The sequence below is a fragment of the Vicia villosa genome, linkage group LG6 (genome assembly GCF_029867415.1).
Source record: "Vicia villosa cultivar HV-30 ecotype Madison, WI linkage group LG6, Vvil1.0, whole genome shotgun sequence".
Lineage (NCBI taxonomy): Eukaryota > Viridiplantae > Streptophyta > Magnoliopsida > Fabales > Fabaceae > Vicia > Vicia villosa.
In genome coordinates this window covers 133,043,815-133,113,782 of record NC_081185.1, presented here as the reverse complement: position 1 = coordinate 133,113,782, position 69,968 = coordinate 133,043,815, and the positions used below count along the sequence as shown (strand labels likewise).

At 35.2% G+C, this 69,968-nt stretch overlaps 4 protein-coding genes and 1 pseudogene across 4 annotated transcripts; 1 reads left to right on the top strand and 4 right to left on the bottom strand.

Moving 5' to 3' along the window:
- The first annotated feature begins 5,900 nt into the window (after positions 1-5,900).
- LOC131610065 (histone H4) lies at positions 5,901-6,486 on the top strand. Its single transcript, XM_058881933.1, has one exon. It carries the CDS (start codon positions 5,969-5,971, stop codon positions 6,278-6,280), a length of 312 nt encoding a protein of 103 aa, XP_058737916.1. The 5' UTR covers positions 5,901-5,968; the 3' UTR covers positions 6,281-6,486.
- Positions 6,487-14,794: 8,308 nt separating this feature from the next.
- Positions 14,795-15,366, bottom strand: LOC131610059 (histone H4). The gene has a single exon (XM_058881928.1). It carries the CDS (start codon positions 15,321-15,323, stop codon positions 15,012-15,014), a length of 312 nt encoding a protein of 103 aa, XP_058737911.1. The 5' UTR covers positions 15,324-15,366; the 3' UTR covers positions 14,795-15,011.
- A 2,576-nt stretch (positions 15,367-17,942) lies between these two features.
- On the bottom strand, positions 17,943-22,625 carry LOC131614717 (protein MAIN-LIKE 1-like). Its single transcript, XM_058886275.1, has 3 exons — positions 22,253-22,625; positions 21,633-22,163; positions 17,943-17,972 (listed from the first exon to the last, which is right to left on the bottom strand). The coding sequence occupies exons 2-3, from the start codon at positions 22,143-22,145 to the stop codon at positions 17,943-17,945; spliced, it is 543 nt and encodes a 180-aa protein (XP_058742258.1). The 5' UTR covers positions 22,146-22,163; positions 22,253-22,625.
- Positions 22,626-33,851: 11,226 nt separating this feature from the next.
- On the bottom strand, positions 33,852-43,089 carry LOC131614716 (uncharacterized; annotated as a pseudogene).
- Positions 43,090-52,292: 9,203 nt separating this feature from the next.
- On the bottom strand, positions 52,293-55,913 carry LOC131614715 (uncharacterized; the record flags this gene model as incomplete). The annotated part of the gene is made up of 3 exons (XM_058886274.1): positions 55,638-55,913; positions 52,691-53,075; positions 52,293-52,528 (listed from the first exon to the last, which is right to left on the bottom strand). Coding segments are annotated over exons 1-3 (897 nt in total), but the record flags the coding sequence as incomplete, so codon positions are not given.
- Between the last annotated feature and the right edge of the window lie 14,055 nt (positions 55,914-69,968).

Genomic DNA, 69,968 nt, shown 5'->3' with positions numbered 1-69,968 from the left:
TTCTTTCAGTTTGGTCTTTTCTCATCAGAGTAAGGAGATTAGAGCTTCAGCTCTTGAATTTAATTCCTTCTTATAAGACCATCTTCTTTTCTTCTTCAATCAGATATGGAGCATCAACTCTCATGGTGATTGCTTCTCATGCGTAGATCTTCATCTTCTTCTTGACTACTGATCATGAAGCTTATTACAGCTGATGACACATTTAATGATTATAAGCAAACATGAAACACTTCTCGAGCAACGACTTAGTGTATTCAGTTTCTCAAGTAATTCAATGTGAGCAATGTATTAATTGATCAAGTATTAGTGAACTTTTGATAACTCCAGTGGAGAATATTGCTTAACAACATAGATTTCTTTTTCACTCTCTTATGATTTCTTCACATTGGCTTATAGTTAGTGTGTGACAACACTAAGGATTAATTCATCACATACTGAGTATGTGTTGCCTCTTCTGATGCATGATTTCATATGTCTTCTTTTGTGTTTTCATGCTCAACTTCTCTCTACAGATTTTCTCATAAGATTTCTCTTTTTCTACACTTTGTAGTTGCACTATGGATAAATTGATTTTTCACTTTGAGTAAGATGGATGGATTCCATATACCGTGGTCACTCCATACACATCAAGTTTGAAGATTGGTTCTATTTATAGCTTGATGAGTGGTTACCGTTGGAATCTAGCCGTTGCAATCTGGGTTGAGTATGGATTTTAATGCTTCGTATTGATTGGCTGCATGTGTTCATGGCATAACCTTATCCTGATGTCAGTTGGCGTGCTATTCTGGTTTTTCTTTCTTCATTGTTTTGCATGTAGCTTGCTTCTTCTTTCAACCTTAGGGGTTGTTCCTTTTAAATGTTGTAACCGTTTCGCACGTGATGATGTTTCTAACGGCTCTCCCTTAGATTCTAAGCTCTTTATATTTTACTTAATTTGTATGCTGAGCTGTAGATTCTTCATTGGCTTGTATATGACTTCAACTGATGTTTGTGTTTTGAATGTCGATGCCTTGTGTCTTCAGAACTTCTTGCTTAAGAACTTCTGATCTTTCTTCTTGCATGATCTTCTGATGTTGCGTGCTCTTTCTAAATAACCTTGTTTTCCATCTCGCTTGTTTGCTTCTTGATCTACTGTCTTAGCCAGTTGACGTGTTCTAGATCAGAACATCTGATGACTGATGTCTCGACTTTAGTTAATCTTCGGAATGTTTGGTTCTTCTTTCATATCTGATTCAGTTTCTGTGATTCTGATGCAACCTGTATAAGCATAATTTCTGCACACTAAATGAAACCATTAGTAATAAAATTGTTACTCACAAAATATATGCTTGTTATCATCAAAACTAGATTCTGAACATAGATTCTCAATCTTGTTCTAACAATCTCCCCCTTTTTGATGATGACAAAATCCATGTATTTTGATGGAACAATTTTATGAGAGGATAATAATTAAGCAAGTAAACTTCATCTCATTTTAAATGTTCAATCAAGCAAGCAACTTTAATATTCATCAAAATGTACTATTCTTTCTCCCCCTTTTTGTCATAATTGGGCCTAAAAATGCCAAAAGCCCAAAGATTATATAACCCAAAACTATGCAAGTAATATTTTTGGAGGGAAATGAAATATGAATGGAGAGTGTGGGTCTTCATGGGGAAGTTAGAATGAAGTACGTGGATTCTCAGTGGGTCGAAAACTACCATGGGGTAGTTATCTTTTTTTATTATAAATAAGGAACTTTATACATAGTTTTAGGGGTTCAAACTTACAAACACTCGTATGCTAAACACTCAGAGTATCTAAGCGAACAAGCGAAATGAGTCACGCAAGGGCTATGTACGTTTGAATCACCTACTTTCTTGTAAATTTTAATGTTATGTCATTTACATCAAAACTTTGTTGTTTTCTTTATACGTTTATTGTTTAATTCTATTTAGTCATTTACAAAAACACCATCTTCGATGTTGAGAGCGTTTGACACTGTGTCGAACACCTCATTTTCAGAACAATTGTACTAAAAAACTCTTACAAAACTCTTTGAATCAAAAGCGTTGTTTTGAGATTCTCTAGTCGATCTTGCAAGTAACCTTTAAAAAGAGACAAATGTTGTTTACCAATTTCCAAGGTAAACAATAACATGTTTCGTTCCAAGTCTTCTTCATTCCTAATGGAGGTAAACCACAAACTCGCTTTGGCTAAAGGACCACCCTACTCCATCCGTTAAAATATAGACAATTAATTGGCCACCTCATTTATCTAATAATCACAAAGCCAAAATTAACATACTTTATCTGTGTGTTGGGCTAGTTCATGCAAACACCTCTTTAAGATTATTGGACGCAACCATGAGAGTCTTACGAAACCTTAAATCCTCCTCGGGTCAAGGCATTGTTTTACCTAAAAACAATAATCCACAATTTGTTGACTTTTGTGATTCGGATTGGGCATCATGTCCCATAAAACGAAAATCTACATCGAGTTATTTGATGAAACTTGGAAACACTCCAATTTCATGGAAAACAAATAAACAAGTTACCATCTCCTACTTTTATAGTGAAGCTGAATATAGAGCAATGGCACATACCACAAGTGAAATTATTTGGCTATGCAACCTACTAAATACTCTTCAAGTTCCATGCACACGTCCTACACCTTTATAATGCAATAATCAAGCATCCATTCGTTTAGCCGCCAACCCTGTTTTCCACAAAAGAACTAAACACATTGAAGTGGAATGTCATTTCATAAGAGATCATATTCAATCAGGCGTCATCACTACAACTCATGTTTCAAAACATCAGCAACATACAAACATCTCCATCAAATCTTTAGGAGCTAAGACATCCCATGAATTCTTGTCCAAGTGGGGAGTTCATAACCCTCACTCTCCAACTTGAGGAGGAGTATTAGATATAGGGTTTAGCATAAAAACTTTTATAGGTTGCTATCTCTCTTTCATTTTTAGCTTTACTGTTAGTTAATTTATTGCTACTTCCTAGGCCCACAATAGCACATATAAACAACTAATTGTAACCTTTTGTTTCATGAAAATATAGATGAATAAATTCATATAGTTAACTTTCAATACCTTTTTATTTTGTGTTTTATTTCTGATTTTGTTTTTTTTTTACCTTTTGGATGCTGCGATGATTCTAATAGAGATAGACTCAAACCAAAAGGAGATGGCGAGATCTTCTCTTTAGTGATTATACTTATGGTTATATGTTTCATTCTTCTTTTAAAAGAACCAATAGAAGTATGACCTAGGATAATATTTCACTGAGATCATTTTGGACAACACCTTAGGAATCATAGGCGGTTTTAACGTCCGGCCACCCTGGCAACTGTCCAGGCTCTGGATAAAAAAAGAGCCCAGTTATTTTTTAGATTCTGAAGTAAAAAAGGGACAAATTGTAGGAAAAAAAGACAAATTATAGGTTAAAAAAGGACATCTGGAACAAGAAAACAAGGGGGGAGAACGAAGAAAACACATATAACACCGTCGGGACTTTGAAACACGACTGTACCCACGCCACCGAGAATTGCTCTGCAACAACACCACAGGCACGCCGTCGAAACACCTGTCTTCCTATCACAACTCTTCTCCATCATCAGTGAGTGAGGCTCACTCTCCCTATCTTTTTCAGCTTTTTACATTTAGTTTTACTCTATTTGACCGAGAAATTGTGCCTACCATTTTTGTTCAACTTTTTTTCCCTCTAAAATCTATGAAATTTGAGCCACGAAGCTGTGAAATTTGGTTAGAGTGGTATGCACCCAAAGTGTTTGATCAATTGATTGTCTATATATGTGTTTATGCATGTTTAAGGATAGGAAAAAAATTTTAAAAGGTTTATCATTACCTGTTAGCTAGTAGTGTTGCTGAACCGCAGTCGCTCTATTTGTTATTAGGAGAAACAAATGAGTTAGTTAAATTTGAAGTTATTTTTTTGACATTTTTGGTGCCAATATGCTTTATGTTTGTTATCATTCTCCTGTTATGTTAATTCTTTTTCACACATCTTTATAAAATTTTGAAATATATAATACTATCTACATTAGGAAAATAGATGAGTCACACATTATATTTATGAGATAAAACATTATATTTGGTAGTGGTTTATATTTCGATATAGTTAAAATCAAGTGATTCTACAACACTGCATATGCGATTTTGGTCTTGTGATTGTTGGTTATTAATGGTTATATTAGTTTTTACATGTAATAAGTAATGTAAAATAAAACAGAGAGTTATTTATTTGTTGGACTATGCAAAAGATGTTTTTATTATTACAATAGTTTTTACAAGAGGTTATACTCTACATAAACTATGTAATTGTTAATTGAATATTAACTTAAGATCATTTAATTTCAGAGATGAAGAGATTTTTGGTTGATAGAACAAGTATTGAGAATGTGAATGTTGTGCAATTGAAAACCGAATTAAAACCACCGCCTAAAGTGGTTAATGAATTTAACCCAAATGAAATTGTGCATGATCCAGGTCTTAGAAAACAAATTAATGAGTATGCTCCGCAGCTCCGGTAAGGTTATGTTTCATTTCTTTTATTTTAAACTATACTTTTTTTTGACAAAATAACGAGTCTTGTTTATTTTAATAAATCACTATTTATATATTATATAAAATGTAAATTTGTGGTTTTTAAATTATTGCTCAATATTTTTAATTTTTCTGAATCGGTCACTTTTAAAAATCACATAGGTTTCTTATGTATTAGGAAAGTCGTCATATTCCTATGAAGTGTTATAACTAAAACACGTTTTGAGACTTTTAGCAATACATGGTTCTTATCTTTTTGCAATTAAGTTCTAATTGTTTAGTTTGAGGTTGAGTTTATCAACAATTTAAGGGTTAAATATAAAAACCCTGTAATGTTAGCAAATTTTGTTTTTAGTTCCTGGTAAAGTTTTTTTTCAATCCCCCCTTGTAATTTCCAGATTCCTTCAAATACCTCTCTGACTGCCACATTGCAGCAAAGATTCTCTCTTGCTGCCTACGTGGCAGTCCACATGGATTTTTTAAAATTATTTTATAAATCCACATGGAATAATTTTTTTTATAATTTTTTTTAAAGAAAATTAATCTCTTTTAATAATTTTGTTATTGCTTTTATTATGAGGGGTAAATAAAAATTCACTAATATTACAGGGGGTGTTCATAATAAAAGCAGTAATAAAATTTTAAAAAAAATAAAAGTTAAAAAAATATATATTTTCTAATAAAAAATATATTATTTTCTAATAAAAATATGACAAATATATATTTTTTTCTTACATATATAATTTTCTTTTATTTTCATTCATTAACTAATATTAAAATATATTTGTTATATTTTAATTGACAAATAGCATAAACCATGCTTAAAGAATTATAAGTAAATTTTCTCCTTGAAAATATATATAAATAAAAGAAAAAATCATACTTTTAAATATAATGTCAAAGATAATGTAAAAAGTAATATTAATTAGAAACTATGATTGAGAATTGAAAATGATTATTGTAAAGATAATTTCATTTAAAGTAGAGAAAATTATTTTAAATATTTTTATTCTAAACACTTTGAATTCAGTATGTTGGTATTTGAATAATTCTATGAATTTATTCCAGGTGTATCATATTATCACGCATCCTTTTAAGTTTTAAGTCATATCGCATATATGTTTTTAGACACTGCCACGTCATCGATCCGCAAGAAAGGGGCTATTCGAGCATTATAACATCAAAGAAGGGATACCGTCCATCACCTTACATCAACGGTAGCACACAAATCAAACGAGACGACGCGGATCGCCATCGTCATCCATCGATTAAATTATAATCAATGGCTGAAAGTGTTCTTTCTACTCGCAGTCTTCATATATAAACACGACCCCCAAAATTCATATCATCCATTCTCAATTCAATCTTCTTATTCAAATCTTTAGAGTTGATAATCTTAAGAGAAAAATGTCAGGTCGCGGAAAAGGAGGAAAGGGTTTGGGTAAAGGAGGAGCAAAGAGGCATAGAAAGGTGCTTCGTGATAACATCCAGGGTATTACGAAGCCTGCAATTCGTCGTTTGGCTAGAAGAGGTGGTGTGAAGAGAATCAGTGGTCTCATCTATGAAGAAACCCGTGGTGTTCTCAAGATCTTCCTTGAGAACGTTATTCGTGATGCTGTTACCTACACTGAGCATGCTAGAAGGAAAACCGTCACCGCCATGGATGTGGTTTATGCTTTGAAGAGGCAGGGAAGGACTCTTTACGGTTTCGGAGGTTGATTCTAGTTTTCGGTCTAGGGTTTCGTATGCACTAGCTGCGTTTAGATGTAAATGTTGGGTTTATTTCAAAGAATTATGCAGTTGTTTTCTTGTTTCGGTTCATTTAGTTTAGTTATTCTTGATCTGTTTGAACTGATCTGTTAGTATTAGTTGTGATTCTTGTATTTGGAGTTTTATCTTAATGAAGAATACTCTCATTTCTTCAATTGCATTTTTATTCCCAGATTGTTTTTATTTTCTTTTAATTATAAAATTTCTAATCAAAGATTCTGAAAACATTCTTATGACTGTCGATAAAGATGTGGTTGTACTTAACATGACCTTCTAAACAACTCAAGATCTCATTTTTCGATCTTCTACCGAGGAGCATGTCAGCCATTTGAACACAATACTCATCTTTTGGTGCTGCTCGCAACTTACCACTTTTATTCTCGATGGTTGGCACAATGTTTTCCAACTATTCGACGTACCCGAATGATCTCATGAACTTTACCTTGAGCAGCCATTTGGTTTCATCTTTTATGTCTTATGAATACTTCTAGAGCTTGGATTGCTTAACAGGTTTGAAATACTTGAAATGGAATTTCAAAGAATTCCGGTGTTTTACTAAGTTAACTTCTAGAGCTTGGCTTGATTTGACAGGATTGAAATAGTAATTCAAAGAAATCTCGTGCTTGATTTACCTTCGTCTCAGACAACAGACGTCATCATAGTCTAAGGAATATCAAACTTTGTATTGTTTTACTAATTCAATCAACTTTTTTTTTTGAACTTCATTGACATAACAATTAACTTTTAAATTTGGGCCTATTGTATTTTGGAGTTCCTAATTTGATTCCTTTAATTGGGTCCTCGCTCTCTAGTTATTTTCTTCTTTTGGCATTTTTTCAAATCTCAATCTCAATGGATGGTTCTTTATGATGTAGTTTGCAATCATATCATCAACTAGTAAGGTGCATGGGTAAATTTATTAAAATGCATCTATAAATAATGTAATGATATGGTACATACTTTTACTAGATGCACATAAAAATATGAAATAAATAATTTAATTATGAAATGAGCAATAACTAAATAAACTCTATTATATTAAAATAATTTGGACATTAATCGGAAGATGTTTGCTGCCTTACGAGGCGAATATAAATGTTGGACTTTCATCGGAAGATACTTTTTTGCTACGAGGGGAATACAAATGATAAACTTCCACCGAAAGTTACTTGCTATCCTATAAGATGAATACGAATAATGGACTTCCACCGGAAGATCCTTGTTGTCCTACGAGGCTAATACAAGTGATGGACTTCCACTAGAATATACTTGTCACCCTACAAGGCTAATAAAAATGTCAAACCTTCACTGAAGGATTTTTGTCGCCCTACGCGGCGAATACATCATTAAACCATCGTAGAAGAATCATTGACGTCTTAATAAGCTACTTATTCAACGCTAAAGACTATGAACAACATGAATGATATGAAGAAGCAAACTTTCCTTAAGCAGTACTTGAAAGAATTGCGCCTAAAGGGGATCCATCAAACAGACTCGCCCAAGGGACGCGACTGAAGTCTAACACAAAAAAATTAACTTAAACTTCTTGTTTGAGGGCTTGATAGAAGTCTCGTCATAGAGGTCCACCTCCCCTGAGGAACTTACAACCTCATCACCTAGACTAAATACATTATCTCGCATGAGGGACTAGTAGTCCCGTCAAACAAGTTCATATAAACACCTCGCTTGAAGGACTCAAAGTTTCCTCGAGTAGGATCTAGCCTAAAAGTATCACCCGAAGGATGTGATTGGTGTTTGACATGAGAGACTTAACCTAAATCCTTTTTTGAAGGTCTGAAAGATATCCTGTCCGAGTGGTCCAACACCTCGCTTGAGAGACTCGAAGTCTCATCAGCCAGACTAAACATTTTATCTTACATGATGGACTGAGAGTCCCATCAAACAGACTCATATAAACACCTTGCCTGATGGACTTAAAGTTTCTTCGAGTGGGATCCAGTCTAAAAGTCTCAGACAAAGAATGTGACTCATGTTTGGCTTAAGAGACATAACTTAAAATCTTGTCTGAGGGTCTGATAGATGTTCCACCCGAGTGACCCAACGCCTCTCCTGAGAGACTTGAGGTCTCATCAACTAGACTAAACATATAATGTCACCAGAGGGACTGAGAGTCCCATCAAACATGCTCATCTAAACACCTTTCTTGAGGGACTTAAAGTTTCTTCGAGTGGGATCAAGCCTAAAAGTCTCGCCCTAAGACGCGACTAAAGTGTGGCCTAAGATACTTAACTTAAAGTCTTGTTTGAGGGTCAGATAGAAGTCTCACCCGAGTAACCCAACGCCTCTCACGAGACTTGAAGTCTCATCAGCCAGGCAAAACATATAATCTCTCCTAATGGACTGGGAGTCCCATAAAAAAGGCTCATATAAACACCTCTCCTAATGGACTCAAAGTTTCCTCAGGGAGATTCAGCCTAAAAGTCTTGCCTCAAGTACATGACTAAGGTTTGGCTTAAGAGACTTAACTAAAATTCTTGTTTGAGGGACTGAAGGAAGACCCGCCCGATGACCCAACGCCTCGCCTGAGATACTTGAAGCCTCATTAGCCAGGCTAAGTATATAATCTCAGTTAAGGGATTGAGAGTCCTATTGAACATGCTCATCTAAACGTCTTACTTGAGATACTTCAAGTCTCAACAATCAGGATCAATAAATAATCTCGCATGAGGGACTTATAGTCTCACCATACATATAATCTAATCTAAGGGACTGGGAGGATTAATAAATAATCTCGCATGAGGGACTTATAGATTCATTAGACATGATCAATATATAATATCTCATGGAGGACCTAGAATCCCATCAAACAGGCTCGCCTAAATGCCTCGCAAAGTCTCCTCAAACTTGACCCAACTCAAAGTCTCGCATGAGAAAAGCAACATAAAGTCTCGCTTGAGAGATGCAACCGAAAGTTTCACTTAAGAGACTCAACATAAAGTCTCTCCTAAAAGAACCAACTTAAAGTCTCACTTTAAAGACTCAACTAAAAGTTTTGTTTGAAAGACTCAGCTTAAAAGAGTCGGAGGGATTCGATACAAAGTCTCTCCCAACAATAAAGCATATTTGGTCTAGATTAAATCACTTCGCCCTTTTCAAGCCCTCGTGCTTGAGGGATTGTATACTTATATTATCTTATTAGGTCCCTATGAGTGGGCTGTCAAATGGAGAAACTACTTTCCCTATAATCAAAGGAGACCAAGTCCTCAAATGACCATATTTCTTGGTCACAAAGCTAAGGTAAACCATTATTTGAATCTATAGCCTAAGCCCAATAGGTCTCTACAAATATCTCATTCTTAGAATGAAGAAGGACATATCATAACTTACACACTCATACATAAGCATTACGCTGAAATACAGAGCATCTCACCTCACATGAGCAGATTCTCTAAAGCCATCACAAAACCATCAAACTAGGCTACCCACCGCTGTGGGGAAACCCTAACTACCAATTTTTGTTATACACCTACTTAGGTCTCTAAGTACCCCGGCCTTTGCAGGGGTAACACGCACAACTGTATTTTTTCACACACACACACACACACACACACACACACACACACACACACACACACACACACACACACACACACACACACACACACACACACACACACACACACACACACACACACACACACACACACACACACACACACACACACACACACACACACACACACACACACACACACACACACACACACACACACACACACACACACACACACACACACACACACACACACACACACACACACACACACACACACACACACACACACACACACACACACACACACACACACACACACACACACACACACACACACACACACACACACACACACACACACACACACACACACACACACACACACACACACACACACACACACACACACACACACACACACACACACACACACACACACACACACACACACACACACACACACACACACACACACACACACACACACACACACACACACACACACACACACACACACACACACACACACACACACACACACACACACACACACACACACACACATATATATATCTGTGTGTGTGTGTGTATTTTTCTCATGCCTTTCTCCTTATATTAGAGCTCTGACCCGCCTTACACAAAAGCCTATCTGAGACAATTTAATGTGATTTCACTCAATTGGTATGACCTCTTGGTGGTGATTAGAATCAAGCATGATTGTCTATGTTCTTAATCATGATATCCATCATCAATAATAAATACATTCTCAATCAAATATTTACATGCACTAGACTTGGACTGACATAACCAATCTCGACCATTAGTTATTTCATCTAAACCTCATTCTTCTAGATATATTGTTAAATTGGGAGAGCTTCATTGGGTTCAGATTGACTTTGGCTCATTCCAAAGCTCGTCCAAAAAGACTGTACATGTAAGTAGCCCCTCAAGCATGAGTCGTGTAAAGACAAAGTTAGAACATAATAGAATTAGATCATAGAAACTAGCGCACATTGGTTGTATGAATAACAACATAGAAAATGCCAAAAAAACTAAAAGCCCTACCAAATTATACATTCTCCAACTAATTACATCACAACCATAACTCTAAAAACAATAAAATGCAAATAAAAAATATACACTGCTTGACTTACAATCGCTTCAACCTTCCAAACCAAGGATTATACATGGGAAACAAATATTGAATTTAGTGGGGCAGAAAACGACGCAACTTCGAAAATATACTAATAAAGCAGTTGAGTGTTGAAAACATGAAATGATATATTATAGGTTTTTTCTTTACCCACCTCTTTATGGGGTCACCCCCAACGAAAACCCCATTTTACTCCTGTTTCAGAAATGCATTTCCGAAAAAAAAAATTTCTAAATTTTTAAAGACTTCAGAAGTGCATTTCCGAAAAAATCCCAAAAATTGGGATTTTGATTAATTCGGAGATGCATCTCCGAAAAAACAAAAAAAAAATATAAAAATCTCAAAAATTAATTTTAGGATATTAATTAATTTATATATCATAAATTTGATATAATTTATGAGTAATGAATAATAATTATATATTTTAATATAATTTATGAGTTATGAATAATAATTATTATATATTTCTATTCGGATTCATATTTTAAAATTTAAAATAATTTTAATTAAAATAATTAACATAATTTCACTTACAAAATGAGTTATAATTTTTTATTTATATATTTATATATTTATAATAATTATTATATATTTACAAAAAAAATTAAAAAAATGAGTGTTTTAATTTATATATTTATATAATAATTATAATAATTATTATATATTTATAAAAATTATTATATATTTATATATTTATATAATAATTATTATATATTAATTATAAATATATTTATATATTTATATAATAATTATAAAAATTAAAAAATGAGTGTTTTAATTTATAATAATTATTATATATTTATATATTATATATTTATATATTTCACTTACAAAATTAATAATTATTATTATATATTTATATATTTCTATTCTGATTCATAATTAAAAATGAATTGTAATTTTTTATTTAGTTTAAAAAAATTAAAAAAAGATTTTGTCTTAATTTTATTTAATGAATAAATTTTATATTTAATTCTATATAATTCAAAATTTACTTATGAAATTAAAATGTTTTTGATTTACATAAGTTAATAAAATAATTTTTAACTTTAAAATTGTTTAGAAAATTTTGAATTCTATTAATAGTATTGATTCACCTTGATTTTAATTTTTTAATAATTATTGAATTCTTTCGGAAGTGTATATCCTAAACATTCCAAGACCAATTTGGTCTTGGAATATTTCGGATATGCATCTCCGAAGACACTCCTCTCCCAAAAAGAGGTGTTCTCGGAAATGCATCTCCAAAAATACCTTTTTCTCCTGTTTTCGGAAGTGTATTTCCGAAATAAGACAAATTTTTTAAAAAAAGCGTTTCGAAAATGGATTTCCGAAGTAAGAGTATTTTGGTCTTCCATCAGAGGTGACCAAGAAAATAGAGAGATGGGTAAAGAAATTTCCTATATTATAACCTATTGGGGCACCTCGGTAAAAGAAATTCTACAACAAAGCAGCTCCAGCACTAACACTTATACCACAACTAAAACCTCCACATGAAAATGAGTGTGAAATATTGACCACAACGGCGCATACTCACCCTAGACACCACAAAGCTACCTACAAGCAACAACTCAGGCACATAATATATGTCAATAAAAGTCAAAACTGAATCGATTGGAAATGCTACCATCGACACCTCTTGATCAAGTGATTGGGATGCCTAAGCATACCTTAGAGTTCATATACCACATAGCTATGTCGTTTGATATTGATTTTGACTTTATTCGAAACAACTTTCCAATCGATAATTTTACCTCAACTATTGAGTCTTGTCATTTTGAAAGATCTTATTGTTTTTATATTTCTAAATACTCCAAACACAAGTTGCCCCAATAACAACTAACTTGCATTGTTTTATCCTTGACAACCAATTTCATTTGTCAAACCTTACCAGTAGTTCATATTGAAAGATTATATTTTATAAATTAACAACACCATTTTTTTTATTAAAGAAGATAACATCTTGCATTTCATGAAAAATACTTGTGCTTTTATACAAGTCACTTTCTATTTTATATTCTATGCACTTATTAAACTAATATGTACTAAATCACTTTGCAGTTGAACTATATTTCATTATACAGTATGTTATAAAATATATTTTAAAAACTCAATCAGTACCAAAAATAGACGAGATAGGTTTAAAATCTGCTTTAGGGTCTTTCATGTCCATCTTACCAAAAAAACAAATTATCAATGGGATGGCTTAAGTATTGCATAATGATTTCTATATATTTTTGTCTGTATGTTGTCAATAGCATTTAAGTTTTTCCACGTTAATATAAAATCAAGACAATCTCAAACACCAAAAACTCAATTGCAACTTTAACACAGTCTTCTTCGTTATAATTAATTTTGGACAGGTTCATTTATTAAGTTTTATTTTTTTAATAATTTGGTCTTCTAATTTTTTTTTTGTTGAATTAAAATTTGATTTTATATATTTTAAATGTTACTTAATATATTTAGGATGCTAATATATTTATTTTGTTGCAACTTTATATATTTTATATTATATATTTTAGATGATTAATTTAATCAAAAATTAAAAAAATGGTAACTCTGCACACATTTGTTTACTTAAAAAATTAAATTATTAAAAAAAAGTAAGAGACTAGTGTATTACAATAAAATAACTTAAAAAAGCCGTGATATAATTATACCTTAATTTTGCAAAGGAAAAAAAAAGTTCAATTAGAACAGTAAGCTTCATAGTACTTTGGCTCTGGTTCTGTTTGGTAAGACATGTTTTCGAACTTATAGCTTATGTCTTATGTCTTATAAGCTCATTTGATAATTTAGACCTGTTTGATAACGGTCTTTTCATCACGAACTTATAGCTTATTTTACTAACTTATAGCTTATTTTCCAGACGCTATTTCAAATAGCGTTTTAGCTTATGTCTTATAGCTTATTATAATTTTTCCTTTTTTATTCTTATTATTTTAATTAAAATCCATTTTTAACCCTTATAATTTATTTTAATTTAAAATAAAATAATTATATATTAAATATCTTTAATGTCATTTTACATTTAGAAGTTAATTGAACCGCTAATTTTATCAAACACTTAAATGAGTTTATAAGCTATCAATCTTAACCATCCGCTATAAGCTATAAGTCATCAGCCATCAATCATAAGCTATAAGCTATAAACTAGCTTATCAATCAACTACTTTTTTTACCAAACAATTTTTTCCCTTGTCAGTTCATTTTTGGAATTTTTTTTATCAACAATCAAATTTTGAAATTAAAATCAAGTTTAAAAAAAGTTTACTTAAATAACCAAATTTCATGATTGAGATGTAACCTCAGCGCGATGACGATGGCAAGCCTTCGATTTATCATTTCTTTAATGCATATCAACCCTTCGATTTGGAACCGCACTAAAAACTGAAGAGAGGCCATAGGAGAGGATCCATTTTGAAAAGAAACAGAGAGATAAAGCTAAAGAAAAAAAGGAGAGAAGATACTCTTCATTTTCTCTCTTTATTTTTTTCTCTCTATTGGAGAGATACGTAGTCTTTAAAAAAATAAATGTATCTAGTAATGTCACATCAATCAAAAGGGTCATGGACTAAAAACCCAAAGATGTACGGAGCCCAGAAGATATTACCATTTTAATTTTCACATAACACAGCAAATTACCTATACCAACACAATTTAGACCTTACAACTAATATCTAATGTGAATGAAAGAATACAATAATTATTCACAATTTCCTAGTGAGTGAGAGATAAGAGACATAATTAGTTGAGATGAAGAACAAATGATTTAGGGGAGAAACACACGTTGAACATCATAAAGAGTTTCATCATTCATAATTAAAAACTCTTACAAATCAACATAGCAGAAACATAGAACAAGTTGTTCCAGTTCAATTGAAACAGATCTACAACTAATCTAATCAAATAAACTAAAACAGAACAGCTGAAATGCATCGAAATTAACCAACATTTACAACCAAAACAAGCTAGGGCTATCTTAAACCCTAATTTGAGAACAAGAATCAACCACCGAAACCGTAAAGAGTCCTTCCTTGCCTCTTCAAAGCATAAACGACATCCATAGCAGTGACAGTTTTCCTTCTAGCATGCTCAGTGTATGTCACAGCATCACGAATAACATTCTCGAGAAAGATCTTGAGAACACCACGGGTTTCTTCATAGATGAGACCACTGATTCTCTTCACACCACCTCTTCTAGCCAAACGACGAATTGCAGGCTTCGTAATACCCTGGATGTTGTCACGAAGCACCTTTCTATGCCTCTTTGCTCCTCCCTTTCCCAAACCCTTTCCTCCCTTGCCGCGACCTGACATTTTTCTCTTAAAATTATCAACTATAAAGATTTGAATTAGAAGATTAAATTGTGAATGATTGAAAAAGATTACTCAGGTTGTGTTTATATATGAAGACTGCAAGTGGGAAGAGTACTTTGAGCCGTCGATTATAATCAATCAATGGATGAGAATGGCGATCCGCGTCGTCCCATTTGGTTTGTCCATGACCGTTGATGTTATACGATGGACAGTATCCCTTCCTTCTTTGATGTTGTTATGCTCGAATAGCACTTTTCTTCCGGATCGATGACGTGGCAGTGGATACAAAATATAATTTTATTGTAAGGAACGGGGCGTGAGTGATAATAGGATTTGGATTCAATTTCGGTTAGCTTTTAATTTTAGAGTTTTATAAATGAAATACTAAGTTCAAATACATATTTATAAAATTTATACGTGCTTACAAAGAAGTTAGTCCATATATATTTTTAGAGAAAATAATGTAACATTTAAATTCAATTTTAGTTTAAAAAACTAAAATTTCAAAAAATTAGTGCATATTTGATTATATTTGGGTAGCATCAAAATTAATAGAAATGTATAATTGATATTTGATAGGGAGTTTCAACGGTGAAGTCACATAATTGATTTTTTTAATAAAGTCATTTTAATTGGACAATAAAATATAATCTTATGTCACATTAGCAATAAAGTGCGGGAAATTTATAGTGAGTCTTTTTTTATATGAAATTTTTAGTTATTACATATCAATCATTCATTACCTCTAATAATTTACAAATCAAAAATAACTTTTATTTGAATTTAATGGTTTTCATTTGACAAACACATCCACCTGATCTTCAAACTCCTTCTTCCTTCTCCCAACTACAGAGGTCAAAATTGCAATTGAAAATACTAAATCTCACCCACCTGTTCTTTGAACTCTTTATTCTTCTTATTCCTTCTCCCAATTTAAAAGGTTAGAATTGCACTATAAAATCACGAGACCCATATGCCACTTAAAATCTCAACTATAATCAACAATGGGTACAAACAAGGTTCTCTGTAACACTAGTTAGAGGTATACATCAACATCATCAAGATTTGCAATTAATCTTGGAATACAACAAGAATCAAGAGAGACAAAACAACTAAAAAACACCAAGAAATTCTTACCTTAAAGATGACCACTATTCAAAATGTGCTCTTATAAGTCATGAACGTTGTGTTAAATTTTCAAGACGATCCGACCGTTGAATTTTGCGCTAGCTTCAATTTTTTGATATTGATTTGTGTAGAATTGGGGTTGTGGGATTTCATTTTTCTCTCTAACTTTTCTTGTTGTTTCTCTAACAGAATTAATGAATGACATGATTCTCTTTGTTGGATAACAACAAAAGCTTACACGCACATGAATCACTAACCCACATTAATTTGAGCTTCTCCAAATAGGAGGGAAAGCCCAACATGTTTGTCATATAAGGGAATTTATTTATGTACTCATTTACATTTTAACAGACTCTCGGTGAAACCCCCAAAATACCCATATATTTTATATATGCATATTCGAAGACTCCTTTTTAAAATAAAGGTGATTTCGGACATGCATCTCCCAAGTATTTTGGAGTTTTCACAAAAACGCAAACAACCACCACCACTACTCGCATTCTCTTCAAAACACAAAATTTCTTCTACAAACTCATTGATATCAAGTTCCTATCAAGACATTCATACTCCACAACTTTCATTAAAGGCTCAAGGCTCCATTCAAGTGTTACTCAAAGCTTCAAAAAATTGTAAGTTTCCAAAAAATTTCACTCCAGCTTCGAAATGTTATTAGGGCTGTTAGAAATTAGGATAATGGTGTAGGTTGAAGTTATTGATGCTCAATGATAGTGTTTGTATGATAAAAAATGGATTTTGTATGAGTTAGGGCAAAAAATAGAAACTGTCAAAATGGTTGTTTGCATGTAATTTCGGAAGTGCATATCCGAAAAACACCTCTGACCAGTTACGAATATGCACTTCCGAAATTGGCTCTTAACTATTTTTTTTAGTTTTCACTTTATGTGTTCACTTTATCCATGTTTGTATACTTTTCCTAAAACTCTGGGCTATGATAATTGGTCTTCTTATGACTTGATTCTTAATCTCACCATACTTGATTGATTAAATGTTTGATTCATATACTTGACTTGATTCATAATTTCAGGAAAATGACTAAGAACCAGGTATCGATCAATCGACTTAGATATGGGAGGTACACACAGACAGCCTCAGCTCGGTGCGGGAGAGCCGCGCAGCAAGGAGTGACTCGGGACGGGGACGAGTCCGAGTCCCAGTCTAGATGGATGAGGCGCCTGCAGGATCCTCATCTGCATCAAGGAGTTGATTGTCTCGAGTGTTTTCCTCTCGTGAGGTTAGTTTGAAGGAGGAGAACATACACGAGGAGGAGGAGGTACCTGAGGTTCACCCCGAGCATGACGATTATAGTCAGGATGATGCTCAAGACGCACATGATGGTGGCTACCCGGGTGGGCCTTCAGACACGTCCGTCTTGATATACTAGCATGACCATGCCGCTCGACATATTTGGGACTGTGAGGTTGTTTTTTATTGCACTTTCTAATTTGCCCAAGCTTCGTAATTTTTTTGAAGTCAAGCTTCGTAATTTTTCTGGCTCCTCCACTGTATAAAAATATTTAAATCATTAAATAAACCAATAGAAATTCAATTAAATAATTTAATTGAATTCGAGGTGTTATATAAAAAATCTCAATTTCAAGGTTCTAAACTTATTGAGGTAGTCATTAATATTTTCTGCCACCTTTCGTCTTACACTAGCCAATTCTTTGAGACTAATCTTTTATTGTCCCGTGTAAAACTATTCGTGAAACACTTTCTCCAATTAATTCCAATTAAAGATTAGATTTGGAGGTAGCGTGGTAAACCACGTGAAGGCATTTTTCATTAACGAGTTAAAAAAATATTTTATTTTCTAATTCTCGTTGCGTAAGCATGTTGACCATATCATGGTTACTCTTGTTCATTTATTGTCTCATGGCTTGGACAAAGTTATTGACTAGAGGCGACGTAACTGAAGGGAAATATCCTACACCTCCAGGCGATTGTCTTGCTCAACCAAAGTTGCCCAAAAGTAGACTCGGTGGCCTAATTTGAATTGAAGAACGTAGACATAACTATCACATTTTTTAGTATATTGATGCACTAGGGTGTACGCCTTCCATCATAACAGTTGGCATGCCATAAGGCTGCTCTCTCTGTGGCAATGTGAAACTTAGATAAAAAGGATTTTGGTCTCCTACGTTTCGTGGCGATACCTCCGCCACATTTGACGATATAATTAATCATATTAGTCAAATAACCCACATTGAGTTATAACCCTATAGAGTTATAATCGCTTCAAACTTCCCTACGAACTTCCGAGGAAAACTGTCCACCGCACTGTCGACGTTGCTTGCAAAGGTCTTTTTAACTTGTAAAAATACTAAGTCTTAAACTTTTGTGGCTCAGTCGATTGATATGTTGGTTGCACAGAGGGTCTCGTCGACTGCCCTTTTCAAGATTATGGACATGTTTCTAGATGATCATAATCTCGTGGATCTGTTATGTTCTCCTTCATCGATACCTTGATTGACGTAGAAAAGGATCATGTCGACTACCCTTCTCAAAATTCAGGACAAATTTTCCATATGATCTTGATCTTTTGGATTTGTTCTTGAGATTTATCTAAATCATATTCTCTTTTCATCGACACCATGATAGATTCTCCGTCGACGCTTTATTATCAAAATATTTTTTTAAACATTTCATTAATAACAACACTTCATTAGTGTCTTCTAATGAACAAATGTCTTTTCATTTTGACATTCTTTGTTAACAGTCTCCCAGCTAAAAATCCAAGTGTAATAAATTATTATTTTCATTGTACTTTTATCCAATACATGTTATTTTCAACTCTACCTCGGTAGGGGTGGAAATAGGCTAGGCTAGGCTAGGCTTTATAAGGCCTGAGCCTGGCCTATGATAAACCTGAAAGGCCTGAGCCTGGCCTGTGGCCTGCCTTGAAAGCCTATTTAAAAGCCTATTTTTCATTATGATTTTCAATTAATCCATATTATTTAAAAAATCTTATAAGCCGTCCTATATATGCATATATAGGCTGGTGTATTTAGCCTTTGTTCTAATATATATGCATATATAGGCTTGCCTATTTAGCCTTTTTTTCTAATATACATGTAAATATAAGCCGATTTATTTAACTTATTTTTAATATACATAAAAATATAGGCCGGCCTATAAGGCTTCATAGGCTTTTTTAATAGCCTAAGCCTGGCCTATTTTACTAAATAGGCTTTTAAAAAAGCCTAAGCTAGGCCTTTTTGTTAAATAAGTCTGACCTGGCCTGACCTTATATAGGCTAGGCCATATGCCCCTATAGGCCGGCCTGACCTATTCCCACTCCTATACCTCGGTCGAAATAGGAACATAATTGTTTCATTTTTAATAAATTTGAAAATAAGAATAATTTATTGGGTTAAAACTTAAGTGATGATCCAATATTGATATTTTAAAAATTTGAGAAAATTTATTATGCCAATATAAAAAGATTGACTCAAACAACAGATTACTTAAAAAAAAAAACTAAAACTAGTCTAATGATGATCCAAATTCCAAACTACTAATTGAATTCCAAACATATGAACAATTTAAATTGATTAACTTTCAACTCATCAAGTTTAATTCAATTTTCATAAATATAAGTATAACTAGGTGTGACGAATTCAATGGCCCACTCATAAGCGATCAACATAAAACAAACCAAAGAGGATGACATGGATCGCTATCATCATCCATTGATTAAATTATGAAAATTTCTTTACCCACCTCCCTATGGGGGGTCACCTCCAGCGAAATTCCCAAACTACCCCTGCTTCGGAAATGAACTTCCGAAGCGCTTTTTTTTAAAAAAAATTTCCTTGATTCGGAAGTTCATCTCCGAAAACACCTCATGGGGGGTGCGTTCGGAGATGAACATCCGAAAACACCTCATGGGGGGTGAATTCGGAAGTTCATTTCCGAATTATGCAGAAACTGTGTTTTTTTTTATGTTTTTTCTTAAACGCAACCGCATTTTAATTAAACGTTACCGGCAAATAAAATAAACAATAGATAGACTGAAAACACTAATATGATAAATAAACAAAAAAAATACTAATCCGATGAAAATAATATATACAAACCGAAACAAATAAAAATAGTGTGCTAAAGATACAATCCGAAAACAAAAAATAAATAAACCCGACCACTACTGGGTGTGCCTAACCCTCTCACCCTGGGCCCTCCTCTGCCGCCTGTATGTCGCCGCACGGTCCGCATCAAGGACGATCATCTCCATCACCGCGACTGCCTCTGGACCGCCCCGCTCCACGATACCTCGATCCAACGCGTCCCGCCCAATCATCGATATCCGCTGACAGATCGGCATGAGATCAATGGCGTGATCATCCTCGGCCTGCTGGTTCTCCAGGATCTCCTCGTGTGCTGGCCTAGGAGCGCCGGGAACGTCGGGTCTCAAGAGAGGATGGGACACCCGGTAGAACCATGTGACGTATCCCTCCACACTGTGCCAGTCCTGGGTGACCCGCATGCGACGGTACTCCAGCGGTACCACATGATCCTCCCAATGCTCCCATATGGCAGTGAGCTGCACTCTGGTCACTGTGTCAGGAGCAGCCTCGAAGGGTGACCTGGGTATGATCTGCACGAATCCGAACTGACGCATGCACCGCTCCGGGAGATACCGAACCATGATGCCGGTCCTGCATGCCAACCAGCCTGAATATAGAGCAACCCCGTCGAAGGGGACAATCTGAGCGTAGTCGGCGAACGGCCTCCAGGTGACGTCGTCGTGCATCGTGCGGTCCAGGTACAGGCGGTATGGTCCCACCGCATCGTTCCCCCTCTGGAGAACGTATCTGGCGGCCCTGGACATGGGGTCCACATACTCAGGATCGATGTGGAAGCCGTGGATGCGGGAGAAGTAGGAGATGATCCAGCTCTGAAACATAAATACGATAATGTATTAAAATTAAATACGAAACATAAATAAATAAATAAATAAATACGAGAATGTGTTAAAATCAAACGTACCGTAAGCAGAGTGCAGGATCCGACCAGCTGCCTCGTCCGCCAGTTGGAGGCCTCATTCAGCTTCTGGTAGAGATATGCCAGAGTAGCTGCCCCCCAGTTCCACTGGTGAACGGTATCCATGTCCATGAAATAGCGGAGGTAGGTCACGTCGACGTACCTGGCGCTCTTGTCCACAAAGCATGCAGCGCCTACCACATGCATGTACCAGCACCGGAGAGCGCAGCCGCGGTGATACTGTGTGAATAGCTCGTCACCCGCCTCCTCGGCCTCGGCCGCCGCGTCCAGGTGGAACTCAAAATAGATCTTCAGTGTAGTGAACCGGACATGAGGCCCACAAGTCGTGGCGCACTCAAAGTGAGCAACCTCCTCCTCCATGCCCAGATATAGCGTCATCCACTCAATGGCCTCCACCCTCTGGATCTTGGAGTGGGTCAACAGCGGCCCCCTAATAGGCAGGTGGAGAAGACACTGGACGTCATGCAAGGTGATCGTCATCTCCCCAACCGGCAGGTGGAAAGATGACGTCTCCTTGTGCCAGCGCTCCACAAATGCCCCCTGCATGCCGGTGCTGATGGTGGTGTACCCCGTCATGCAGAGCCCGCTGAGCCCTGAACCTCGCACATGGTCGTTAAACCACTCAGCTGCTGGTTTAAACAGACCGAAAATCTTCCTGGAGTGGTTCACCATTTTCAATGGCTCTCTCTCCTGTTACAAAAAAAAAACAAATAAGCGAAAAATAAACGGTAAAATTATAAAAAATGGTGACAAATAAACGGCTAAGTTAAAAAAAATACCTCTCCCTCCCAGATCCGCCGAGCGACGTGATCCTGGTAGTGAATCAGCAGGGAAGTGTCAAAAGGCCCTCCCGGATAGCTATCCACCTCCTGCTCCTCCTGCTCCTCCTCCTCCCCGACTGGAGGGTCAACATCCGGTATGACCTCCTCCTCCTCCTCCTCATCATCATCCTCCTCCTCTCGCTGGCGGGAAGAAGATACCTGAGCCAGCCTACTCCTATAGCCTGAAGGAGATGAACTCTCCACCAAGTCCTGCTGAACGCGCACACGGCGTCCCCGGCCCCGCCCGCCTGTCGACGCCAGCTGCGCCGCCGCCCGCTCGCGTCTAGCCGACGCAGTCTGGGACTCCCTCCCCTGTCTGATGCGTGCTGGCTGGTTCCTTGTCATGTTCCTGTAAACAATCGAAATCGAAATCGATTAATATGCGAGACAAATGAAAAAAAAAATTGCACTTCTGATACAGTTCGGAAGTTCATTTCCGAAACTGGGATGGAGGTGTTTTCGGAAATGAACTTCCGAAACACCCCTGCGCAGAGCTTTTCTGCAACCTTCAATGGCAGACCCCAAAATCAAAATTCAAACCTATGTATACACATTCTAAACATCCTAAATATCAGTATAAACCTAACCTAATACATTTTTTGCTATTTCTAAACACCCTAAAATACATTATAATCTTAGATCTTAAAATCAAAATGCTTACCTATTGAATAGATTGGAGGACTTTAGAATGTAATAGAGCAAGTAGATGGAGCCTTTGAGGTAGCTTGGAACTGGTTTGCACAAAAATCTCTTTGGGGTTGAGTTTGAAGAAGATTAGGGTAAATGATTTGGGGGAGGGGGCTGTTTTGCTTAATCTGCAAAACGCGCAGTATTTCGGAAATGAACTTCCGAAATGCTGTTTTCGAAAGTGCATTTCTGAAATAAGTCAAATTTTTTTTTTAAAAAAAGACGCTTTCGGAAATGCATCTCCGAAAACACCTTTTTCTTGCATTTCGGAAGTTCATTTCCGAAGTCAGGGGTATTCTGGGTTTTTCACCAGAGGTGAGCTAGAAGGTTGGGAGATTGGCAAAGAAATTTTCTAAATTATAATCGACGGCTATAACTCCTCTTACCACTCCCATTCGTCTTCAGATTTTCATATATAAACTCGATCCGACTATTCATTCCTTTACAATTCAATCTTCTTATCCATGATGAATATTCACCTGTGTAGTTGTTCTCTCCCAAATGTTGATGCGCCTCTAACGATCCAATACACATCCTTGAAAAGTTATTTTTACTGAAGATATGATTGGTTTTAATTTTGGAAATGGGTATAAACAAACGTGTACCAAATTAAAAATCATATGTAGTAAACAATTAATTTTAAATTGAATTTGACAGGTTTGTATTTTTGAAAGTAGAATTGGTTTTACTTTTAAAGTTGAATAAAATCAAACATGTGCATTTAAACTTAAGCAATTCTCTTTTAATAGTAAGTTTTTTTCTCAAAGTGAATAAATGTGACATCAAGTCTCACATAAAAAAACAACTTACAAAAGGTGAATTCTTATTTACCCAACTCAGCAAGTTGGGTAAGGTTACCTTTAGTGTAAAATATCTTGAAAACAATAAACAAATATACTATTTAGTAAATAATTAAACATGTAAATGTTAAATGGTATTATGTGATTGGCTGAAGGTACACTACTCATCTTTTTGTGATGGGTAAAGAAGTTGTCCTCCTTACAAAATACATATGATTAGGCAATACTAATGCTTAATTGGCTCGTGCGATTTAAACACAACTTGCAATGCTTTAATAACTTTTTATTTAGGCTTTGAGATTAGATTGTTCAACATTGAAAGATACACCGTAGTTTATGGTTCATCACAAATTGATATTTTTCCCGTCAATAGTTCATTAATGATCCGGACAAGCCTTAGGTCCCAAAGATGGAGAGACTTAATTACAAGAAGGCCTAATTCAAATGTATAAATACTGGGAGAATTTATCTTGCCACCCCTCAATTTATACATGCCACATTCCATTTTATATTATTCCTAAAATGTTTCTGATATTATTTACTCAGAATTTTTATCTTTTTTGAAAAAGCAATTACTATTGTCAAAATCATCAAAAAAAATAATTACCGCAGAGTAAATTTCCAATACCTCTTTTTGACAGATACCGGAAATTCTTTGTTTTTTATAAAGTTTCGGTATCCATCTATCGGAAATTTAAAAATTAAGACCCAGTATTACTGGAAATTTTAAATTTTTAGTAATTTTATGAATTGAAGTCACATCGAAAATTTGAAATATCCGATAATTTTTCATATACCGGATATTTCAAATTTCCGGTATTAATTTTAACTGCTGCTACATATCGAAAATTTGAAATATCCGGTACCAGAAATTTTAAATTTTCGGTATGTAGCATCAGACACGGTAAATTGGTAAATCCAACAAAATTTCTAGTATTTATATGAAATTTTCAGTACGGTACCGAAAATTTCAAAAATCTAATATTTTACAAGGATAATTTGATAAAAACGCCCTACTTGAGGTGACATGTATAAAATGGAGGGTGGCAAGATAAATTCTCAAACACCGGATCAATGAAAGTCAAGTGGACCTGCAGTGAAAAACCCATCACCCGATCATTGTCCTTGGCTCACGGGTGGTTTTAAGGCATGGCTAGGTTGGGCACATGCCCAGTCTCTGGTCCAATTTTTTTTTGAGTCTGAGGTAAAAAAAGGCAAAAAATAGAAAGGGGAAGAACGAATTTAGAACCCGAATCCGCGACTACGTCGAGAATTGTTGACTTGTAAACAATCTGCGCGCGAGCAGTTTCCTTGCCGTACGTCTCTTGGCCGTCACGACGTCACCGTGTTGGCTTTCTCTGCTACACCATCGTCGGATTTATCGAATCCACCGTTGATAGTACTATGTCACCTTTTTCAACGATCTATTTCTTTGATGTTTTGGAGTTTTGCTTTATTTCTTCTGTGAAATTTGTCTATTTTTTAATGAATTGCATGTAGTAGTAGAAAATATGTCCAAATCGTGCAATAATTGGTTGTCTTGACGACTTGACATGAGGATTAGATTTGGAATGTATTCAGATTTTAGAAGATAAACTTCAAAGAATCTTGAGTAGTGCCAAAAAGACCAATAATTATTCTGTTGTTCCTTGTTGGATTGTACTAATAAATTTGTGACAAGTTTTTTGTTATAGAAGAAGTATGTTATTTATGGTCAAAATAGGTGAATACAATACTAGTACATTATACATGGAAGTGTAAATCCACATGAATGTATTCATACACAGTTATTGATTGATTTTCCTAGGTAGTGATCATTAAATTGCTAGGTAATGTCAAAGGATTGAAAAGCCTATATGTGACTTTTTTGTCTTAAGGTTTCTTATACTTGATTTTCACATGTCAACAAAATCAAGTGGAAAAATATAGAGTAAATCTTCTTGAAACAATTTTCTTTGACATTTGAAATCTTTTAATTTTAAATTTATTTTTTCCTTAGTGATGCAGGATAGATTAAGACTTTGGATATTGTTGAGTGCAAGTGTGAGTGGTTAAAGTCCCACATTACCTATGAATGGGTGAAATGTTGGATTTATAAGAGAGAAGATCCATTCATCTAACACCTTAAGGTTTTGAATTGAGATATGGTGTCTCACTCCCTTGTGGTCCTGGAGCATTAATTTCATCGGTGCTCCCGACTTTCCTGGACTCCCCAATAAATATATTCATTTTAAACTAAGACTTCCTGAATGTATTTGTTCATTCAAAATTAATACTTTTGAATGTATTTTGCTTCATTTTAGACTATGTTAAATGAGTATTAATTCAAGATCATTTAATTTCAGAGAAGAAGAGATTTTTGGTTGATAGAGCAAGTATTGAGAATGTGAATGTTGTGCAACCAGAAGCTGAATTAGAACCGCCGCCTAATGTGGTTAATGAGTTTAACCCAAATGAAATTGTGCGTGATCGAGATCGTAGGAAATAAATTAACGAGTATGCTTCGGATATTCAAGACCAAGTGACGAGGGCATTGTCGCTACCCCGCGAAAAATGGAATCAGAGTCGCCACTAATATATTCATCCCATCGCGGGAAAGGAATATCAGGAAACCTAACTCAGAACAAGAACAGGGTCTTTCGACCAGAGAATAGGGCACGGGAGTCGGTTACGCAAGGGGAAGGTGTTAGCACCCCTCACGCCCATCGTACTCGATGGTATCCACCTATGTTTGTTTCTATCTAAAGGGTGTCTAATGTCTAAACCTAAATGCGAATGAATGCAAAAGAAATACGGGGAAAAGAAGGAATTATTTACAAGTGTGTTCGCTTAGGCCCCGCGACCCAATGCCTACGTATCCTTTTCAGGAATCAGAACGACCGTAGTTCGGCTCCATAGTTTCCATTTGTTTTGTGTTTTTTAGTTGAACAGCGGTTAAGGTCACAATCCACGATGCTCGACCTTTGGAGACTTATACGCCTAGTTTTGGAAAGGACTTAACTTGTTCTTAAGCGCCTAACAAGGCAAAAGAATGAACTTGGGTTTGTGTTTTTTATGTAACTACATGATGAACAAAACCCAATACAAGGTTTCGCACCACTTCGTCACTTTGTTTTAATTCGAGCCTTTATTAAGTGTTTTTGAATGTTTTTGGTTGGGTATTTTTTAAGGGGATTTACTTTGCGATTAGAATCACATAAAATGCATAATGATCGAGAAGCAGATTAGGGAATGAATCCCACTCACTTCTATCCCATTATATAATGTTCAAGAAACAGATTAGGGAATGAATCCCACTCATTTCTATCCCATTAGTTAATGTTTGAGAAACAGATTAGGGAATGAATCCCACTCATTTCTCTCCCATTAAGTAGTGACCGAGAAACAGATTAGGGAATGAATCCCACTCATTTCTCTCCCACTAAGTGATTGAGAAACAGATTAGGGAATGAATCCCACTCATTTCTCTATCACTTTCTTAATGTGATTCGTATCTTTATTTATTAGTGTTTTAAAGTTGAAAAGAAAAAGAGAATGAAAAAGGGAACTAACCTATTCTCTAATCTAAGTTATTCTAATCTAAGTCTAATGGCCCTAAGGTCAAGGATAACTATCCTAACCTATCTCAATTCCTTTTAACAAAGAAGGAAGAGTCTAAGGGAACATGGCAAAAGAATGGAGTTACAACTCCAACAAGATGAGAAGAGAGCCCTAGGGCAGTAGCAAATCAAGGAAATAAATGTCCTAAATCAAACACAAAAGCCATATGGCGCTACACGAAAATATTCACAAAGAGTTACCAAAGTATCGCATAAATCGTCACTTAACCATTAGCGAACAAACATCCATTAATCAAAACAAAAAGCAAATGAAACCATGAACAAAGCTTAAAGTCAGTAGCAATTAGTTCATTTATAGGTCCAAGACCTTATACCAATCTATGTTAGTCAATTAACTTGAAACAAACAAAGTTCTAACAAAACTATACAAAACTAGGTCAAAACTAGTTAGTAGAATTGAAATTAGGAGTGAAGTTAGAAAGATGTAATCAAATGATGGAAGTCAGTAGCTAATGACCTCTAATAGGTGTCTAAACAATCATGGAATCATGTCACGAAGTTTCATACAAAATTATAGGTCATTCGGACAAGTTATGATGCAATCGTTAACCAAAGGTGAGTTATCTACAAGTAAAAAAGAAAAATCAAGTAAAATAAGAAAACATGACTTGAAAAATTCAACTCCAGGTCTTAGGACCTCTAAACATCCCTACTTATATGTACAAAAAGAAACTAAGTCAATTGCATAAATGCAAAGCAAATTATAGGTCAAATTCACATGGTTATCCGTTTAGGAACGCACACAAATCGGGTATAGAAAATCTAATGAAAACATAACCAAAACATAGAATTAAACTTTTATTTTTTTCACACAATATGGTATATGAGCCTACTGATATCACACAAAAAATGGCAATCAAATTCTACTCCTAAGGTATTAAACAAAAATTAATTTGCAAAACCGATCAAACTTAAAAACACAATGAACATGTTGAAAGAAAGGATTTATTAAAAATAGGAAAACAATTTCTAAAAATCTAGAAAAAATACTACAATTATTTACACATGTGATTCTATCTAAAACATATTTTTATTTATTTTTTATTTGAAGGAAAACTGGTTTACGAATTAAAAGTTATGAAGAAAATCAATATGGCAAATAAAAGAAATTTGAACAGGCAGGGGTGTAAAAGCGAAATCTGGCATGAGTTAATCCCTTTATAATTAGCGCTTGGGCCTATTACAGGGGTGTGCAGAAAGCAACGGCGCCAAGGCCCTAGTCACGTGGCCCATCCTTTATACACTATTTTCATTCTAATACTAATGCAGCACTACTCACATAGCCTATAGTTTTTTTATTTACATGCAGCAACGTGAGTTAATGTAGGTACACTATGTCAATTGGTCAAGTTAGTTTTAAGTGAGATGAGGACAAAATAACACCAGGGCCAATCACGGTTCACCACGTCATGCACCAATGATTTACAACAAGACAAAAATGAAATGAAATGGGAACTCAAGCCAATAAGAGATCGCCACGTAATAAACCAAAAAGAAACCATGCAAGGGCCTCGCCGGAGCTGGAGATGCTCCGGTCATCTTCTTCAGCTTAGCGCCGCCGCCGGAGCTATGGAAGATTTGCCCAGAAATCACGAAAGCACACACCTTTCCCCTCGAAATTTCGCGTAGATCATGAATCTCGCATCTGTTTTCTTTGATTCTCCTTCTAATGCACGATCCGAATCACATTTCTAAAACCCTAACATTCAAGACTCTCCCTAAATCACACAAAACGAGTACCAAAGCAATCCTCGCGACGCAAGGCATTCAAATACGTGATCCATACATTCATATGAGAGCTATACCACGCAAACCGAATTCATGTTCAAAATAAATCCATACACGATATGCAACACCTTCAATGCAAACATGGTGGTCTAAATCCTAACCCAATCCCTGATGACGGGTTCCAGGCCTATATGCTTCTAAATGCAAAGGAATAGAGCTTACTTGTTGCGAATCTTGATCAAGATTTGAAGAAGAATTCCACAGCTGTGTTCCAATCCTTGCTTCTTGAGAATGATGATGGCTTGCAGTGAAGAATGAATGCACACTTGAGAAGTGAACTTAATACTTGCAGATTGAACGATGAGGATACTTGCTTCTCTTGAAAGTGATGACCACAAAATGATTATGGAGGTGATTGATGAAGATGATGGTGATGCTTTGAAGCTTGTATCAGGTTTCAATTGAAGCCATAATGGTGATTGAAAGATGATGAAGATGATGATTGTGTGAGGATGAGGATGAAGGTTGATGAGTTTGTTACAAGATTGTAACAAACTTTGTAGAGAGAGAAAGAAGAGTGATGAGAGAAAAATGGGAGCTTGGAGAGAGTGAAGAGAGAAATCGAAGTGAGAAGAAAAAAATCTGAAAATCTGAAGGGGTCTTCACTTGGTGAGGGGTTTGGAATTATATAGTGAGAGTGTGGGTGTATGGTGAGTTGCAAGTAGTGGATCTTTTTTCAACAACTTAATGTGCAAGTTGTTCCTTTTGTAGTAAACTTTCTTTTTTCTTTTCATGTATGCAGTGCTGTTTGGCTATTAATGGAATATGCAGCAGCTGAGGGTGAATAAGAACAATGCAGCAAAAATAACATAAGCAGTGATTCTTGCCTCCCGCGTGACCATGCTGCGAGAAATTCAAGCAGATGCCTTGTTACGAAAACCGACTCTCATGAGGTCACCTTCATACACATGTAACTTATTCCCTCTATCACCATTTGACTCAATCTCGGAAACATTGCGAAGAGGGAATGCAAGAGAAGAATATTGATGTTGAAAATGCTTTGAGACAATGATCATATCATCATGCTAATCACTCTTGAAGTTATGACATCAAACTGGTAGCAAGTCCGGATGGTTGCCGTATTCACAATTTCGACTCAGCGACTTCGAATCCCCATAACTCTTGAACCGAGCCTCATTTGGAAATAATTTCTTCTGCAAACTTACAGGTCGTAATACAATGAACACTTTTGTAGTTGACCTTGATCCGAAATAAAGCTTGTAACCGTATCGAAAATGAGATTAAAGACGATCGTTTGGCCACGCCATGAATGCTCTTCAAAATCTTATATGCCTGACAATCATTTCTCAACGGATCAGTTTCTTTCCATGCGTATATCTGTCCATTCATGGAGAATTGGCTCACGATTCTTTCTACAACATTGTTTATTGTCATGGGGAGGACAATCTTGATGTTGAAGAGTTCTCGAAACATAGCTTGCATCCATGTGAAACCTTGCCTCAAAGTTACATGCTCACACTCAATTGTTATTATGCATAGTTTCTCTAACTACTTAAGACTTGACAACCTCGAATCATGAACTTCAGGACTTCGTAACTTCCGATCTGAGCCTCGAATGAAGAAACTTCTGACTGAAGAGTTTCAACTTGCAATGATATGAACATTTTTGTATTTGATCTTGTTTCAAAATGATGCTTGTAGCTATGTGAAAAATAGACCTAAAGTCAGCTGTTTAGCCATTCTCAAACTCTTTCAAATTTCTTAAAGTATTAGAACCTTCCCTTTTTGGCAATTTCCAAATTTAACTAATTTCCAAAAATGGCAATTTTAGTTAAAACTTGATTTTCAAAATTTTCGTGATTCTCTTTTACCAATTTTCAACCAACCTTCAATAGTTGACAGTTGACCTTGACTTCGACCAAAAGGTCAATTGTCCTGATTTTTTCGATTCCAGATGAACTTTCCTGATTAATCCGCTTCCGATCTAATTCTCAATTAGTCTTCAACTCAATGAGAATCAAATGAATACTCCCTCAATGCACCCATGATTTCATACTCAAAAATAATCTTCTGATTAAATTTTGACCAAAAAGTCAACAGGGTTGACTTTGGTCAAAACCTCAATTTGAAAACCCTGATGAACCTGAAATTTGTCTTTTAACCAGAGCTTTTACTCGGAGAAAATAAAACCCTGATTTTAGGAGTATGCCAATGGAGATGATCCTCTTCAATAAGGCCTCAGATCTGATTCTTCTTAACCAAGAATTTCCCCAACCTCGGCCTCTTTTTGTCAATTTTCTTGGGCAGTAACGGTGATATGAATGAATGTATGAATGACCTATATGAGGTATGTACATGAATGTAATATGAAAGCCAATTGGGTATAAATAAAATGGGCAAATTTTGGGGTGCAACAGCTGCCCCTATTCAATCTTCTTGGACCCGAATGTACGAACGATACAGGTTCTGGACATTTGAGGTGTAAGTGGATTGAATACCCAAAAGTACCAAAAATTTGCACTTTGGAGTAACAACTCTGAGGTGAATTTGTAATTTTGATTTTGAAAGAGGATATCAGTTACCACTGATTTCAACCAAGGGATACTATTAAAAGCTTGATATACACAAGAAAAGCCAGTCAGCTACTGGACCTTTGCCGATAACAACCGGGCTTTGAAAGAAAGGACTAATAACACTCAGATCTGACCAAAGGATGCCTGTAACAACAGGACTTTCAGGGACAGACTAGTAACAACTAGGACTGACCAAAGGATGCCTATAACAATAGGACTTTCACTGGTAACAACCAGACCTTGAGGGAGAGGACCAACAACGATCAGACCTAACCAAAGGATGCCTGTAACAACAGGACTTTGCTGGTAACAACCAGACTTTGAAGGATGCCTGTAACCACAGGACTTTAAGGAAAAGGCTAGTAACCACTAGACTCAACCAAAGGGTGCCTATAACCATAGGACTTTTACTGGTAACAACCAGATTTTGACAGATGCCTGTAACAACAGGACTTCAAGGAAAGGGCTAGTAACCACTAGACTCAACCAAAGGGTGCCTATAACCATAGGACTTTTACTGGTAACAACCAGATTTTGAAAGATGCCTGTAACAACAGGACTTTAAAGGAAAGGGCTAGTAACCACTAGACTCAACCAAAGGGTGCCTATAACCATAGGACTTTTACTGGTAACAACCAGATTTTGAAAGATGCCTGTAACAACAGGACTTTAAAGGAGATGCCAATAATTATTGGACTTGACTGAATCCCACAGGCCAAAAGGCGGGGTGTAACTCTTCAAGAGTAGCGATCGTTCGAATTGCCACACACAAAGCGTGGGTTATCCAAACGATTGCGCTCTGCAAACGGGAAATAACCAAAGAAGGTAATGATCTTGACAAAGAAAGACTTTGTATCCAGTCCGCACTGGAGGGAGAAAGAAAGATTTCTTTTGGGGATATGTTACTTTGTGCCTTGGAATCACATACGAACTTGGCCTATGCATTGATGCATGTTTGAATTTTTCCGTGGCGTAATGCTCCATATTCATGGAAATGCTACGCGTTTTTGTAGATGCAATGTGAATGCAATGATTACTATATGTAGAGATAATGGATGAACAATCGGAGAGGGCTTTCCGTTCTAAGCACTCTGTGGGGACTTCTTCTTGGTGCCCTGACCTTGCGAGGCCACACCAGATGGTTTCTCGACCGACTTCCAATATGTAACTTCTGCAGGAGGGAAACTTGCACCATGAGACTTGTGAGGAAGGAGGCACGATGGCACCTTTGAACGGCAACACCGTCATCTCGTTTTGAAGCTTGAAGATTGCACCTCCCCTTTTGAACTTCCACATCTTTGTCGAAGAATAAGGGAGTCTAATCAACACTGCGGAGCTTTTCGAGCCCTGGATGAGAGCTCTCCAGAGAAATAAACTCTGGTATTTGAAGGAAAGGAGACCTTTGGGTTCCTGAAGCATAGGTACTGGCATCTGACTGTGCTGAATGATCGGAGATTCCTGCAAAACAAAACAAGCAAATATGCCCCAGGTATGATGGTTCTACCTCGTCCACCATCCCGAGTACTCAAAATCTTTAAGCAATTCTATTTGTTTTAGTTCATGTTCTTTTTGTAGGACTTCGATGTTAGAAATGCAATGCTTACCAAAATAATTGGACGCTTTTGTAAACAAAACAGTAAAAATAAAACGATGTAGGAATTTTTGAGTGAAATATCTTTTTTATTAATGAAAAGAAATGCCTAACATAGGCGAGTACACCAGGAAGCGGCCCCTTAAGGAGGTGGCCACCAAAAAGGAAAACAAATAGAATTTACAAACATGGCAACGTAAGAAAAGATTCCATTGGGTTCCAATCTTGCTATGCCTTGCAGATCTTTGATATTCCTTCTGCTTTGCTTTCCGAAATGGATGAATGGATTGATCCTTCGCCCTTGTGAGCCCTCCATTTATGGTGACTAACTATGCTCGAGGATCTAATGCACGACGCAGTCATTCGCTTTTTGTCCCTCTTTTGCCTGGACCGCCCTTTCGGGTTTTCAATCCACCAGGACCCCCTTTTTGCCTAAGTCGCCCTTTCGGGTTTTCAACTTAGCGGGTATACTTTATTTCTTTTTCATTCTTTTTCCTGATCTTTTCCTTTTCTTTTATTTTTATTTTTTGATCAGGTTTATGCGAAGTATTTTTTAACTGCGTCGGCATTCACGGGAAGTGGGAAGTCTTCGCCATCCATAGTTGAGAGGATCATGGCGCCACCTGAGAAGACTTTCTTTACGACATAAGGCCCTTCGTAATTCGGAGTCCACTTTCCCCTAGGATCGTTGTGAATGGGCAGGATCTTCTTGAGCACAAGGTCACCAACCTGAAAGTGTCGAGGTCGAATCTTCTTGTCGAAGGCTCTCTTCATCTTCTTTTGATAGGCTTGCCCGTGGCATATGGCCGCTAGTCTCTTTTCATCAATAAGGTTCAGTTGATCAAATCTGGTCTGGACCCAATCAGCTTCACTGAGCTTCACATCTGTTAATACCCTTAATGAAGGAATCTCAACCTCAACCGGAAGAATCGCTTCCATGCCATATACCAACGAGAAAGGAGTTGCCCCTGTGGAAGTGCGCACCGAGGTACGATAACCATGTAAAGCAAAGGGCAACATCTCATGCCAATCCTTATAAGTGACCACCATCTTTTGCACAATCTTCTTGATGTTCTTATTGGCCGCTTCAACTGCGCCATTCATCTTTGGCCTGTACGGGGAGGAGTTATGATGCGTGATCTTGAAGTCCTCGCATAGTCCCTTCATCATCTTATTATTGAGGTTGGATCCATTATCAGTGATAATTCTCTCAGGAACCCCATAACGACAAATTATATGGTGCTTGATGAAGCGAGTCACTACTTGCTTGGAGACATTTGCATAAGACGCAGCTTCAACCCACTTGGTGAAGTAGTCAATAGCAACGAGGATGAAACGATGTCCATTAGAGGCGGTGGGCTTAATTTCCCCAATCATATCGATGCCCCACATAGCAAATGGCCAAGGAGATGTCAACACATTCAGAGGAACCGGAGGTACATGAACCCTATCTGCATACACTTGACATTTGTAACATACCACCACATGGTTGAAACAATCATGTTCCAAGGTCGACCAATAATAACCTGCTCTTAATATTTTTCTAGCCATGGTGTGCCCACTTGCATGTGTACCAAAGGATCCTTCGTGTACCTCTTGCATGATCTTTGCTGCTTCGTGTCTATCCACGCATCTGAGCAACACAGAATCAAAGTTCCTTTTGTACAACACACCTCCAGCAATGAAGAACTTGGCAGATAGTCTCTTCAGAGTTTTCCTATCTGTGAGGGAAGCACCCTCAGGATACTCTTGGGTTTCCAGAAATTTCTTAATGTCATAAAACCATGGTTTCTCATCAGGCACATTATCAATGACGCCACAGAATGCAGGTTCATCCAACCTTTTGATCACAATTGACGGCGCTTCATTGTCCCATTTGACTTTGAACATGGATGCTAAAGTGGCCAAAGCATCAGCCAAGTGATTTTCCTCTCGAGGGATGTGATCGAAGGTGATCTCATCAAAGTATTGAGCCAATTTCACCACATGTTCTCTATAGGGAATCAAGTTGGGGTGGCGTGTTTCCCAATCTCCGTTGATCTGACTAATCACCAAAGCAGAATCTCCATAAACTGCGAGATTTTTAATCCTCAAATCAATGGCCGCCTCAATACCATATATGCAAGCCTCGTATTCAGCCACATTATTAGTACAATCAAAACAAATCCTGGCCGTAAATGGAATATGAAAACCTGTTGGAGAAGTAAGCACAGCCCCTATACCATTACCCAATGCATTAGAGGCACCATCGAACACGAGCGTCCATCGCGCCCCTGGTTCAGGTCCTTCCTCTTGATCTTGACTTTTGGAAGTTTCTGCCACGCACATTATATCTTCATCAGGAAACTCAAAGTACATAGACTGGTAATCGTCCACAGGTTGATGTGCAAGATAATCAGCAATCACACTACTTTTAATGGCCTTCTGAGTAGTGTATTGGATGTCATATTCTGTCAAGATCATTTGCCAACGGGCAATCCTCCCTGTCAATGCCGGTTTCTCAAATATATATTTGATTGGGTCCATCTTTGAAATCAATAAAGTAGTGTGGGTCAACATATACTGTCTCAGTCGGCGAGCAGCCCATGCCAAAGCACAGCAAGTTTTCTCGAGTAGTGAGTATCTTGATTCACAATCGGTAAACTTTTTGCTAAGGTAATAAATTGCGTGCTCTTTTCGACCGGACTCGTCATGCTGACCCAGCACACACCCCATTGAATTCTCGAGGACTGTCAGGTACATAATCAAAGGCCTACCTTCCACTGGAGGCATGAGGATTGGAGGCTCTTGCAAATACTCTTTAACCTTATCAAACGCCTTCTGACAATTGTCATCCCACTTTATTGCCTGATTCTTTCTCAATAGCTTGAAGATAGGTTCACACGTGGCGGTAAGGTGTGAGATGAACCTTGCAATATAATTTAACCTTCCCAAGAATCCACGAACCTGTTTCTCAGTTCTCGGCTCAGGCATCTCTTGTATAGCTTTCACCTTGGCGGGATCGACCTCGATACCCTTTTCACTTACGATGAAACCAAGCAACTTTCCTGATCTTACTCCGAAGGTGCATTTATTGGGATTCAACCTTAACCTGAACTTTCTTAACCTTTCAAACAATTTCTTCAGATGAACCAGGTGCTCTTCTTCAGTATGGGACTTTGCAATCATGTCGTCCACATAGACCTCAATTTCTTTATGAATCATGTCGTGAAACAAAGTCACCATGGCTCTTTGATAGGTTGCCCCAGCATTCTTTAATCCAAACGGCATGACCTTGTAACAAAAGGTGCCCCAAGGCGTAATGAATGTTGTCTTTTCCATGTCCTCGGGCGCCATCTTTATTTGGTTGTAACCAGAAAAACCGTCCATGAAGGAGAAAACTGAGAACTGAGCAGTATTATCTACCAATACATCAATGTGAGGAAGCGGGAAATCATCCTTCGGGCTCGCCCTATTCAGATCTCGATAGTCGACACACATTCGTACCTTCCCATCTTTTTTAGGTACAGGTACAATGTTGGCGACCCATGGTGGATAAACTGTTACAGCAAGAAAACCTGCATCAAACTGCTTCTGAACCTCTTCTTGGATTTTCTTGGACATATCAGGACGTGTTCTCCTGAGTTTCTGTTTGACGGGCGGAGAATTTTCTTTAAGGGGTAGCCTGTGCACAACAATATCAGTATCTAATCCAGGCATATCCTCGTAAGACCATGCGAAGATATCAGAATACTCCTTCAACATTCCAATCAACTTTTCTTTCACACCCTCATTCAGAGAAGCCCCTATTTTAACCTCCCTTCTCATCTCTTCGGTGCCAAGATTCACCGTCTCAATAGGCTCTTGATGTGGCTCGATCACTTTCTCTTCTTGTTTCAACAATCTGGCCAACTCATCAGGCAATTCACAATCTTCTTCATCCCCTTCTTCAGCGGTGTAGATAGGATTGTCAAAGTCATAACGAGGCATAGCAAGATCGTTACCAACAGAATCTGGAGGAGAAGTTGATCTGCATGAATTATGATTTATGCTTTATTTTAGAGTAGAGGGAAGATGATGAATAAGAAACGTTGCCATTTTTATTATTTTTTTATTGATTATAAATGTAAAAGTAAAACAATGAAAGACAGGGAACAAAATATTTGAATGCAAAAACGTCCTTTTATTAATGATTTTAACATTGAAAAACAACAAATGAGGCCCTACATGTGTTCACTGTGTCTTGGGCAGAACACAGGAATTATTGCATGATAAACAAAAACAAACAGTATTACTTTTGATCAAGAGCAATTGAGATGATGTCTTCAGATGACCAGTTGAGAAGCTTCTGTCCCGGGACACACGGCTTGATCCATTCTTCAATGTCATAATCACTATCCATATCATCATCAGCAGCGCAAACATGATCCTTGACGATGCCAGCACTAGAGAACTTGATCGGAACGAAGGTTCCGGGCTTCTTGGAGGCCTCATTAGATGAACTCTGACCCAACTGATATCCAATCCCACCCTTATCCTGCTTGATTGGTAGATCCAAGACTCGGCCCCATCCTTCAGGATGACCAGATTCAACCACAGCTTTAGCTTCCTTTAGTGAAGACATGGGGGCCCCTAACTTCTTCTTTTCAACATAAGGGATCTTGATAGTCTGGACAGCCTCAAACGCTTGACAAGGTGTTTCGTGGACCTCTCCTTCCACATCAATATACCTGAAAGACGCAAGATGGCTTACCACGTGTTCTTCTTCCCCACATATTGTGACTATCTTTCCTTGGGTCGCGAATTTGAGTTTCTGATGCAAAGTGGAAGTCACGGCCCCAGCAGCATGGATCCATGGACGTCCCAGGAGACAACTGTAAGACGGGTGGATATCCATCACAAAGAAGGTAATAGTGAAAAGCTGAGGGCCTATCATTATTGGCAAGTCAACCTCCCCAAATACTGATCTTTTTGACCCATCAAAGGCTCGCACTGTCAATTCACTCGGCCTTATCTCGACACCAGAGTAATCCAGCCTCATCAAAGACGACTTCGGTAATACATTCAGAGAAGATCCATTATCCACGAGAACACGAGATAACATAGTCCCTTTACATTCCACTGATATATGCAAAGCTCTATTATGGTTTCTACCTTCGGAGGGCAAGTCTGCATCAGTGAATCCCAATCCATTACCAGCATTGATGTTTGACACCACCCCTTCAAGTTGATTCACTGAGATCTCTGGAGGGACGAAAGCAGTACTTAAAAGTCTCAACAAAGCGTTTCGATGTGTCTCCGAACACAAGAGCAACTGCAAGATCGAAATCTTTGATTGAGTTTGACTCAATTGGTCAACCACTTTATACTCACTTTTCTTGATGATCTTTAGGAACTCTTCCATCTCTTTGGCCACAGTATCTTCAGAGTTAGAGCTTTGCCCCGGATCTACCGTATCTTCTACCACTCTTTTCCCTTTTGCTTGAGCTAGAGCTTCTGCATTGTCATCGCGAGTATTCTGGGGAGGATTGAAAATACGACCACTTCTCGTCATTCTTCCAATGCCGACAACATTATCAACATCTTCTTTCTCAACCGGTGCTTTAATCTCATACTTGGCCCCTTGGTAGAAAACTTCTCCGCCATAATTCCATGGGATTGCTTTCTCACTAGTATATGGGATGGGACCAGGCAACGTGATGACCAAAGGCGGCGCTCTGGCAGGAATCGGGATCTTAGTAGGAGTATACGGGATGGATAGCACATTGATTTCATTCTTGACTGAGTTTGGATGTCGCACATGCTCAAACTGTAGATACCCACTATCTATCAACTGTTGAATCCCATCTTTCACCTTGTCACAAACTGAGGAGGTGACCATGCAATCAGTACAGAATTCTCCACAACCAGCGTATAGTCTCATCCTCAATAATTCCTTTTTCAATAATGGCAACAACGATCCCAATTCGATAACATCCTTGACCAAGTAAGTGTATTCAACAATATCGATGGCATTTGCGGCATGAGTTCCATGGGAAGGCATAGGATTTTGTACAACGTTAGGTCCTTGAGTAGGGGTGAACTCAATAGCTTTTGAATCGAGCAGATCCTGTACTTTATGCATGAATCCTATGCAATGTTCAATATCATGCCCAGCAGCCCCAGAATGAAACTCACAGTGGGCATTAGCATCATAGTTAGGAGGAAGCTTAGCAGGTGGAGGGCCCATGGTACGAAGTTGCACCAAGTCCCCATGTAAGAGATGAGCGAGTAATTGTGCATATGTCATAGGTATGGGATCAAAAACTCTTGGTGGCCTCGACTTTTGCTGATACTGACGTGGGGGATGCCTCTGCTATTGTTGTGGTTGTTGTTGAAGAGGAGTACTCGGTATAGTAACAGCGGCTACCTGTGGATAAACATGGCCTTTACCTTTGCCATAGTAAGCAGCACTTGTTTCACCTTCTCTCTTCTTAGCAAAGCCGTTATATGGTTTCTTCCCTCCTGCCCCAGAAGAGGAACTAGCAGCACTCGGATTCTGTATTCTACCAGCCTTAATCCCACTTTCAATTCGCTCACCAATCATAACCAACTCGGCAAAACTTGAGGATGCAGAGCAGGCGGAGTAGTATTGGCCCTCCAGAGTGTTGGTGAACAAATCCATCATTTCTCTTTCCAACATAGGTGGCTGGACTCTAGCTGCCAACTCGCGCCACTTCTGTGCATATTCTTTGAAGGACTCATTAGCTTTCTGGGATAGATTCTGTAACTGAGTGCGATTTGGTGCCATGTCAACATTATACTGATACTGCTTTATGAAAGCATCAACTAGGTCCCTCCAACTTCGGATATTAGCTCTCTCCAATCTCATATACCATTCCAAGGATGCCCCAGTTAGGCTATCTTGGAAGAAATGCATCAACAGCCCCTCATCTTCAGAATAGACATGCATCTTGCGGTAGTAAGCTCGAACATGGGTCTTAGGACAAGTATTCCCCTTGTATTTCTCAAAATCTGGCACTTTGAATTTTGGCGGCACACGGACACCAGGAACCAAACCCAAGTCATTAATGTCCATACCGAGTCCTTAGCCTTCCATGGCCCTCATCCTTTCCTCCAGTCCTCTGAACAACCTTCCAGCATCATGTGGAAATCCCAACTCACTTTCAGGAAATAGATCCTCATGTCGATCTTCTTCCAACACGGGGATGGCAGCAGCTCTTCTGATTTGTTGTGTGGCTTGTCCTTCAGGAATGGGCTGGGGAGGCCCATAAGGATTACCTTGATTAGCAGCAGGAGGAATTACACCAGGTCCTCCGATCACAGATTCACCATTGACACGAATATCAGCAGGGTTTCTTTGTGGAGGGTCCGCAACAACCTGAGCAACTGTGTCCATCCTGATTCTGAGTTCTTCTTGGCGATCAGCCATGTTTTGCATGACTTCCATGAACTGAGCCATTTGAGCAGTAACCTGAGTTCTCATCTGAATAAGATCGTCCCTTAACTGATCCATTTGCAGTGAGTGATTAGCCCTTGTGTAGTAGCGATGTGTAGGCGGAGGTGCAATTGCTGAAAGAGAAAACCTGATCAGTCAGATAAGAACACCATCTGATGTACCTGTTTGTGCATGATGTGCATGAGGTGCATGTGTGCATATGATGTGAGGTGCCATTTTCAGAGTATCCAAAATATTTAATATTAATCAAGAATGTTTAACAATGTGACAAAAGGTAAGCATCAAGAGGAAACAAAAAGACTCAAATTTCATTAATAATCTCTTTTTGAATTTGGGCATACCCATACATTGACAAGATAGTTCAAACAACAGAAAAGATAAAGGACCCCATCCAACAAGCCTGGTGGTGGTCGCGAAATACAAGCTCAAACACTAATCCATCTGGGTGTAAAACAAAGGTCCTCCTTGTTTAAAGTGCTCGTCGCTCCACTTCTTAGTTTCATCAAACATCTTCTTAGTCACTTCTCGGTCTCTTCCTTTGACAAAACTTTGAATCACCACATCTTTGCGAAACAACTGCCCATCTAACATATCACAGTGGGCCACCAAGCTCTCACATCCTTTGCAATCAGGGAGGGTATTCTTTTCAGATGTACTTTCCATTTCTGCTATCTGGTTTCTGAGCTTTGCATTCTCTTCTGTTAGTCGAGCGGAACGGAGATGACTACCTTTGAGTTGTGTCTCCACGGCTAACCTTTGAGTAATTTCCTCTTCAAGCTTCTTCTTGATTGCTACCCTCTGAGTGGTTTCCTCTTCAAGCTTCTTTTTCAAACCCTTTACCTCGGCCCTAGCCTCTTTCTCTACTCTGAGCTTGTGAGCCCTTAAATCTTCTCTGTACTCTTGCTTGAGCTTTTCTTCTGCTTTCTTTACCGCTTCTTCTATAACCCTTTGATGGTCCTCAATACGAACAGTGGTAGCTCTTTCACCCTTTTCAGTTCTAGCCCTTTTTTGAACTCTGGAAGATCCTCCTTTCAGTATTTTAACCTCATGTGCTAATTCAGCCCTTTTCTGATCCACCAAGAAGTACTTTATTTTAGCGTCTTCCCCTTTTTCTCGCAACCTGATATTCTCCACATGTACTTGGTTGTACTCCTCAGCTGGTACAGTGGCAGTTAAAATCTCAGGTGGTTGTTCATATAGAGGGCTAACCTTCGGGAAAGGCAGCAGGCGCTCCTTAACTCTTTCTTCAACCCATTCAGTATAAGCTTTCTTAGCAATGGCATTCTTTCCCCCCAAAGTAGTTCGGTCTTCTGTATGAATTTTGTTCCACGCACTCCTTACTTTCTCCAAACCTTCTGGATCGGTTCCTTTTTCAAAACAAACGGACTCAAATATTTCTTTATCCAAAGGCTTGTCCTTTAGTACAAAACCCAACTGGCGCAGTGCTAGCTTCGGATTATAGTTGATAACTCCTTTTGTCCCTATGAGAGGAACATTGCCAAAACTCCCACATCTGGTTATAACTTGCTCGATGTCCGTTCGGAGGTGGTACCAAACAATATCATTTGCAGTAAGTCCCATAATCCTTTGGGGCCACTTTTGTGAATCTCTTGTAGTGACAAATGCTCCGCTTTTAGGCAAATGTGAAGAAAACCATTCGTACAGTATTGGCAAACAACCCCCAACTGATCCCTTTTTTCCATACCTAGAATGGATGGCATAATAAGTGTCGGCCAACAGAGTGGGTACAGGATTTTGATCCATGAAGAGACAAATGGCAGTGAGATCAACAAAATTTGGAATATTCGGGAACATCACTAATCCATAGATCATGACGGCCAGGAGAGCATTGAATTCTTTCCACTTTTCCTTATCAGCAAGGGTTTCAGCTTCCCTCATCAGAAATTTCACATAGAATCCATGGGTCCCACCATTAGGCTTCCAGTTATCCTTAACGTCCTTCATGCTCAAATAAAGAGCACCAGCAATGCGATCCATTTTGGGCTTCTCGGGTGCACACACGAAAGGAACCTTATGTCGAACTTTGATTTGAAGAATGTGTGCATACTCTTCGAGGGTAGGGGCTAGTTGGTAATCTTGAAAGGTAAAGCAGCGCAGCTCAGAATCATAAAACTGAAGAAGAGTGTAGAGACCCCACTCATCAATACGAGTAGTTAACATAAGCAGAATGTGGCCATAAGTCTTTCTGAATTCATCCAAATTTTGCCCAGTAACTCGGGTGCTCAATCGAACCAAAGGTGTTATATCCTCACGGTAGAAACTGCAAGAGAAGGTATGCTTCGTAGTCTTTTTGTTGACGGTCACACTGTTAGCCATTCTTGATGAGAAGTGTTGACTTTGGATACCTGAAAAATGGCATGCATATGAATGTTAATCTCTTTTCTCTTTTTTCCTTTTTTTCTTCTTTTTTTTCTTTTTTCTCTTCTTCTTTTTTTTTTTTTTTTGAAATTAAACATGCTATGATGATTATGATGCAATGAAAGCTCCTCCCCACATAGGAGAAGTGTATGTTTCTTCTGAACAGGATTGGATGTTGCAGGACCAAAAATCCGGCATAGATACCACAAACCCATAAGAACCATAATCACCAACAGAACAGAACAGTCACCAACGGTACCTGTCATGAATATCCCACCCCACTCACAGGTGAATCTAGGTCAAGGTAGGTCAAAAGGTCTCCAGCGTTAGCAACTCTCCTGAAACACCATCATTGTTGCAAATACATGCCAACAACGGTATCCCATTCGAGTCTCAGCTGGTCGTGGGTCTCATGATCGCAATCAACAGAACCTGACATTCTGTTGGCGTCATGACTATCCACTCTATCCTAGGTATCCTATGTGTTAACTCTGGCCTGGGTATTGGGCCTTTTACCTCATAGAACAACCCACCCAACCTGCAAAACAGAACAGAAGACCCCAAGGAACACAGAATATAATCCATATGCATGATATGCAAACAGAAATAAACATGATATGCAGGCAGAAAAGTAAACATGTAAACATATATACAAGGTATGGACATAAAAACAAATAAACACCCAGTAAATAAACAAACAAACGCAGGCTAGGATCGACTCACTAAGGATGGACCAGCAACAGGTCTATCAACATCCCCAGCAGAGTCGCCAGCTGTCGCTACCGCGAAAAATGGAATCAGAGTCGCCACTAATATATTCATCCCATCGCGGGAAAGGAATATCAGGAAACCTAACTCAGAACAAGAACAGGGTCTTTCGACCAGAGAATAGGGCACGGGAGTCGGTTACGCAAGGGGAAGGTGTTAGCACCCCTCACGCCCATCGTACTCGATGGTATCCACCTATGTTTGTTTCTATCTAAAGGGTGTCTAATGTCTAAACCTAAATGCGAATGAATGCAAAAGAAATACGGGGAAAAGAAGGAATTATTTACAAGTGTGTTCGCTTAGGCCCCGCGACCCAATGCCTACGTATCCTTTTCAGGAATCAGAACGACCGTAGTTCGGCTCCATAGTTTCCATTTGTTTTGTGTTTTTTAGTTGAACAGCGGTTAAGGTCACAATCCACGATGCTCGACCTTTGGAGACTTATACGCCTAGTTTTGGAAAGGACTTAACTTGTTCTTAAGCGCCTAACAAGGCAAAAGAATGAACTTGGGTTTGTGTTTTTTATGTAACTACATGATGAACAAAACCCAATACAAGGTTTCGCACCACTTCGTCACTTTGTTTTAATTCGAGCCTTTATTAAGTGTTTTTGAATGTTTTTGGTTGGGTATTTTTTAAGGGGATTTACTTTGCGATTAGAATCACATAAAATGCATAATGATCGAGAAGCAGATTAGGGAATGAATCCCACTCACTTCTATCCCATTATATAATGTTCAAGAAACAGATTAGGGAATGAATCCCACTCATTTCTATCCCATTAGTTAATGTTTGAGAAACAGATTAGGGAATGAATCCCACTCATTTCTCTCCCATTAAGTAGTGACCGAGAAACAGATTAGGGAATGAATCCCACTCATTTCTCTCCCACTAAGTGATTGAGAAACAGATTAGGGAATGAATCCCACTCATTTCTCTATCACTTTCTTAATGTGATTCGTATCTTTATTTATTAGTGTTTTAAAGTTGAAAAGAAAAAGAGAATGAAAAAGGGAACTAACCTATTCTCTAATCTAAGTTATTCTAATCTAAGTCTAATGGCCCTAAGGTCAAGGATAACTATCCTAACCTATCTCAATTCCTTTTAACAAAGAAGGAAGAGTCTAAGGGAACATGGCAAAAGAATGGAGTTACAACTCCAACAAGATGAGAAGAGAGCCCTAGGGCAGTAGCAAATCAAGGAAATAAATGTCCTAAATCAAACACAAAAGCCATATGGCGCTACACGAAAATATTCACAAAGAGTTACCAAAGTATCGCATAAATCGTCACTTAACCATTAGCGAACAAACATCCATTAATCAAAACAAAAAGCAAATGAAACCATGAACAAAGCTTAAAGTCAGTAGCAATTAGTTCATTTATAGGTCCAAGACCTTATACCAATCTATGTTAGTCAATTAACTTGAAACAAACAAAGTTCTAACAAAACTATACAAAACTAGGTCAAAACTAGTTAGTAGAATTGAAATTAGGAGTGAAGTTAGAAAGATGTAATCAAATGATGGAAGTCAGTAGCTAATGACCTCTAATAGGTGTCTAAACAATCATGGAATCATGTCACGAAGTTTCATACAAAATTATAGGTCATTCGGACAAGTTATGATGCAATCGTTAACCAAAGGTGAGTTATCTACAAGTAAAAAAGAAAAATCAAGTAAAATAAGAAAACATGACTTGAAAAATTCAACTCCAGGTCTTAGGACCTCTAAACATCCCTACTTATATGTACAAAAAGAAACTAAGTCAATTGCATAAATGCAAAGCAAATTATAGGTCAAATTCACATGGTTATCCGTTTAGGAACGCACACAAATCGGGTATAGAAAATCTAATGAAAACATAACCAAAACATAGAATTAAACTTTTATTTTTTTCACACAATATGGTATATGAGCCTACTGATATCACACAAAAAATGGCAATCAAATTCTACTCCTAAGGTATTAAACAAAAATTAATTTGCAAAACCGATCAAACTTAAAAACACAACGAACATGTTGAAAGAAAGGATTTATTAAAAATAGGAAAACAATTTCTAAAAATCTAGAAAAAATACTACAATTATTTACACATGTGATTCTATCTAAAACATATTTTTATTTATTTTTTATTTGAAGGAAAACTGGTTTACGAATTAAAAGTTATGAAGAAAATCAATATGGCAAATAAAAGAAATTTGAACAGGCAGGGGTGTAAAAGCGAAATCTGGCATGAGTTAATCCCTTTATAATTAGCGCTTGGGCCTATTACAGGGGTGTGCAGAAAGCAACGGCGCCAAGGCCCTAGTCACGTGGCCCATCCTTTATACACTATTTTCATTCTAATACTAATGCAGCACTACTCACATAGCCTATAGTTTTTTTATTTACATGCAGCAACGTGAGTTAATGTAGGTACACTATGTCAATTGGTCAAGTTAGTTTTAAGTGAGATGAGGACAAAATAACACCAGGGCCAATCACGGTTCACCACGTCATGCACCAATGATTTACAACAAGACAAAAATGAAATGAAATGGGAACTCAAGCCAATAAGAGATCGCCACGTAATAAACCAAAAAGAAACCATGCAAGGGCCTCGCCGGAGCTGGAGATGCTCCGGTCATCTTCTTCAGCTTAGCGCCGCCGCCGGAGCTATGGAAGATTTGCCCAGAAATCACGAAAGCACACACCTTTCCCCTCGAAATTTCGCGTAGATCATGAATCTCGCATCTGTTTTCTTTGATTCTCCTTCTAATGCACGATCCAAATCACATTTCTAAAACCCTAACATTCAAGACTCTCCCTAAATCACACAAAACGAGTACCAAAGCAATCCTCGCGACGCAAGGCATTCAAATACGTGATCCATACATTCATATGAGAGCTATACCACGCAAACCGAATTCATGTTCAAAATAAATCCATACACGATATGCAACACCTTCAATGCAAACATGGTGGTCTAAATCCTAACCCAATCCCTGATGACGGGTTCCAGGCCTATATGCTTCTAAATGCAAAGGAATAGAGCTTACTTGTTGCGAATCTTGATCAAGATTTGAAGAAGAATTCCACAGCTGTGTTCCAATCCTTGCTTCTTGAGAATGATGATGGCTTGCAGTGAAGAATGAATGCACACTTGAGAAGTGAACTTAATACTTGCAGATTGAACGATGAGGATACTTGCTTCTCTTGAAAGTGATGACCACAAAATGATTATGGAGGTGATTGATGAAGATGATGGTGATGCTTTGAAGCTTGTATCAGGTTTCAATTGAAGCCATAATGGTGATTGAAAGATGATGAAGATGATGATTGTGTGAGGATGAGGATGAAGGTTGATGAGTTTGTTACAAGATTGTAACAAACTTTGTAGAGAGAGAAAGAAGAGTGATGAGAGAAAAATGGGAGCTTGGAGAGAGTGAAGAGAGAAATCGAAGTGAGAAGAAAAAAATCTGAAAATCTGAAGGGGTCTTCACTTGGTGAGGGGTTTGGAATTATATAGTGAGAGTGTGGGTGTATGGTGAGTTGCAAGTAGTGGATCTTTTTTCAACAACTTAATGTGCAAGTTGTTCCTTTTGTAGTAAACTTTCTTTTTTCTTTTCATGTATGCAGTGCTGTTTGGCTATTAATGGAATATGCAGCAGCTGAGGGTGAATAAGAACAATGCAGCAAAAATAACATAAGCAGTGATTCTTGCCTCCCGCGTGACCATGCTGCGAGAAATTCAAGCAGATGCCTTGTTACGAAAACCGACTCTCATGAGGTCACCTTCATACACATGTAACTTATTCCCTCTATCACCATTTGACTCAATCTCGGAAACATTGCGAAGAGGGAATGCAAGAGAAGAATATTGATGTTGAAAATGCTTTGAGACAATGATCATATCATCATGCTAATCACTCTTGAAGTTATGACATCAAACTGGTAGCAAGTCCGGATGGTTGCCGTATTCACAATTTCGACTCAGCGACTTCGAATCCCCATAACTCTTGAACCGAGCCTCATTTGGAAATAATTTCTTCTGCAAACTTACAGGTCGTAATACAATGAACACTTTTGTAGTTGACCTTGATCCGAAATAAAGCTTGTAACCGTATCGAAAATGAGATTAAAGACGATCGTTTGGCCACGCCATGAATGCTCTTCAAAATCTTATATGCCTGACAATCATTTCTCAACGGATCAGTTTCTTTCCATGCGTATATCTGTCCATTCATGGAGAATTGGCTCACGATTCTTTCTACAACATTGTTTATTGTCATGGGGAGGACAATCTTGATGTTGAAGAGTTCTCGAAACATAGCTTGCATCCATGTGAAACCTTGCCTCAAAGTTACATGCTCACACTCAATTGTTATTATGCATAGTTTCTCTAACTACTTAAGACTTGACAACCTCGAATCATGAACTTCAGGACTTCGTAACTTCCGATCTGAGCCTCGAATGAAGAAACTTCTGACTGAAGAGTTTCAACTTGCAATGATATGAACATTTTTGTATTTGATCTTGTTTCAAAATGATGCTTGTAGCTATGTGAAAAATAGACCTAAAGTCAGCTGTTTAGCCATTCTCAAACTCTTTCAAATTTCTTAAAGTATTAGAACCTTCCCTTTTTGGCAATTTCCAAATTTAACTAATTTCCAAAAATGGCAATTTTAGTTAAAACTTGATTTTCAAAATTTTCGTGATTCTCTTTTACCAATTTTCAACCAACCTTCAATAGTTGACAGTTGACCTTGACTTCGACCAAAAGGTCAATTGTCCTGATTTTTTCGATTCCAGATGAACTTTCCTGATTAATCCGCTTCCGATCTAATTCTCAATTAGTCTTCAACTCAATGAGAATCAAATGAATACTCCCTCAATGCACCCATGATTTCATACTCAAAAATAATCTTCTGATTAAATTTTGACCAAAAAGTCAACAGGGTTGACTTTGGTCAAAACCTCAATTTGAAAACCCTGATGAACCTGAAATTTGTCTTTTAACCAGAGCTTTTACTCGGAGAAAATAAAACCCTGATTTTAGGAGTATGCCAATGGAGATGATCCTCTTCAATAAGGCCTCAGATCTGATTCTTCTTAACCAAGAATTTCCCCAACCTCGGCCTCTTTTTGTCAATTTTCTTGGGCAGTAACGGTGATATGAATGAATGTATGAATGACCTATATGAGGTATGTACATGAATGTAATATGAAAGCCAATTGGGTATAAATAAAATGGGCAAATTTTGGGGTGCAACAGGCATATATATTATAGTGTCAAATGGAATAAGATTTGCCAAGCTTTTCCCGTACTTCATTTGGAAGTGTTAAAAGAGCATTTAGTAAAGCATGGTATAAGAATTATACATGGTTAGAATACAGTGAGATCAATGATGCAACTTATTGTTTTTATTTTGTTCTCTTTAAGCAACGGGACGGCCAAGCACTTTGGTTTTGAAGTCTTCACTAAAAAAGGATATAGAGTTTAGAAGCATGCATCTCAAGCCTTGAAAGATCACGTTGGAAGTCATAAATGTTTGCACAACTCATTTGTTAAGCACTACGATGATTATAATAATCAAAGACAAAATGTGGCAAGTAAGTTTGCTAAAGCAACCAAGGAATCAAGAGACTTATATAATATTTGTTTGACTTGTTCTGTAGATTACTCAAGATATCTCATGGCACAAGGTATGACTTGTCAGTGTTGATAACATCCGTTGAAAGAGATTTTTCAAAAATGAAGATTATCAAGTCTAAATTGTGCAATAAGATCAATTATCTGTGGTTCAATGACTTGATGGTATGTTACACCGAGCGGGAGATATTCAAGTTACTTGATGATATTGATATTATTCGAACATTCACTGTAGAGAAGTCTCGGAAAAGACATTTTCCTCATAATTTTATTTAACACGCTATTATAATGTTATGTTTCATCTATTTTATTTTAAACTATACTTTTGTTGACAAAATGACGAGTCTCTTTCATTTTGATTGATGACTATTTATATATTATATACAATGTGAATTTGCGGTCTTTAAATTTTTGCCCAGGCTTCATAATTTTTCTGGCTCCCCCACTACCTTAGGTAATTGTCATTTGTCAAATTTAGTCGAAGGGTCTTCCGCATCCTACACTAGGTGACTTGGGGTGGTTCTAACCGTCTTCTATATATAAAGCTCTTCACATGCCAAACTTATTAGTGTCAAAATTATACATGGTTAGAATACAGTGAGATCAATGATGCAACTTATTGTTTTTATTTTGTTCTCTTTAAGCAACGGGACGGCCAAGCACTTTGGTTTTGAAGTCTTCACTAAAAAAGGATATAGAGTTTAGAAGCATGCATCTCAAGCCTTGAAAGATCACGTTGGAAGTCATAAATGTTTGCACAACTCATTTGTTAAGCACTACGATGATTATAATAATCAAAGACAAAATGTGGCAAGTAAGTTTGCTAAAGCAACCAAGGAATCAAGAGACTTATATAATATTTGTTTGACTTGTTCTGTAGATTACTCAAGATATCTCATGGCACAAGGTATGACTTGTCAGTGTTGATAACATCCGTTGAAAGAGATTTTTCAACAATGAAGATTATCAAGTCTAAATTGTGCAATAAGATCAATTATCTGTGGTTCAATGACTTGATGGTATGTTACACCGAGCGGGAGATATTCAAGTTACTTGATGATATTGATATTATTCGAACATTCACTGTAGAGAAGTCTCGGAAAAGACATTTTCCTCATGATTTTATTTAACACGCTATTATAATGTTATGTTTCATCTATTTTATTTTAAACTATACTTTTGTTGACAAAATGACGAGTCTCTTTCATTTTGATTGATGACTATTTATATATTATATACAATGTGAATTTGCGGTCTTTAAATTTTTGCCCAGGCTTCATAATTTTTCTGGCTCCCCCACTACCTTAGGTAATTGTCATTTGTCAAATTTAGTCGAAGGGTCTTCCGCATCCTACACTAGGTGACTTGGGGTGGTTCTAACCGTCTTCTATATATAAAGCTCTTCACATGCCAAACTTATTAGTGTCAAAATTACGTAAGATATGTAAACACTTATTAATTTATTTTACAGGTAATCAATAGAAAACCCCCTGATTTATCAATGAAAAGTGATAAAACACCTATAGTATTTAATATAGTGTATTGTGTATCGCATGAGTCAACCAAATAGTTTTAAAAAGAAATTGTAGTATCACACTTTTAGGATTCTTTAAAAAAAATATATATTAAGAATCACACATTAATAACCTTATTATCATAATTGTGTAAAGTCGTACTTAGTAGAACTCAAATTTTAAGATAGTATAAGAGTTTATTTAAAATCTGTTATAATATATATATATGCTACTCCCCCGTTTCTTTTTAAGTGTCGTTTTAAAAGAATTTTTTTGTTTATATTTACGTGTCATTTTTATAGTTTAATGTTATACTTTGTCAATTATACCCTTACTTTCTCAATAACTCAACTTCACATTTTCCATAAAATTAATTATTTTTTCAATTAGTTATTGGAAAAAAGAGAAATAGAGAGTGTATGATTGAATTTATTTGAAAAGAAAAAATAAAGTAGGGTATAATAGGAAAAATAACTCTAACAATCTACTGTCTTGGTTGAAGAACTTTATGCTAAAATGACACTTAAAAAGGAACGAAGGGCGTAAAAGTTTTAACTATTAAACCTTTTTGGTCATGTTCCAAATGCACAATCATAAACATAATGAGGTGAGGATGTGTTAGTCCTACAATGTAAGAATACACTCTTAACATTATATATATATATATATATATATATATATATATATATATATATATATATATATATATATATATATATATATATATATATATATATATATATATATATATATATATATATATATATATATATATATATATATTAGCGAGGTCAAACTTTATCTTACAATCTGATTTTATAAGGTTAAGTTAGCCTAATCAAAATTTTAAGATGATATTAGATTCTATTAAAAATTTGTTAAATCATATGCTATGATATTTTCAATAAGGATTCACACTTATCATAATCTAGATGTTCATTTTTTGGCGCGATGACATGTGTTTAAAGTTTCAAATTAAATGCAAGATGATATTGACATGTGCTTATAACGGGAGGTAACTCTCATTTTATAGTTGGTTTAGTAAAGGTGATTTTCATCAACTCAAATTTTAATTGAAATACATAATAAACTTAGTAAATGAAATACAATAACGGAATAACCCATTCTTTTGTACACGGTAGAAAAAACATAATACATCCATTTTTAGTGGATAGTTATTTGTTATGGTTACATTGTGAAGTTTTCTTACATGTGCCTCATCATCATCATCATCTTCCTCTTCTTCTTCTTCTTCTTCTTCCTTTCCTTTATCCAGAAAACAAACCTTACAATTTGAATCAAAGCAACAACAAGAAGTATAACACCCCAAGCACCGCCTAAAATAAACCCTAACCTATAAGCATCATAATAAATATGACCAGGCGTCACCAACCCAATGACCCACATATATGTTAGCAACATAAATGTAACTGCAATAGTCATTGCAATAGTTAATATCCACATTATAACCTTATTCTGAAGTGGAAAACCACAAATGAGAATCAACACAACACAAAGAGAAGCAAAAAAAGAAATAGTATTAAAAGACATAAATATAACAAAATCTTTTGCCCAATCATAACCAACAATTGCAGTTCCAGCTCTGCAAATGCCATACTTTATGCATGTGTATGCACCATTATGTGTATTCTCTTGCCATACTCCACCTGGAGGATTTAATGCCGATTGAAATGTCATGGTTGCAATTACAGTTGCTACAATCATCAATGTGCCACGTGTTTCTTCTATCCAATTACCTTGATGTTGTAGATACTCTGACCATAAATTCTCCCACTTTTTTGTTTTACTGTTGGGTTGTTGTGATTGATTTGATTCATGGGAATTACAAATATGTGCATTTGTATAAGTTCTTTGGACTCCCGATTCTGTTAAAATATATTGGATTGCAATGTCTATGAAATCTGTTGAAGAATTGTTGTTCATTATATCCAAAGGTGTGAAACCTTTATTATTCAAAGTGTTTGATGTTGCTCTTATTTCGGGAAGTGAAAGCAAGAATTTTATGGTCTGTGAAGAGTTAAGAAAAAACAAATCACTTTTAGATAACGAAATAAATGCAATATGAATTAATCTTTTATCAAAAGCGCAATATCATGTTTATGTAAGTAATCATTAGTCTCTGTTTCAATTACGGTGTAATTAATTTTTTGTGTATTATTTCTAAGAGACCATTTCCTTCAAGTACCTAAGGTTACCAGTGGGTCAACTCTCATCTCAAGACTACCTAGGGTTACAGAGTGATTTGTGAATCTCATATCTCATCTTTCTAAAGTTGAGGATTCTTGTTATTAGTTTGTGGAAATCTTAGTAAGAAAGTGGGATCAGACCTCCTCACCTTCTTTTAGAAGGACCTATGGATTATGTCCTTAGACTTTTTAGTATCTCTAATCAGCAGGAGGATTGGTATGTTGGTCAGGTAGGAATGTATATGAGTGATAATTCAGCTTGAGACTTAAAGTGGAATTTAATAGATCCCTTTTTCGTCTAACAACAAGAAAAGATCACTAATTTATTGTTCAATATTTGGAATGTGACCCTCTCCCCAACTCCCACTAGGTGGTGATGGTGTCATTCAAAGAATGGCGTGTTATCCGTTATCTCGTCTTACTTAAAATTTCTTGAGCGTGACTTACCTAGTGTTCTTTCAGTCAATCTTGTGAATTTGATTTTTCCTCTTATATAGGATAATAGGTCCCCTCTAAAATAGTTTTTTTTCCGTCAAAGAGTCTATTGAGTACATAAAATAAAATTTTCTCTTTCAACTTAATTTCTTCAATGAATCTAAATCTTTTTTCAAAATAATAAAGAGTTATTAATAAATATTTTTTATTTTATTTTCAAGTGAATTTTTTTCACACACAATAGTTAGGTCTCAAACCCTAAACCACTTACTCAAAAGTAATTTTTTTTCAAAATAATAGATAGAGTTAGCAATGAGTAAAAATACTTTAGGGTCTGTTTGGTTCAAACGAGGGGGAGGGGAGGGGAGGGGAGGGATTTTAATGGAGGGAACGGGAGGGGAGGGAAGGGGAGGGATTTTTATTAATTATATGTATGTTTGGTTCAAACGAGGGGAGGGGAGGGGAAGGAAGGGATTTTAGTTAAAAATATGTTTGGTTCACGAGGGGAGGGGAGGGGTTTTATTAATAATTGACATTTTTATCCTTATAATCTTAGTCCGATATGATATTCAAATGTGAAAATTTTATAAATAATTTTTTGGAAATAATATTTGTAATGTTGAGTGATTAAAAATTTATAACTTACCACGTAACGTTAAAAAAATTGAATACACTTGATAAATAGTATAACTTTCGACGCAAAATTATAAATCCGTTGATAATAACTTTTGAATACATAAAATAACTTAATGTTATATATATAGATATATATATATATATATATATATATATATATATATATATATATATATATATATATATATATATAAAATAAATGAATGGTTTAAAATTTTATATTAAATATATATATAATAGAATACATAACAAAATTAAAAAAAATTAATATAAATAAACATAAAAATAATAATAATAATAATAAATAAAAAAACTGTAGTGATTATAATTTTTACTAAATAAATATAATAATTTAAAGGTAAAGAATAATTATAATGAATCGATATAAGCAATAGAGAAAAATAATATAAAAAAAAACAGACGAAAGAAAGTAATAATTTTGAAATAATAAAATAAAATTGAGGGTATTTTAGTAAATATATTAATTTATTAAATATTAATAATCACATTTCCTCCCCTCCCCTCCGAATCCCTCCAATTCGGGGGGACGCAAAAAGTGTGATATGGAGGGATTTTGCTCCTCTCCCCTCCCCTCCTCTCCCCTCCTAATAATTGAACCAAACACATTTTTTTATAAACATTCCTTCCCCTCCCCTCCCCTCCATTTACCTCGAACCAAACACACCCTTATTGAAAAATACTTATTTTATTTTTTTTAATAATAAAGAAATCAATACATGTAAGAATATGATGGTTATTTTGTTTAAAATAAGTCAAAATATAATGAGTATTTACAATTAGGTGTAAAATTTTCTTTTTTATATATAAAATATTATGCTATGAAGTATCCACTAAATTTTACCGACAATTAATTTTATATATATGAGAAAGGATATTCTTACTCTAAGACTAAATTATCAAGACTTACTTCACATCTTGACCATTAATTTTTTTCAATCTAATGGTTAAAATAAATGAATATTATTTTCTCTCTCCATATTTAATTGCTTATTATTTTTAACCATTAGAATATATATATATATATATATATATATATATATATATATATATATATATATATATATATATATATATATATATATATATATATATATATATATATAATTTAAAATATAAAATAAAAATTGGTCTTAAGTTTCATAGGCATATATATGCACATAAATAAATAATGATACTATAAAAAAGAAAAGGTCTACAAAGAATGGTTCATCAATCTCTTTATAAAGTGATTAAAATATCAATAATTATTAAATAAAACTAAATTTTCGATTAAGTTTGGCAAGATGAATACCTGAAATTGCTTGAGGTTAACTGCCCAATGAAGAATGGTGTTACCCTCTTTGTCTTGAACATGCAATAGCTCTTTGGCTCCATTCACTGATTGCACTATGTATTTCAGAGCCTCAAAATGATTATACCTAACACACAAGTGCAATATAGATCCATCATCACCAATCTTTTGAATGGAACACGGTTTGGCACTTTTCATCTCCTCAATAATCACTTCCAATTGTATAAGAAGTTTGTCATCATTGCCAGGAATCAAACAGATATCTGAATTCGCCATTAACGCTGATTTCACAATTTGAATGTGCCCTATAAAAGAACCTAAATGAAGAGGATAATGTCCTTATGAGCCTAAAGAAACATTTGGATTCTTTATTTTTCAATAAGAGATAGTAAGAGTTTATATAAGAGAAACACAGATAATTTAAAAATTATTTTATTGAGATGGTTTACTTTGTTCCTTTATGTTTACATAAAAAACCAATGGTCGGTCACCATGAAATCTTTATTAAAAAATTAGTAGTATTTTCTCAACACTACAATAACATTGACAATTGACCATTTTACATAATTTTTTATATTGTAAAAAAAATCAGATTATCATTAAAAACTTGTTTATAAACTATTTAACAACCAGTCATGTGTATTTCACTTATTAAATTATTAGAATAAATTATGTTATGTTTAACACAATTTGTAGAATAAATGTGTTGGTTCTAAAGGGGGTTGGTAAAAAAATAGTTAAGCTAACAAATGCCTTAAAGATATTACTTTAGGAAATAAAAAATTAAATGTATAATTTTTCAACACAACATTTTAATATTTATTAACATAATTAAGTGTTGAAGACACTTGTTATTAATTTTTTTTAAAAATTATTATAAATTAAAGAATGACAACTTTACTAACTCACTTTCATTAGTTTTTTTTTCTCCAAACGTGACTGTTAATTTTGGACAACAAATTATATATATATATATATATATATATATATATATATATATATATATATATATATATATATATATATATATATATATATATATATATATATATATATATATATATATATATATATATATATATATATATATATATATATATATATATATATATATGGGGACGACTCAAGTGAGAACACTTGGTTATTATGAGAAATGAGAACAATGAATCACGACCATTAAATTTTGATTTTGTTGATTTTAATGAACTGGATTGGTTTCTCTTTCTATGTTGATTTAAAATAAATATTAAGGATTCTAGAAAGATAAACCAATCCAGTTCATTAAAATCAACAAAATCAAAATTTAATGGTCGTGATTCATTGTTCTCATTTCTCATAATAACCAAGTGTTCTCACTTGAGTCGTCCCCTATATATATATATATATATATATATATATATATATATATATATATATATATATATATATATATATATATATATATAATTTTAAAACATTTCCTATCTTTTAGTTTTATATGATTTTTTAATTTTCTTTTTATTTTACTTTTTAAAAATACAAAAAAAATTAATAAAATTTAATGTTTTTATATGAATTCTGTCATTACGAAAAATTTATATCATAAATTTTTTATCTTAGTTGGGTTCGGATATTTTACGAGAATATAATTTTTCTAATTGTTTTTTGGGAAAAGCTAACGTGTGCCTTAAAGGCGCAAGTTAATGAGATATTTATAGAAATATTTTTTGGAATGCGTGCATTCAATGTATTGAAACTTTAAATATACCTTTATTACATATAATTATTTTTAACTTTTTCTAATTATAGTATCCTTAACATGTGCCCTTAGGGCACATGTTAGCATGACCCTTGTTTTTTATCGCATTCCATCAATTTAAGTCTCTATAATAAATACTTAAAAACATAATTGATAAATTAATAAATTATGTTATATTCATCTTTGAAAACAACATTCAAATATAATCAAAACTTTCTTATAGAATTACTAAAATTTGGATCAAAAGAAAGTCTTGCGAAGTTTCTTGGTTTAAATTTCTTTTCCGATCTATACTGTTCCGCGTGAAATGAAAGGTCATATATGAGTCATGGAGTATCACTTTTTAAAAATTCTCTCACATAAAAAGTTTAAACTATAGTTACATCGTTTTCAGACAAGCATTAAACCAATAGTGCAAGACTATATCTGTTGGTTTAATTATTTTGATCAAAATATTAATAGAGATTACTTGTTAGACAAGAAAGATATCTATAGACTTAAGTTTTATTATTTTATTATTGAGGGGTCTTAGCTTTGTTCTCTTGTGTTTCCTGTTTTCTCTTTTTGATTTATGATATCTTTTCCTTTTGGTTAAAAAAAATTGCTGCTGAAATATATATTTGTTAATTATATTTTATATTTAATTATAAATTTTATTTAAATCATTTCTATGAATATTATTTTATATTTTATTTAACATTTTCTAATTCAATCTTAAATTTTTTTAATTTATTATTTATAACATTGAATATTAATTTTATATGTTAATAATAAAGTAATATGATACTATATGTATATGAAGTAAGTATATTATTAAAATTATGTTGAATAAAAAAAATGTGTTTTTTGAAATCACACTAGCTCTTGGATGTTGAATTGTATTCTGAAATGTTGTGCATACACCCAGAATAATGTGGCATGGGAGAAAGCTGAAGCATTGAAGATATTCGATACTGCTGCTATTTACAAAAGCATTTGTGGAGAAAGTACTATGGTCCCTTGGAAGCATTTGTTCTACCAAAACCGTGCAAGACCAAGCGCTAAATTCATTTTATGGTTGGCTCTGTGGGGAAGGCTGGGCACAAAGGATAGATTGGAGAAAATCGGGATAATTCATGACAAATATTGCTGTTTCTGCTTGCAGTATGAATCCTTAAATCACCTCTTCTTTGACTGCTTTTACAGGTTTCATATGGCATAGAATGCTTGCTTGGAATGGGTACACACGCCATGATGCAGATTGGGATAAAGAGAAAAGATGGCTTATAGAGGAGTTAGCCAAAAAAGGGTGGCGTCGAGTGTTGTAAATTTTGATGATATTTCAAAAGTTTTAAATAGTTTTTGTCTCAATTTTAAGTGAAAAATAAGATAATATATTTTAAAAGAAAATTACTATTATTATCATTTTATTTATAATTTAAAGAAAAAATTAATGTGGTCCATAATGAGTTTATTATAATATTGACTTGACTTAGTCCAAGTTATTAAATATATTATTCTCTTATATGTATATATATGTCTACTCTTTTACTTTTAGAAATGGTAGAAAAAATAAAATACTTTAACGTGATAATCTCTTTTTTTTTTTTTTGCTCTTTTGTTTTGGATTACATCTTCCGGTTATCTCAAAGAGTATTTCTTGTTGTTCTGATACCTCAGATTGATAATGAGAATCTGGGAAGAACCTGTTGAATCCTGGGGGATTTGCGCTTATGAGGCGGATAAATCCTTAAGGACAGTGTTTTTACACGCCTCAGGTTTATATAATTGTTTATTATTTTGCAGGTCAAAGATCAATGATTACAAGCAAATGGAATCAAACTACATGGGTGATCAAATTCTACAACAATCTTAAGGATTTAATCTAATCATTGTTGAAAGATGGAGAATGGGTCCGTGAACCAATCTTATACAAATAAGACTCAAAGAATTTCTTTTCATGATCGATGTTGTTGCACCATTTCATTTCAGGTTTTATCCTTTTAAACTCTGTTATTAAATTGTGTGTTTTTAAATGTTTTACTATTGTTGAAACATGACACTGAATCTAGAGATTTTGATATGTGATTGCGAGTTGTGTCAATTTTGTGGAAAATAATTTTCGTATCTATAATATGAAAAATCAATATTGTTATATCTATTTTCAATGCATCAAAAATTAACTAAAAGTTTTTTTTTCTATTTTGTTTTTGCTAATCTACAGTTTGTGTTTAGTTTTTCTTTTAACGTGACTTTTAAAATTTTATAACTAATTTATATATTTTATTATTAACATGAATATTCAATTAAATTTTTATTTGATAGTAACATACCATATAGTTGTAAATGCTAGATTAAATTATAGTTATTATGTATCAAATATCAATTTAATTGATATTAATAGTATTGATATTATTATTTGACGAAGCGTTTCTCTTATTATTATTATTATCATCATCATTATATGTTTGTTGTAAAAGAAAACTGTTTTATATTATGGCATATTAAATTTGTGTATTTATAAGTTATGGTATGAGCTTTATTGTTTTTATTGGATTCATAATACAATAAAAATTTATTTTGAATATTAATATATGTTTGATATCATGAGATAAGTTATCTATACGATTTTTAAGACAGTTTATATATTATTGATTGGTGATTGTCACTTGTTGCAATAAGGTTATAGTTTATAATTTTTTTTGTTTGAGCTTATATTTTAAAATAACAGTTTTTATTAATTAAGGAAACAATGGTGGTTAATGTTACTAATTTTCCTGTTGACTATGAGTGTTAAGTGCTAACTAGCATTTAATGTGATATTTTTCTTCTACATATTTTATTTTTTAAATTTATATAAAATAATTTATAGTGTGTTGATTATAAATTATTGGCTCAAACTTGCATGTCTTAAATGCAAGAAAATGCAGTTCCTCCATTTTAAAGAGTGTCACAAATATATTAATAAAATTTATGATGCGATAAATATTTTATCATATTCATAAAATGTATGTTAGTTGTGGTAATATTTATGTTATTGTGTTTGATTCATATTGACTTCAATTAAGTAAATTTTATATTATTAACTCTTAATAATTTGAGTTAAGTGTGTGCAATTAAAAATATTTTGTTATAAACAAAATTTTATGTAAATACGAACGTACTGACATGGATGCTTTTAATTTGCAATGAATATATATTTTATTGTGGGGCTTATATAATATTTTTATTATGAGAATTCAATTTGGCATTGTGTATATATTGTGTATATATGTATGAATAAAATGAATAGAGATATTTTATATTATAAGATATTAATTAATTATTTTTATTGAAAACAGAAAATAATTTTTGAATATACATATTATACTATAATATGAATGTGAGAGAGGAGAAAAACAAATGAAACAGGAATGTGATTATTATTTTGATATATTTTTGGAAAGTTTATATGAAATAATAATTAGAGAAATTTGATATAATATTGTTCTCAATGTGAGAATAAATTTTCATATTATTGAAAAATTGTTTATTTTTATTGAGTATTATATATATAAAAAAAAAGATATATTATACGTTGAATTTTAATCACATGAGATATTTTGAATGATAATTTAAATTGTGATATTCCTTATAGTGGATGCTCCAATGTATTACAATAATACATTGATGTGAATATATTATTCAAATGAGAATAAAACTAATTGTGAAACTATTTCTCATTGTGGGAGGTGTGGTCATTTGAAAAACATTCAAGCACATCTTTATAGTAAAATCTTAAATAGATTTATGTTTATTTTTATTGAGAAATAATGATGTCGCTTATAAATCATATAAGCAGACCTGTATGAATTTAATTATGGAGACCAAGTTTAATATTAAAACTTGAGTAATATTTGAGATTCATTGACTTAGAGACGTCTTAGTCAATATTCTTTAGGAAGAAAAATTGTGACTTCCTCATTTGTGATTAAAAGTAGCTACTAAATAATGAGGTAATATCCTTTATTTATGTGAGTCAGGTCAAAGTGATCCTAGTCGATCCTTTAACAAAAAGCCCTAGGAAGAAATTAATTTGTGACACATCGAGGGGAATTGGACTTAGCCAATTGAAATTAACAAGTGATAGGAACCCAACCTTTGTGATTGGAGATCCCATGAAAAAGGTTCATATGGGTAAGAACAAGTCACTTGTTAGTTCTGCTAGCACCAAAAATTATTTGATTAATTTTTGCTTGCGTCCTTTTCTTATGGTGTAGATGAGAAAGTGCTAGACACTGCATTTCTGAGAGGATAAGCTTATGCAGCTTTTAATGAATTTCATATCCTTTATAGGTGGTGTATGATTTGCAGCATACACTTGATGAAATCACCTATATGAGTGTTGAGTGGGGCCGCTTGTATGAGATCTTGGCGAAATCTCTAGAGCACTCATGAAATAACCAGGCACGCGCACGGCCTATTAGCGCACCACAGCGTCAACAACAAGAACTGTGGGGGTGTGATGTGAGTGGTAGACCTCTAACATACATAAAGTGTCTTTGGTTCATATAGCTTGCTACACCAATTTCACTGTATGTTAAGTACTATCATTCTAGAACTAGTTCATATAGCTTGCTACACTAGTTTGATGCATCACATCCATGATGTTAATCCAGGAAATTCTTTTATACAACTTTTTATAACTTTTGAAATATGTGGGGGATTGTTGTAAATTTTGATGATATTTCAAAAGTTTTAAATAGTTTTTGTCTCAATTTTAAGTGAAAAATAAGATAATATATTTTAAAAGAAAATTACTATTATTATCATTTTATTTATAATTTAAAGAAAAAATTAATGTGGTCCATAATGAGTTTATTATAATATTGACTTGACTTAGTCCAAGTTATTAAATATATTATTCTCTTATATGTATATATATGTCTACTCTTTTACTTTTAGAAATGGTAGAAAAAATAAAATACTTTAACGTGATAATCTAATCTTTTTTTTTTTGCTCTTTTGTTTTGGATTACATCTTCCGGTTATCTCAAAGAGTATTTCTTGTTGTTCTGATACCTCAGATTGATAATGAGAATCTGGGAAGAACCTGTTGAATCCTGGGGGATTTGCGCTTATGAGGCGGATAAATCCTTAAGGACAGTGTTTTTACACGCCTCAGGTTTATATAATTGTTTATTATTTTGCAGGTCAAAGATCAATGATTACAAGCAAATGGAATCAAACTACATGGGTGATCAAATTCTACAACATCGAGAAATTCTAAGAATCAATCTTGCTGAAACGGTATATCACATTTGGCAAGAAAGGAATGGGATAATTTTCAAGAATAAAAGTCCAAATCTTGATGTTATTAGAAGGATTACTGAGAGTGTCATAGGTAGAAGCATTCTAGCTAAAAAGTTAAAGATTCATATCAATGCTAGTAGAGATAGTATAATTTAAAGTTTTGCTATTAGTGTATTTGATGAATTGGGCCTGGATCATATGATCGACTTGTATTATCTGTTTTTTGGAAATTAATAAAAGTATACTTTTTCCAAAAAAAAAAAAGTGTTTTCAAAAATAAGTTACTAACAGATAAATATTATTTTAAAAAATTTAATTTTAATATTTTATTAAAAATTTAATATTGCATAAATCCTGACCTGACAAACTCCCAAAAATACATAGATTACCTTATCAATATCTTCACTCCCGCATGAAGGTTTTGAAACGGTTCTCCTCTGTCCATAGATACCGGTCGAATTAGTTCTGAAATTCAAGTTCTTCACTCCCGCATGAAGTCTTTGGATTTAGCACTCCTTGTTCCAGCAACATAGCTCTTAGGTCAGGTAGGTCTAATCATATAGGTCCATCATCCACTTCAAGGGACCATACAATATGAATATTCTTTGTTCAAACACTCTTCTACTTTTACCACAACCAGAATTTATCCCTTATGGATCTCATCCAGAAACAGACAGGATGCCTGCTCTGATACCAATTGAAAATTCTGGTATGACAGACTCGGATGTCAATCCCGATGTCAAGACATCAGATCTGTTATTAATGTAGCATAAGCAGAATAGAAGGATCCCCCATTAATTAATTACTCCTAAATAAGAGTCAATAAGACCTGGGATCACACACGTTCAGTAGACATAACCAGATTATAATCTTTATATGGTTCTGTTTAGGAACATCTAACACTTCTGAACCTGATGTTATAAACAGAGTCATAACATTCATAATCGAACAAATAATGCAAAAGATAAATAACATAGTTAATTATTAACCCAGTTCGGTCTAACTACCTACTCTGGGGGCTACCAAGCCAGAAAGAAGATTTCACTATCAGTACTCAGTAGTACTATTTTATGTAAACAACCTCTGGTTTACAGATAAACAACCTCTGGTTTACCTAGTCACTACCCAATGGAACCTTTATCTCAGAACTCCATCCAAGACAAGAGAACCTCTGCTCACTCCCTAGTGATACCTAACTGTTACAACCCTGCAACAACTATTTACACAATTAACAATGAACACATACTTGATCTTGCTTCACAGCTTCAATCAAGTTTACAATATTCAACTCTTACCTACAGGTTTCGAGTGAGGACAATCACTTCTCTAACCTACAGGTTTTGAGAAGGACATGGCAGCCATCCCACAACTTGGGTGGTCTACCTATAGAAACCCTAATGACTACATCGTTAAAAACAAGGTTTTCTCTATTAAACTAGGTTACAAAGTTTTCTATTTATAACCTGATCCCAATTGGATTTGGGCTTACAAATCGCAGCACTCCTTGCTGTTACAAATATGCAGAAATATTCTGCTACAAATAAGGTCTTTTAATCATGAGTTTCCTAATTTATCTCCTAAATTAGAAACTGCTGAATCTTCAATCTTCTGATCTGATTCTTCCTGAATCTTCAATCTTCTGATCTGATTCTTCAATTATTCTTTTGACCTTTAAATATGCGCCACATAGGATTACAAAATATTCTGTGAATATCCTGTATCTGTTAAGTACAAACTGAATCTTCCTTTCAGTTCTGCAGGCGCGATGTCATGAGTTGATGTCATGACATTCCATCTAACATCTTGCTTATACCTGTTTTGTTCTTTTTAAACTTGCAAGATTCACATTTTGACCATTTGCTGCTTTTATATGTTTTAGCCAAACATTAGACAATAATACAGAACAGACAGAGCATCAACATATTCATCTAAATACATACAACATGTTTAAAATTAATTTCAATTTATTACAATATATTAAAAATTAATTTTAGTTTATTATAATATATCTGAAATTACAATATATTATTTTATTAAAGAAATTAATTTATTATAATATAATATATACTATATATTATCTTATTATAATATATCAAAAATAAATTTCAATTTATTTATTCGATTGGAATTAATTTATAACATATAGTATATATTTGGATAAATAAACTAAAATTAATTTTTGATATATCTAACATCTAATCTAATATCTATCTATTAAAAACGAAGTACCTGGAAATTCCAGGTTTAACCTTTGATAAAATGTTTAAACTTTTTTGATTCCAGGGATAAAAAGGACTAATCAATGCCATGTTTTAACGTCATTCATTTGGTATTTAATACGGCTGATGTGGCAACACCAAAAATTTTGTTGGATTTTATATTATTTTTAATCCACTAATTATCTATTATACTGTACTAATTAGGGTTATCGCGTTTATCCAACAACAATTATATCTGCACCAGAAACTGAATAGATAGCCGGAATATGCATTATTGGTATCATAACTTCACGGCTTACAAGTTACAACCCACAAAATCTATTCCCAAGATGCAACCATTTGTTTTTCTGCTAAACCATATTTATATACTCTTAGTCTCTTTCTCTTCCACTCCATCCATCCTCATTCATACGACTCTTTCTCTTCCATTCCATCCATCCTTATTTTGCAGGTAAAATTTACACCTTCCCCTGATTCAGAAATCATCACGTTTTATTATTCCTCTACGTTGATTTATGTCGTTTTTCAAACACGTCTTTACAAACATCAATGGAACCTCCACGGAACCGCATAACAACCGCCACAGATTGCCATCTTTAGATCTGGCACTCTCACAAGCCGCACACCGAGTTTCCTTGCGGTATCCTTTGTCCCTTCAATTATTTCAGTTTGGTTTATGTTGGCTTCTGATTTTTCTTGCTAAGATGTGATTTCAATTTGTTCTGAAGAATGAAAGAGGAACTCGTGTTGTTGCTAAGTTACTCTTACGTCACTACAACACGGAAGGGCTTCTAAAGCGCTTTTTTTGGCCTTTAACAGCGCTTTAAAGCGCTCTCATAGCCAGCGCTGGCGTAGGTAACGAAAGCGCTTTTAAAAGCGCTCTGGTAGACCCCCCTATAAGAGCGCTTTTTACAGAAAAAGCGCTCTGGTAGACCCCCCTATAAGAGCGCTTTTCTGGAAAAAGCGCTCTGGTAGACCCCCTATAAGAGCACTTTTGCTGGAAAAAGCGCTCTGGTAGCCCCCCCCTACTAGAGCGCTTTTCCAAAAGCGCTTTGGTAGGTTGCGTTTTTTTTTCTTTCTTTTTTTTGATCTTTGGCAGCGCTTTTTGTAACAAAGCGCTTTCGTATGTGGACCTTTAAGAGCGCTTTTTAAAAGCGCTGTCGTTGCTAAATGAGATATTTTAAAGTGCAGCCTATAATTTCAGCCTCCCAGATCGACCTGTAATATTTTCGACCTGTAATATATTTTCAACCTGTAATATTTTCGACCAGTAATATATTTTCGACGATATATTTTCAACCATAGGTAGAACTATATATATACTAATATAATACCATTATAATATCCAAAATTATATATATACATCATTATGTCAATCAAACTAAATCTCTAACATCAACAATATATTATACTTCAAATATTAATTGGCAACAATATGAACAAAGTTAGTAACCATATATTCTGGAGTACTATAATATTCTCTTCAAATCGACACAAATCCTACTACATGAATAGCTGATGAATATAAAATTGACACAATTCCTCTTTGATTTCTTCCAACTTAAGTTTCGGGTAAGAAGCAGCACGGAATTCGTCAAAGTACTACAGAATAAAAACATAATATGAATGATTTAGTTAAATGTAATAAATTATAAGAAGTTATCTAATTAAGTTATAAATCCATACCGTGATTGGAATCTCTAATTGATTCATTTGAAGGATTTCTTTCATAAACCTCAAAACAAAGTATCCGCAGTCTGAACTGTTCCGCTGTATCGGACACTACATAGAAAAACAAATAAGAAATTATAGTTGTCTTGTTTTATCAAGTAGCATAAATATTATAAGCAAAATTGTGAAAAATAATGTACCTGCACTTTGATCCAAGTAATGTTGTTTGATTTAGTCCGGGATACCTGTGCGTCTCGTTGACTTCGGAACACTTGTATTGATCTAACAAAAATATAAAAGCATATATTTAGATCAATCTCACAAATAATTAAATATATAAATATACAAGAATATTTAGAACGATCCCACTTACAAATCAATAATTTCCTTCATAGCCGGATAATTGCTCCACTCACCATCTACCGAATTCAGAAAATATACAACTTCTCTTATCGGGTTGATAGCAAGCAACAACCAGTGTGCTCTATAAATTAAAACAATAGGTTATATAAAAATTTTGCTACGCAAAAGAAACAAAGATTAAATGAACCAAGAATGAGAAACTAACCCTACTGGTCGGGTATTATACGCCCAAAGAATCAGACTTTCTGTATTGCCGGATGACATAAATCTATCGACTAAGCGCTGTCTAACTGATTCCGGTTCCGAATCAATTGTCATTCCGCTGCAATGGGCGGAAGACACGAAACGGAATCTGTTTGACAATGCAGTCCCGCGCAACACTCTGTCATGCAACAACCTTAAATAAAAACATTATAAACATATTAGCGGATGAGTGAAAAACATAATAAACATAATGTGTAAATAAATTGTTCGACTAATTAAATAATATATCGGATGTACGAGTGCATATTAGCGACGCCTAGTTGTTCTTGCGTAAAAATCTCTTCCAAGTCATCTATTGCAATATGTGAAATGAATTCAACACTAAAGATACCCTCCTCCATATTGATTTGACGGAGAGCACCTTCCTTCAAATCGGACATATCAACAAGTGTTCCGAGCGTCGTCCGATATCGAGGAAAAAAAGCACCACCTTTTTTTGCCGCTTGCTTCGGAGGACCCTTAGGCGGTACGCTACGAACGACCTGTGTCACTTGTTGTGACTCCCGAGCAGATGCCTAAAAATCAAATAACGATCGATAAAATATAAAATCATGGAGTTTTACATTCAAATTATATATTAACACCTTAAATGTACCTCTTTTAGTGATGCAACAGACTCCTCCTCCTGTAAAATCCCTTTGCCCTTAATTGCGGGTTTTGTAGGAGCAGTCTAAAATTAAAATGTAAAAAATAATTAACGTAACGGTACAAAATTGACATTCTAAAACTAAATGATTCATAATGGTTTTGAATATACCTCATCACCAATGATAATGAGCTCCGAGGGCCATGCAACAAATGACCATATTGCATCTCGCAGCAATGTCGTCTCTGAGACCATGTCAGGTACCGGTAGCACCGCATCATGATCTAATACAACATCCACCGATACTTTCAGGTGTCCATCCGGGAGCGGTCTATGGTGAAGTAAATCTCCCACAGTGTTGTGCACTTTTCCCTTGCCAACTAGGCGATAAGACGGTGACGATAAGTATAGTTGGCAAGAAGAAATGCCCTAAACCAATAGTAAATATAAAGTCATTATCGTTAATAAAATAGAACAATTTGTAAGGAAAAGAAATTTATAATTACCTCAGGAAGTTTTCTTTGACAGTTGAAACTAGCTTTATCACTAGTTTCTTTCACCGATGCAGTATTGCACTTTTCTCTCATATACATATCTTTATCTCTTTGCAATTCAGAGACTTGTGCTTGCAATTCCTGTAATTTTTGCAACACTTCTTCATTTGAAGGATTTCTTCGGCAATACAACCCTCCGGTCGACTTCTGTTTTTCACGTACCCTTTTAATATTTTCATATAACGTTCAGCAGGGTACATCCATCTCATATAAGCTGGTCCGCACAATTGTGTCTCTTTCACAAGATGAACGACTAGATGAACCATTATGTCAAAAAACGAGGGAGGAAAATACATTTCAAGATCACATAAAGTAACAACTATCTCTTTTTGCAATGTTGGTAAGATCGCGGGATCGACCACCTTACTGCAAATAGACCTGAAGAAGAAACACAGCTTAGTTATTGCGCTTCTTACTTTTTCTGGCAGAATAGAACATATACCTATTGGTAAAAAGTGTTCCATTATAACATGGCAATCATGCGTCTTCAAACTCTTTAACTTGAGGTCTTTCATGGACACAAGTCTTCTAATATCTGAAGAGTAGCCTTCTGGAACTTTAACTTCACTGAGGAACTTACACAATGTTTTCTTCTCCTTTCTAGATAGAGTGTAAACAGCAGGTGGCAGATATGTTCGTTTTCCTTTCGTCACGGGTCCCAATTCAGTTCTCATTCCCATGTTTACCATGTCCTTCCTTATGTTGAGGCCATCCTTAGACTTTCCTTGTATATTGAGTAACGTACCTATGACGCTGTCAAATACATTTTTATCAATATGCATAACATCCAGGAAATGTCTTACGTACAACGACTTCCAATATGGAAGTTCAAAAAAAATTGACTTCTTCTTCCACCCACCCTTGACAAGTGAATGTGCAAAAGGCTTGCCAAACTGAGTGCTCATATCTTTCACCTTTTCAAAAATTTGATCACCTGACAAAAAAGGCGGGGCTGTACGATGTTCGGCCTTTCCATTGAATGCTTTTCTCCACCCATGGTAGTGATGATTAGAATTTAAGAATCTACGATGGCCGAGAAAGACATTCTTCTGACAAAGCTCCAATCGTGTCGTATCGGTTTCGTCTTCACAAACAGGACACGCCTTTTGACCTTTATTGTTGTACCCGGAACTGACTTACAATCAAAGGAGAGTGGGATTTGATTTGGATATAATGGCAAAGATATATCAGGCTATGATTATTTGTTGATAAGATATATTAGACTTGTCAAACATTGTACATGGTAAACTATACCATTATGATGAATCATAAGCCAAAGATACATAGAAAAAACTATTTGCTTGCTATCATACTTTTAGAGTAAACTATACCATTATCACTTCAGGATCAAATAAGATAGCAACACAAAAACAAATTTCTACATTACAAAAATTATGAACAGAAGCAGAACCAGAAACTATTTGCTTGATATCATACTTTTAGAGTAAACTATACCATTATCTCTCATAAATGTTTCAAAGTATTCTCACAATTTGCTCTTAAAATAGTGGGAAGACTTTACCTGAACAGAAGCAGAACTGGACTTTGATTTTGACCAAGAAAAACCCTAAAATCCCACAAGACTTTGATTCTGAGAGAAGCAGCAAGAAGACGACGACGGCGGCTAGTTGAGACGACGACGGAGGGACGGAGGAGGGGCTGAGA

What these genes read in the sequence shown, in the direction of transcription:
- LOC131610065 (XM_058881933.1), top strand. Translation starts at nt 5,969, where the DNA reads ATGTCAGGTCGCGGAAAAGGAGGAAAGGGTTTGGGTAAAGGAGGAGCA.
- LOC131614717 (XM_058886275.1), bottom strand. Translation starts at nt 22,145, where the DNA reads ATGGTGAACCACTCCAGGAAGATTTTCGGTCTGTTTAAACCAGCAGCT. An exon ending in TGGTAGGCGCTGCATGCTTT is followed by an intron (nt 17,973 to 21,632) that starts GTGGACAAGAGC and finishes ATTTTTATACAG; the next exon opens with TGGAGGAGCCAGAAAAATTA.
- LOC131610059 (XM_058881928.1), bottom strand. Translation starts at nt 15,323, where the DNA reads ATGTCAGGTCGCGGCAAGGGAGGAAAGGGTTTGGGAAAGGGAGGAGCA.